This window comes from Papaver somniferum, chromosome 9 (genome assembly GCF_003573695.1).
Source record: "Papaver somniferum cultivar HN1 chromosome 9, ASM357369v1, whole genome shotgun sequence".
In the NCBI taxonomy this organism is placed as follows: Eukaryota; Viridiplantae; Streptophyta; class Magnoliopsida; order Ranunculales; family Papaveraceae; genus Papaver; species Papaver somniferum.
This window is the reverse complement of record NC_039366.1, coordinates 94597964-94670052: the sequence shown is the minus strand read 5'-3', so window position 1 is coordinate 94670052 and position 72089 is coordinate 94597964. Positions and strand designations below refer to the sequence as shown.

The following is a 72089-nucleotide window of genomic DNA, read 5'->3' as shown; positions in this document are numbered from 1 at the left end:
TCTAATTTTTCAGGTTCTACCGTGTGTCTAGTAGCTTGCACATCTATGACGTCGGAACCATCCTCTCTATTGACATGTTCTTATTGTACTCTCAAGGGTCATGAACTCTCCAATTGTTTCAAGTACAAACATAAGATAAGATATGTCGATAAAATTCAAATAAGAGCAAATCGATTAGTAAACAAGCTCAAGTTTATTCAGAAGTCGTCGGAGGTATGTAATCTCATCTATTCCCCGAAGAAGTTAATTTCCAAAGAAAAAATTAGACCACTAGAGAAAAGAATGCGGTCTAAACAGTCTGTGAAACAGGGTTCTAATAATTCCATTCAAGAAAGTTATGGTGGACAGATTATTGTTCACCCCAGCACAACTTAGATGTGTTGGTTGCGTATCTTGTCTCATGTGCCTGATTCAGAAGAGACAAGGGTTTGTTTGCACACTTCAAGCTTTAGGAAAAGAGAAAAAGAATTTTTCATGTTTTGTTTATTCTTTTTGGTAATGTTTTCACCGTTTTGGAATTCTTCCATCTTTTCATATCTAACTGATATTGAAAGGGATTCACTCTGTTGATCAATAAAAGAGGGTTAATATCGACAATTCTGTCTTCTTTAGGGTTGTGAGTTGTGCGTACGTGAATCCCTTTTTAGTATAAAGGTTCTATGACCCTACATTCTTTTTTCCTTCCCTGAAAACTCTTTTTAACACAAGATTGCTTGTTGAGTCTGATTTGTGAATTTCTCTCACAATCTCATACTGGTATGGAGAAACCAAGCATTATGTCTTCTGATGGAAAAGATGTTAATATGATTGTTAATTTATCAATCATGAAGGAAAAAGATAAATCTCATGTACCTTCAACTGTGAAAAGAAAAAAGGAGGAATGTGAGAAAACCAAAAGTTGTTCCTTCTAATCTACAACAGTTTTCTGGGGTTCTTAAAGAGTTGAAGGAAACAAGCAAGGAGATTCAGGAAATAAAGGCTATTATGTTGAGGACTCTTGAAATTCAGAATGCTCTGGTTCGAAATTAGTCTAGAAGGTTTATTGGAATTGACTCATTTCTTTATGAACCTTACGTTCCTATGCCCGTTAACGACAAGGAGTTCGGGGATGATAAAGAATTTTTTAGAGGCCTCATTGTCTAGGAAACTTCTTATGAGAATTTATTCTTGTGTTTTAAGAAGGATAACTAGGGTTTGGAATAGCCATTATTGTAAGTACAACATAACTATTGCCAACGATTTTCATCTTGCAATGTTTTTAGATTTATTTATTTAAATTCTAACGTTTATTTGGAAGATGATTTTGCAGTATTAATCTTTTTGGTTTTATATATTGCAACTTGTTATGGTAGATATGTGTTTGCGTCCATGAACTATGGTTGTCCCATATATGTCAAAAGTTTAGTCTTTCATATGTCATTATGCAAATATTGATAAAAGATTGAATGAACTTTTGACAACAAAAGTTAAGCCTATTATGTCATTATGCAAATATTGATGGAAGATAAGATGAACTTTTGTCTACAAAGATTAAGTCTATCATATGTCTCTACTAGAACTTCACCAGTGCCGTAACCGCACGGCCTCCTTAGTAAGTAAAAAAAATATGTCAATTTTAATTTTTGACATTTTTTTTGTTGGCTCTATATAAAATGACAATTATTTTCCATGTTTTTTAATTGTTATGTTTTCTTTTTGAGAATCGCTGGGTTGACCTAAATATTTTTCTCGAAAAAATCACCGGGCGAAACATGTAGTGAGACCAACTGAAAACCTTTACTATCCCTATGATCGATGGGTTTTTCAGGGGTTGTTTTTCGGAATAAATTGTGGTCAGCCTGTACAATAGTTTCTTTTGTATTAATAACCATCTTATTATCACATTAAGAAAATCAACCACAACTTCCATAATAAATGTTACTTATGTCTTAACGGCATAGAATAAACATTATTGCCATTAACGCACTGAGCACCTGCACTACCATCACAAGAACCACTCATCACCACTACCTTTTCCACCACAAACAATATCTTCGCCGGTGGTAGGCTTTTAAGGATGTAAGAAAATAAGAGCAAAGAGGAAGCCTACTTGTTAACCGCAAGTGCACGGTGTCGATTGTAGCTTGTGCAAATACGGGTCGAATCCACAGGGACTAGGGTGTGAGTTGAAGTTTCCTAAGCTAATTCTCTAAGCAGTGAACTAACTAAACAAGGATATGAAAACTAACAGAATTAAACAAGACACTAACAGGACATGAAACAGCAAATATTGAACAAACTAAACAGTGATGGATTTTTGGATGAAAGTGAGTTTTGGAAACTAGGGCTTGAATTCCCCTCTTCACCTAAGCTAAGTCCTCCAACTATGTTCTTATCCCTTGTTAGTTATCAGTGAGCTTTTAGGCTCACTGATTAACTAGATGACAATTGCGGTTCAAAGCCGGCTGTTCATCTAAGGGTTGGTCTAGAAAGATTACTAAGAACACTAAGATGAATCTAATCCTAGTAGTAGTTGGGGCTCTCACACTGCAACTACCCGCAGAGAAGCTTGCTTAGTGTTTTAACAACCTAAAAGGATATTCAATCCTAGACAGTTCAAGCACAACAAGATCAGAGCATGGATGGGACAAATACAATTGAAATTTACAAAATAATTTAAACTAAGAACTAACCCTTGAGGCACTGGCTATTCCAGTCCTCTTGGGTGAAGCACTGGCTAGCCCAGACATATCTTCAACACAACACCCATAACCCATATTTATACCCAAATTAATCATTTAGGGTTTACAGAGAAAATCCCAAAATCCCCAAGTTACACAGTTGAAATTAGGGTTCGACTTTACGTAATTTGACGTGAAAAATCACTCAAGAAGGTCGACCCATTTCTTCTCTGACTCTCCTGCTCCTCACCATGCCTTCCAATTGCGTTTCTAACTCGACCTATTCTATTGATTTATTACCTAGGGTTTCAGAGAGAAATCAGGGAAGAAATCGAGAGAATAGATGGCTATAAGTTTAGGGGAATGATGGGTTTCGGTGAGGGATAGCCATGATGGCTTTTGGTGGTTGATTGTGGTGGTTGAGGCAGTGGAGTTGGCGGAGTTGGTGGTGAAGGTGAGGCTGTTGCAGACGGAGTGGAGAAGATGGAGGTGGAGTCGATGGAATTAGGGATAGGGGTGTGTTTGGTTCTGCGGGTATAGGTGTTAGGTGTTTGGGTGTTGAGCGGTTGCATCAAGTCTCGATGATTCGCGAAGCTGAGCCGTGGGATGCGGAAATGATAGATTGATCTAACGGCTACAAGTGAAGAGGATGGTATCGACCGTCGGATGCCTGATACAACGAAAATGACGGATCAAGATGGAGTTAGGTGCTGTAGTGTTAGACAGGAGCTTCAGACTTTGATGTACTGGCGATGCTGCGACCATTGGATTCAGATGTGATCCAATCTGACGGCTGACGAAGGAGACGGTTATGGATATTGGAAATGGGTTTGGGTAAGGGTTTTTGGCCTTGGGTATGCCAAGCCCGTATCTTCTTTAAGAACAATTCTTCCTTGTTAAGCCCATTTCTAGCCTTTTGGTCTTGTGCACAACATTCCTCGCGGCTTCCTTGCGTGATTCCTATCGGCTTCCACCACTTTTCTGCTCTTTTTGCTCCGTAATTCATCCAAACTTTATTTACAACCTAAAAATGCAAAATTAATTAATAAAAATATTTATTCTTGAAAACAATGAAAATACAGAATATGGGATAAAATGTAGAATTAATGCACAAAAGATGAGTTAAATGCCAAGAAAAATATATAGAAATATGCACTTTTTAGCACTCATCAAATACCCCCAAACCTGAATTTTACTTGTCCTCAAGTAAAACAAAACTAAGGAAATCCTACCTATACCACTGTCGATGGTCTCTCGATTGCACTTAGCGAATGCAATAAGCCTTTTAAACCACTAAGTGTCCCTAGTGGACGAGTTGAAGTCTCGTGAAGGTTTGCTTAGAACGTACCTACAAAGTTCTAGGACAAAATATAAGCTCAGATTCTATGAAATGTGACATGTGCAAGACAGTAGAAGCTCACAGCAAAATGGAGATGTCAATCTAGCTATCCAAGGCACAATCCTAGCACTGATAACAAATAAAGACATGTGATAAGAGTGTAAAGTGTATCTACACATGTGTAAAGAAAGATCGGATGTTATGACTACTAATTACCAAGAGATAGTTTCTCAGGCTAAGAACCGAGGTCGAAATCTAGCTAGCTGTCCGGACTTTACGAGAATTGTGAATGAGTTGGAGGTATTTCACAATTACTCGCGTTGTACATCAATGGCATACACCCTTCCTTGCTTATAACCCAAAAACACAAAAGATGACTCTTTACATGACTCTTATTTACATTGACTACTCTCTTTTATTTTTGGAACAAGAGAGGATGGAATTGATAAATACCTGATTTTTTTTTTTTTTTTTTTTTTTTTGATTTTTTTTTCTGAATATATACATCATTTTTTTTTTTTTGAACATGGTAACACTTTTGATACATATACAAAAGGAAACAAAAAATTACATGACTCTTAGCAAGAGGTAGCCCCTTTTGATGCACCCAGTTAAATTCGATGGTTGTCTTTCTTAATGTAACCTCCACCTTCTATCCCAACCAACCAAAGAACAAGCTAGTCAAGTTTCGTTCAGTATTCTAAAGTGATTGGCAATCGTGACTTCCGATAGAACACCTCAAGGATGAGGCTATACATGTATTGGTAGATCGTGCACGTGCAAGTTTCTTATCACTATGTGAATTGTGCTAGAATCAGGGTGCCTAAATATCTAGACTAAGAATCCTTATGTTTACATACATGCACAAGAGTCAACATTTCAAGGTAAATGAGCTCCATTTTTATGTTTTTTTTTTCAATTTTTCAATTTTTTTTTCAATTTTTTCAATTTTTTTGATTTTTTTGATTTTTTTTCAGAAAGAAAGAGTTCTGTTTTTTCGATTATAGCATGTTATCAATGTATCTACTTTTCACCCACAAACCTAAACTAAACATTGTCCTCAATGTTTCAAAAGATAAACATGATTATAACACATACCATGAGAACGATGCTAAGTGTAGAAAAAGGAAAGAAATTACCGGATATTGGCGAAAGCAAGTTTTGAACTCCATTATTCAAGGCAAAACCCAACATATTTCAGTTAAGAGTCACATTGGATTAGCAAAATATGTACAAAAGAAACAAAAGATTTAACTAAGAAACTATCTACTAGATTCTATACAAGAAAATTTGGTTTTTAAAGGGATTGGACTTTTTGGGAAAAATTTGATTTTGTCGGGAGACATTTGGTTTTGATGGGAAAAAGAAAAATTTTGGTTTTTAGAGAAACATTTGGAAAACTTTGGTTTTTATGGGAGAAAAACATTTGGTTTTTAATGGGTTCTGAAAAGAAAAATTTGGTTTTAAAATCGGGAGCAAGCCCACATTGGTGGAAGAATGCACAGCCCACAACTTGTGTGAAGTGAAGCCCAACGAATTAGTTTGAATTGAGCCCAGCAAAAGGTTTTGAAAAAGAAGAGGTCCAACTGTTTGGGTTCAGGAGCCCAGAAGTTCAGTTTCAGTTTGGTTTTGGGCTAACAGAATAGCCAAAATTCGAGGCCCAGTTGGGCTTAAAAATTGTTTTTCCAATTTTAATTTGGATCAAGCCCAGAGTTCAGAAATTCAAATTTCAGGGTTGAAACCCACAGTTCGGAAACAAAATAAGCCCACAGTTCAGCTTAAATACAGGCCCACAGTTTAGTTAAACTACAAGCCCAGCATTCAGTCTTAAAATTACAAGCCCAAAAATTGGGTTTACTGATGGGTTTAGGCTTACTAGTTAGCACAGCCCAGCTGCTCAGTAATTGCAGTTGCACAACCCAGTTGGGATTGGTTCACAGCAACAACAACTTCAGCAAGAGCACCAGAGGCTCATCAGCAACAGCAAGAAGAAGAAGAAGAAGAAGCAGTAGGAGGCAGCAAGACAGAAGCAGCAGCAACACAGAAAACAGCAGCAACAGTAGGAGGCAGCAAGACAGCAGCAGCAGCAACACAGAAAACAGCAGCAGCACCAGAGGATGGCTATAGCAAAAGCAGGAGTTGACAGCAGCAGCAGCATCAGTTCAGCCACAACACAGAAGCAAGTAGCACCAGCAGCAAGTAGTTCAGTGCAGCAGCAACGGGAAGAAGAAGAAAGAGTAGCAGCACAGCTGCAGCAACAACAGCAAGAGCACCAGAGGCTCAGCACCAGCAGCAGCAACTCCACAGCAACAGAAGACAAACAGCAGCAGCATCAACTACCTGACACTCATTGTGTGTGATCAGTACACAGAAAAGGCAGGGAAAAAAAGGAAAACTGCATAAAGCAGTGCAGTTTGCAGCTGTAGTTGTCAAGGCCAAGATGCTTGACAGATAATATGCAGCTACAGATGCAGATGGGGATGCAGATGCAATGAATGATGCAGATGCAGTGAATGGAATGCAGATGCAGTGATGCAATGATGCAATATGCTTACATCTAAGCTAAAGATGCATCTAAAGACACTAAGGTTAAGTTAGAGACACTAAGGCTAAGTTAGAGACACTAAGACCAAGTTAAAGTTGCAGCTAAAAAGCTAAAAACACTAAAAGAGCTAAAACAGTTATACTAAGTTAAGGTTACAGCTAAGGTTACAGCTAAGTTTGAAAACAGAAAAGCAAGAGCACAATTTTTTTTTTTTTTTTTTTTCTTTTCTCAACTACACAGCACCAGTCCGCGGCAGCGGCGCCAAAAACTTGGTAGGCTTTTAAGGATGTAAGAAAATAAGAGCAAAGAGGAAGCCTACTTGTTAACCGCAAGTGCACGGTGTCGATTGTAGCTTGTGCAAATACGGGTCGAATCCACAGGGACTAGGGTGTGAGTTGAAGTTTCCTAAGCTAATTCTCTAAGCAGTGAACTAACTAAACAAGGATATGAAAACTAACAGAATTAAACAAGACACTAACAGAACATGAAACAGCAAATATTGAACAAACTAAACAGTGATGGATTTTTGGATGAAAGTGAGTTTTGGAAACTAGGGCTTGAATTCCCCTCTTCACCTAAGCTAAGTCCTCCAACTATGATCTTATCCCTTGTTAGTTATCAGTGAGCTTCTAGGCTCACTGATTAACTAGATGACAGTTGCGGTTCAAACCCGGCTGTTCATCTAAGGGTTGGTCTAGAAAGATTACTAAGAACACTAAGATGAATCTAATCCTAGTATTAGTTGGGGCTCTCACACTGCAACTACCCGCAGAGAAGCTTGCTTAGTGTTTTAACAACCTAAAAGGATATTCAATCCTAGACAGTTCAAGCACAACAAGAGCAGAGCATGGATGGGACAAATACAATTGAAATTTACAAAATAATTTAAACTAAGAACTAACCCTTGAGGCACTGGCTATTCCAGTCCTCTTGGGTGAAGCACTGGCTAGCCCAGGCATATATTCAACACAACACCCACAACCCATATTTATACCCAAATTAATCAATTAGGGTTTACAGAGAAAATTCCCAAATCCCCAAATTACACAGTTGAAATTAGGGTTCGACTTTACCTAATTTGACGTGACAAATCACTCAAGAAGGTCGACCCATTTTCTTCTCTGACTCTCCTGCTCCTCTCCATGCCTTCCAATTGCGTTTCTAACTCGACCTATTCTATTGATTTCTTACCTAGGGTTTCAGAGAGAAATCAGGGAAGAAATCGAGAGAATAGATGGCTAGAAGTTTAGGGGAATGATGGGTTTCGGTGAGGGATAGCCATGATGGCTTTTGGTGGTTGATTGTGGTGGTTGAGGCAGTGGAGTTGGCGGAGTTGGTGGTGAAGGTGAGGCTGTTGCAGACGAAGTGGAGAAGATGGAGGTGGAGTCGATGGAATTAAGGATAGGGGTGTGTTTGGTTCTGCGGGTATAGGTGTTAGGTGTTTGGGTGTTGAGCGGTTGCATCAAGTCTCGATGATTCGCGAAGCTGAGCCGTGGGATGCGGAAATGATAGATTGATCTAACGGTTACAAGTGAAGAGGCTGATATCGACCGTCGGATGCCTGATACAACGAAAATGACGGCTCAAGATGGAGTTAGGTGCTGTAGTGTTAGACAGGAGCTTCAAACTTTGATGTACTGGCGATGCTGCGACCATTGGATTCAGATGTGATCCAATCTGACGGCTGACGAAGGAGACGGGTATGGATATTGGAAATGGGTTTGGGTAAGGGTTTTGGGCCTTGGGTATGCCAAGCCCATATCTTCTTTAAGAACAATTCTTCCTTGTTAAGCCCATTTCTAGCCTTTTGGTCTTGTGCACAACATTCCTCGCGGCTTCCTTGCGTGATTCCTATCGGCTTCCACCACTTTTCTGCTCTTTTTGTTCCGTAATTCATCCAAACTTTATTTACAACCTAAAAATGCAAAATTAATTAATAAAAATATTTATTCTTGAAAACAATGAAAATACAGAATATGGGATAAAATGTAGAATTAATGCACAAAAGATGAGTTAAATGCCAAGAAAAATATATAGAAATATGCACTTTTTAGCACTCATCAGCCGGCTCCATGCACCACCACTCACAAAGACCACCCCGATCATCCGTAATGATTATTAACAAATTTATTATTTATTTAATGAAAATGTATTTCATTTATAATGAGAGATTAGTAAAATATCTATTATGTGAAATTAATGATATAATAATGATGTAAACAACCACAACCATTGATATATCTTTTCCCTAAACAAATCTCAGCCACTCTTTATCTTGCCTAACTTGTCCAAATGCAAAATTTAGATTAATATGCAAAAAATATAATTTTACAGTTTTGTTGGTATGTATGCAGAATAAAACATTATTTAGAGTTTACATGTAAATAATTTTTTAGATGTCAAAAAGGGTTGGGGTCCAGCTTGTCGCTCGACTACCGATCAACTCAGTGTAAACGTTTGTTCTTTTGTTTTCTAATAAAGCCTTCTAAGGCATCTTTTTATGAAAATTATTTTTTTTCAATTATAACCGCGCTTTATATTGGTTTGGTATCTAACTTTCAGAATAAGCTTGGTTTCCTTATAGTCCTCAACCGTTCATTTTCTTTCCTGTCCCGACCCGACAAATATCTGGCCCATAATATTTATTTTAACTTTAAAAAATTAAAAAAATAAAAGAAAAATAAATTTAGGAACTAACATCAAACAAAAAAATAACCAAGGGTAACTAAGTAATTTATCTACCTTAGGACACCATTTCTCATCCCACCACCACTACTTCTTCCAGCATCACCACCATTAACGTCATCACTCAACCATTCTCACGTCCAACACCCACCACAATTATCCCCACCGCTGATCCACCACCCCGCCCTCCATCACAACCAATATTAATATCCACTGATTCAATATAATATAAATTTATCATGTACTATATTAGTGAAAGTATTATTTTAAATTTTAAAAAATAAAAAAATAAAATAAAATAAAATAAAATAAAAACTAATATCAAATAAAGAAATAAACCGAGGTAATTAACTTAGTAATTTATCTACCTTAGGACACATTTCTCATCCCACTACCACTACTTCTTCAGCACCATTACCATTAACATCATCACTCCACCATTCTCACATCCAACACCCACCGATATTATCGCCACCGCTGATCCACCACCCCCCACCCCCCTCACCATCACAACCAATATTAATATCCATTGATTCAATATAATATAAATTTATTATATACTGTAATAACGAATGTATTATTTTAATTTTTTTTATAAAAAGAAGTAATATCAAATAAAAAAATAAACCAAGGGTAACTAAGTAATTTATCTACCTTAGGACACCTTTCTCATCCCACTACCACTACTTCTTCCACCACTACCACCACCATTAACGTCATTGCTCCACCATTCTCACCAACAACCACCACCATTATCCCCACAGTTGATCCACCACCCCTACCCACCATCACAACCACCATTAATGTCTATTGATTTAATATAACATAAATTTATTATGTACTATATTAATGAAAGCATATTTATTTGATTAATTAAACAAACATTTATTGTGAAATACTAATAGAATATTTATTATTGAAATTTAATTAAACTGATCATTTTACAGCCGTAGATTTAGCTTTTCCTACCACTAATTCTTCCAGCACCACCACTATTAACGTCATCACTCCACCATTCACACATCCGACACCCACCGCCATTATCCCCATCGGTGATCCACCATCCCCGCCCACCATCACAACCAATATTAATGTCCACTGATTTAATATAAAACAAATTTATTATGTATTGTATGAACAGAAGTATTATTTTAAATTTAAAAAAAAAATAATATCAAATAAAAAAATTAACCAAGGGTAACTAAGTAATTTATCTACCTTAGTACATCTTTCTCATCCCACTATCACTACTTCTTCCACCACCACCATTAACGACATTACTCCACCATTCTCATAAACACCATAATCACCACCGTTGATCCACCATCCCCACCCACCATCACAACCACCATTAATGTTTACTGATTTAATATAAGATAAATTGATTATGTTATTTGATTAATTAAACAAACATTTATTGTGAAATACTAATGAAATATTTATTATTGAAATTTAATTAAACTGATCATTTTATATCCGTAGATTTAGCTTTTCCTACCACTAATTCTTCCAGCACCACCACCATCAATGTCATCACTCCACCATTCTCACATCCGACACCCACCGCCATTATCCCTATCGGTGATCCACCACCCCGCCCACCATCACAACCAATATTAATGTCCATTGATTTAATATAAAATAAATTTATTATGTATTGTATTATCGAAAGTATTATTTTGAATTTTAAAAAAAAAGTAATATCAAATAAAAAAATTAACCAAGGGTAACTAAGTAATTTATCTACCTTAGTACATCTTTCTCATCCCACTATCACTACTTCTTCCACCACCACCATTAACGTCATTACTCCACCATTCTCACCAACACCCACCACCATTATCCCCACTGTTGATCCACCACTCCCACCCACCATCACAACCACCATTAATATTTACTGATTTAATATAAGATAAATTGATTATGTATTGTATTAATGAAAGCATATTTATTTGATTAATTAAACAAACATTTATTATGAAATACTAATAGAACATTTATTATTGATATTTAATTAAACTCATCATTTTACAACCGTAGATTTAGCTTTCCCTAGGAAAAATCTGGACCACTCTTTAACTTGCCTAAGTTGTCCAAACTATATGCTTTATAAGGGAGATGCAAATATTGATGAAAAATAGAATGAATCTTTGAATATTCCGCAGTATTGGTCTTTCCCTGATACAAAAATTAAACTCCCATTTCAATTATTGAAACATTCTTAGAAGACTACAACAGCTGTCTCACCCAAACTATTAGCTTCAGAGCAATTTTCAAGTGATCGATAGATCAATACGAAACTTTCTGAGTCTACATCAAATGATTGTCTCACACAAATTATGTAAGATCTTACCAGGCGATTTTTACATAATCATCTTTTGACTTTCGTCAAGAATATAAGATGAACTTGGTTAAAGCGAAAGCTTACCAACACATATTTCGAGAAATATGTAAGCGAGTTAAACTCAGCTCGAAATATCAATTGTGTATAATCGAAGTCAATATAGCTATACGACTTTTGTCTCAAATAGGAGATAAAGTAGATAGACTTTTGAGTGATAGATGAGTTCAAGTCTCTACATACCTTTTGTTGATGAAGTTCCACAAGCTCCACTTAGTAGTTCTTCGTCTTCAATCGATGAACGTCGTTGTTAGAGCATAGCTCGGTTGAACCCATCAAGCGTTGGTATGTCAAGTTTGGTTGTCATATTTTAGTGAATCAAAACTCATTTAAAGAGTCGCTCGATTATGTACTAGAGTCAACTTCGTCTCGGTTAGCTTGATAGTATTAGGATATGAGACATTACAAGTATTGCGAAGACTTGAAGAAGTGAAGAAGTAAGAAGCTACAACGACAACATCATCCTTCTACTTGAGGTTAGTGATATTTGACTTGAACTGTTTCATTCCCTAATGTATCTTTCAAGTCATGATTATTGAAAACAAAACTGCGAAGCATGAACACTCTAGATAGACATATTATTAAGGAATACAATACGAGGTTTATTGCTTAACCATTAAACTTTGAAGATAAGACATCGACATAATCCTTTAAATGCTATTATGATTATGTATGGGTATGAGGTGAGGATTTCATCCTAGGAAATAATGTTTTACATGTGTTTTTAAGGAAGTAAGTTCATAAACTTGTTTATGAATCGAAAAGGAAATCGCCAGGCGTTATTGGGATTGTTATTCATTGCATATCTTGTGAACATCCAATACGTGTGATTTAGTATAACCGCTCACGACTTGTTTGTGTTCTTGGTAACAGTATTCACAAAGGCCTGACTTATGTATTGGTACGACTTTTATTAGTGAAACCGATCTTAAGTAATCACCTGAGATGGCATGATCGAGTTTGTGATTTGTTGAACCGAATCTGGGTAAAGGGGAACCGATCCTATGAAGAGGTGCAACACATCACAAAGGGGAATCGATCCTTGTATGAGGTGAAACAAGGTTTATAGCAGAAAGGGGAACTGATCCTATGAACACGTGCAACACGTTTTTAGGCAAAGGGGAACCGATCCTATGGACATGTGCAACACATATAAGTTAGATACCATATATATGTGGGGAACCGATCCTAGTACCTAGTCAACCGATTTTTAGAAAGCTAGTGTGACTATGCACAATACTTACATGGAGGTAGAACCGAAACTTGTTTTCGTAGAACCGTTAAACCCGTGATTTGTGATTGAGTGTTTCTTAATCAATCGCATAGTTCTTGAAAGTCAGATGAACCAATTCTAAACTTGTTTGGAAGTGTGGCAAATTGGTTTCAAGGTTGTAAGTATGAAAGAGGACTTTCAAAGTAATTGTGTCGGCATATTTTGAGCACGTACAATAATGTTTGTCTTTTATTGTTCAAAGTTATTCCTTAATAGTTACAGGAAGAAAATCCCAGGATCGAAATATAAATAAGTCAAGATTCATTTATTTAAGGATGTTAATTTTATTTTAGGAAAATGAGAATTAGTAATGTGCATTTACTAGTTGAGATTTTCCAAAGAGATTTTCGGTCATTATTTTGGACAGAGCATTTCCAGGAATTATGGAAACCGAATTTGGAATATATTGAACATATTTGAGAATATTTTTGGTTTTGGAAATTCCTTGGTGTCCAAACTTCCTTGTCTATAAATACTTGAAGTTTGCATTTCTAGCAAACTAATCCTTCGTGACAACAAACTTCCTCGATTGTGTTATTACTGGTGTAGCCGCCTATTCGGAGAGGAGGGTAACCTAATTAGGAGAAATCTCTTACGGCCGCTCAGTTTAAAGTCTTCTTTGGGATTGGAAGCTCAACGAGTACCGTTGGTGGGAAACTAGATAATTGCGGCTTATCTTGTGTTTTCGATTGATTTGATTGACTAACGGTGGTTGAACTTTGATTGAACCTAGTTTGTTTATGCTTGAGAATCTTCTCTTCTGATATAAGATTCACTCAAACTAGATCGAAGTTTCGACAGGGATCTTTAGACTGTTGTTAGTGCTAAAGACGATCTTGTGATAATCCACTGTTAACAGACTCCGTTCTGTGCGTGATTGATCACAAGAGATTCAAGTTGTTGTGTGCAGGCGTTTATTGAAGATCTAAGAAGATTTGAAGACAAAGAAGATATTGAAGATTTATGATTTGGGGTTCATAATCTTTGGTGTGCACAATACTTGTTTCGGTATAAGAGGAGCCAACTATAATCGGTTTATCCTTGTGGTAGATTGGATTGATTATCGGCATCAATACAATTCTTTGTGATTAAAAGTATTGATTGCAAAATCTTAACAATTACTTCAGTAGTTGATAATAAGATAGATCTAAGAACCCGACGAAGGAGTTTATTGAGATAAACAGAAGAGCCTTTGTCGAAATCACATCACTTGGTTGAAGAGAGTTGATACCAAGCAGATTTGTTGTTCCTTTACTGTTTGGAATACGAACCAAAGGAATTGTTCCAAGTACGTGACTTATTCATAAGTTGGAGGCGTGGGAATACAGACGGAACTAGGTGAACTATAGGTTTAGTAGCTTGGTCTCAACTATACGAAGTTGGTTTAATTTTGTGTAGCGGCTTAATCCTGAGAGTATTCAGTTCTGGACAAGGTCCCGGGGTTTTTCTGCATTTGCGGTTTCCTCGTTAACAAAATCTTGTTGTGTCATTTACTTTATATTTCCGCATTATAATTGTTTTATTATAATTAAAGTAAATTAAACAAACGTTAATTCCTATTGACTTGATAAGCAATCCTATTGTGTTTGGTTAAGTCCGAACCTTTTTTTATCAAGTAAACATACTTCGTTGTTGTATTATCTCGATCTCGTGTCCATAGACGATCACACGAAGTGTGAACCGATTAGTTGCATTGTCTCGACTCAGTCCATAGACAACCACTTTTGGAGAAAGGACTTATACGTAGGAAAAGTTTTAGCTTGAGGTATATTTGGGTACCCTTGCCTTTTCAGCAATTAAAGCATATCCTCTGGAAAATATTATTAGTATGCGTGCTAAACTAATAATAGAAGTTTGCTAAGGGATTTTCTAGAGATATGGCTTGGTAATTAATTGGAAATAGGAAAGCTGAAATTAGGTATACTTTAATGAATATCTTGTGAATATTTTCGGTTTTGGAATTTCCTTGTTGTCCAAAAAACCTTGGTTTATAAATACTTGAGTTTGCATTTCTTGCAAACTTTCCTAAGAGCCATGCAAACTTCATTCGTGTTGTTTCTGGTGGAGCCGTCTATCTGGAGAGGAAAGTACCCTAATTAGGCGAAATCTCTTACGACGGCTCGTTTAAATACTTTTGTGGGATCAAGAAGCTCTACGAGTACCGTTGGTGGGAAACAAGATAATTGCATTGTTATTTTAGTTTTCAATTATTGATTTGATTGACTAACGGTTGCTGAAACTTTGATTGCACCTTGTTTATTTATTCTTGAGAACCTTTTCTTATAATATAAGGTTCAATCAAACTAGATCAAAGTAACGAGGGGATCTTTAGAACCATTTTCGATCTAAAGACATCTTGTGATAGTCCATTGCTAACATACTCCGTTTTGTGTGTAGTTGATCACAAGAGGATTCAAGTTGTGTTGTGCTGGTTATTAAGAAGACAATCGAAGATTTGGAGACAAATAAGATTTTCTTATTATGAATTCAGTGCACGAACCTTGATAGGCTGTGACCCAACTAGAATCATGTTTATCCTTGATAGACTTGATTGGCTAGTTGCATGAGATCGACATCACTTTATAGTTACTCTTCGAGTTTTATATTGTTTGATTGCAATTTGCAAATCTAGAAATTGGTTATTTTGGTAACCAAATTTTAGACTGATATAACCAGACAAAGGATTTTGTTAGATTAAACAGAAGATCCTTTGTCAACGACTCATATATCTTATTACCAAATATAGAATAGAGTGGTTCCCAAATAACTTTATTATTTACTGTTTGGAATACGATCAAAAGGATTGGTGATTCACGTGCGTGAGTCTTGAAGTCGAAGGCGCAGGGATTCTGATGAAACTAAGTATCTAGGGGTAGTCTACTTGGTCTCAACTATACGAAGTTGGTATTAGCTTTTGTATAGCGGCTTAATTCTGAGAGTATTCAAAAATGGACTAGCTAGGTCCCGGGGTTTTTCTGCATTTGCGGTTTCCTCGTAACAAAATCTTGCAGTGTCACTTACTCTATTTCCGCATTATAATTGTTATTATAATTAAGTAAATTACACACATATGTTAACCCAAGTCACTTGATATTGATCTTATAGTGTTTCGATTTTATACCGTACCTATTATCAAGTGTGAACACTGTGTTGTTGTATTGTCTCGATCTCGTATTCATAGACGATCACACAAAGTGTATACAATAGTTGTTATATTGTCTCAACTTTGTCCATAGACGGTCGCACTTGGTATCAGACTTATAAGTTGATATTTAAAATATTGTGGAGATTGTGGGTACCCTCGTCTTTTCAAATAGGTTCCAACTCAACTTTTCTTTTATCAATATGTCATCCAGAAAATGATTTCAGGGTTAAAGTAAAGAACTTGTGTCCAAGAGGAATGATTTGAAATCTCAAATCAATTTATCCTTGGATATGCTCAATATGAATACATATTGGCTCAGTCTAAAATTATCTTGCATAATCTGAGAGGAGAACTATGTGAGTTAACTGACATTTCTAAAGACTTGAAAGAACTAAATGATCCCATCATTAACGAGTTCTTCAACAATGAGTAGGAATTCTCCGCTCAGGATATCAAAAATAACCTAATGCGTTATTAGAAAACTTCTTGTGAGAATTTATTTTTACTTTTTAGAAGGATAACAAAGGTTTGGTAGCATAAATTGTGATTACACAAGCTATTTCCAACGATTTTCATCATGCATGTTTTAAGATTTATTTATTTAAATTCTAGAGTTTTTGGAAGATGAATTTGCAGTATGTAATCATTATTGGATTAATATACTGCAAAGTCTTATGACATATATGTGTCCTTTAATTTTTGTAAATTGAAATGATATCTCATATATGCTCAGAAGTTAACTCTATTATGTTTTCTATAAACTGAAAATTAAGCAAAATTTTTGAGAAATTTTCTCGCTGTATCGATCTACTCGTGATCACACTTATGTGTTATTAATTACTGCACTTTTTACTCTGTAAGATTTTCTTATGTTGAGTCATACCGACTAAAATTATCTCCTTGTTCGTAACTGGTGTTGAGATTATAATTTAAGTCGATGTTCATGATACAAATAAAAAAACCCGACAAACTCCTTATTTTTCATCAAAGTAAGGTCACTTATGTTGTTCTCTTGGGAATGACATCAAATGTGGGAGAGTTCTTAAATGAATTTGTGCTTAATTGTTATATCTTTGTGGGGCGTGTGGCCATGAATTTTAAAGGGGATACTTGTATCTTAAATCCCTAGATGAGCGCTAAGTATTTTTACTATGTGATATCATCTAAATAAATTTGATATAACAAAAGACGGTGAGTGTTCAGACATCATCTCATCCATTAGGCATTTTTACTTGTTGATTCATGAGATTGTGTAGTCTAATATACAGATGTTTGTATGCTCTTTAAAAGCTTTGGGTGTATTAAGTTATCTTTTAGTTAATATAGCGCAATCTTTCAGATCAATAGCATTCAAAGATGCTACAAACAAAAATGCTAAAGTTGCAGAGATGATTACCAATGGGTCTTGGAATCTACAGCTATCTGATCAACCTAATGAGGAGGTAAAAGCAAAATTGTTAGATCTCCTAAATTTGATTGGTTCTCCTCCTTCTCTGTGGAATGATTTAGACTATATCAGTTACAAGCTTGCATCCAGCCATACATCTAAGGAAGGCTATAAATGGCTCATGCAAAGGGGATATTGGCCCAGATTTCAAGCAAGTATGGAATACGAAAGTTCCACCAAAAGCTCAATTGTTAGTTTGGCTTGCAATTCGGAGTGCAATTTCAACAATAGATAACCTAAACAGGAGAGGTGCACAAGAACTCATTCAAAGACTAAATACTACAATGGCACACTGGATCATGCAAAAAACTAGCAAAAAGATCTAGTACATTACTTCTTTCGCAATAAGTTGGGCCTTATGGAACCAACCGAATAGGAGAGTGATGGCAAAGAAAAGGAGTCGAAATCAAGATACTACTATGTCAATGGGAGAGCTACATTCATGGTTCAAAATATCAGTTTCATCGATTTGCTTTTTAACTGGAACGTTATTTTTCATTCCGGTTAACTATAGAATTGTATTGAGACCCATTTTATGGGCTTGTAAATTTGGCCAACGGTTGTTGCTGTTCAGTTTTTCTTTTAATAAAATTTTACCCCTTTTAAGTCAAAAAAAAGAAAAAAAAAAAAATCTTTCAGGTCAAGAGGCGGATTTTCTGCAGCTTCCTTTACTGGATGGGGGACCTCCGGACCTTAGCTTTTCATCTTCAGTTCTTCACTAATGGTGCTAGTAAACACGAGGAAGGGATAAGCATTTATGGTCTGATACCCTGATTGATTTACTGATACTCTGATTGATTTAATACGCGTGTCTCTCCCGAAAAGCTAAACAGCTAACGTGGAAAAAGAATCAACAGTAGTAGGGGGTCTAGGGGGTTGTTACGGCTAGCTGTTTTTTCATTTCCAGCTACATTATCAGCTGGGGCCACAAAGAACCACCGGTTTCGTTCTTTGAAACCGGTTTGAGCAAATAACAGGAAATAATTAACGAAGGGTAATTACCAAATTTACTAGTATGTATACACAAACCAGAGTGTGTAACAAAAAATAATTTAGTATTCAATTGACTTGGCACATTTCACAAACCAGAGCAATTTCACGAACTAAAACGTTCTTGCAGGCGTCCGGCGTCCCGATCAAATATCATGGGAGTTGTAGAGTGGTGTACCGGTCTAGTAGTAGTACTGCAATGAAAGACATACAGCGTGTACCTTGTACATTGGACATAGAAGACGTACACTTGCGTTATTGAATTCTCTATTTCAGCGAGCACTAGTGCAGAGTATACATTAATACATGTAGGAATTACCAATAGGTACTATTATGTTAGTCTTAGTTAATGGCAGGTCTACCCACTAAAGTCCAGTAATTAGAGGTCCATAATAAAAAGAAAAAGAGGAAATTGGACCAAATTTTTTATCCCCTGATCCGGTACACGTGCGGGATGTCATAATCCACTTTTAAAAATACCCAAACTACCCATTCCCTGATAGTACATATATATTTCTTTAAAAAAAATCACCATTTTTTCCAAATCCGAGATCCGCTCTCCTCCTCTCTTTCTGCTTCTGCTCAAATTTTGCTTCTGCTTTTGGATTACGAGCTAGAGTTTTTCTGAAGATCTCTTTGAAGATTTACAGGTATGTTATGTAATATCTTTTTCTGCTGCTGTTGTTTGTTTTTTTCGACTGAATCTGTGAAGATCGGATTGTTTTGATTACGTTTTCACTTTCTTGTTTCGTTTTTTGTTTGTTTTTTGCGTTTATTTTTGTTTTGGTTTGTTTTTGATGAATCTTGATCGTAATTATTCAATTTTTTGGTTAGATTATGATGTTTTTAACATATTTGAACTTTCGATTTGATTATCTTGTTGTTTTCGCTTTTGTATTTTATCAAAATCGTGCTTGTTTGTTGTTTCAGGGGTATTATCCAACAGTACATATGTTGCATACTGATACAAATTGCTTTTGATTCTGTTTTGTTCTTAGTGTTATCACTTGTTGTTGTTTGATTCATAAGTACATATCTTCGATACTGAAATAAGACTCTCTCGATTATGTTATTTTGATAGATTCTTTACATACAATTATTTTTTAGTTCATGAATCAGCAGTACATATGTGGCATACTGATACAAACTGTTTTTTTGTCTAATCGTTGTGGTGTTTGATTAAGATTTTGATCTCCATGTTTGATTTCTTGATTATTTACTAGATCTAGATGAATAATCACGTTTTTGGTTCATTTCGTTATTAGCTTTGATCATACTAGTTCCATTTTGTTGTTTTTAGATTTGTTTTTTTGTATGAAACAACAGTACGTATATCCTGTATTGACAGAAACCTAGCTTATTTTGAATGAAGAAGAACAAGATGGTGCATCGTTATGATTTACGAGGAGAATATTTGTTTTATGTTTCCAGGTATGCTTTCTAATCATCTTGTTTGATTATTTTGTTCGGTTTTTCTTCTTTTGATTTGTTTTTTTGATTGTATTCTGATAATCAAATCGATTTGATTGACGCTTTTATGGTTTTTAGGTTTGTTACAGTTGTTTTTCGTGTATGAATTGACAGTACATATATGGCGTACTGATACAAAACTCTTCTAATTTTGTTTTATTTGAAGTTTTTCCAATTTTTTTGGTTCGATCCATGAGTATGTATGTATAATACTGATAGGAAGTGCTATTTGCTATGTTTTTGCTCCTTTTTTAGTCTTACCCTTCAGTACTTATGTGAAATACTGTAACATGTCTTTCGATTCTCTTATTTTTCATAGATCTGTCACCTGTTGTTGTCATACTGTTGATTTGTAGTTCATGAATCTTCAGTACATATATCGCATACTGATAGGAAGTACTCCTTATTATGTTTGATTCAGTACGTATATGAAATACTGAAATAGATGCTCTTTGTTACGTTTGATTCAGTACTGGAATTGGATATGGAGATGATCTGGAGCTGCAGTTCATAACTTATTGCAAGAAATGACAGATTTTGAATGATAGGAACAGGAGTTGTTGTTGGTTCAGATTTGCAAGCTTGTGAAATTGGTGGTGGTCTTGATGAAGTTACAAATTGGTTGTGATGTGTGTTTGAAAGAAGGTGTGCTGCAAATGGATTTGGAGGAACATAGAAGGTTGGGTTGCTGATGTAAACTGAAGATACATATGAGATAGAGGAGGAATTCCTTCATTCAGGTATTACTCTGTTTCACAGAAGAAAAGAAAGTATAGAAAACCTTTCATTCTGGATCATCTTAATGATGTTTTTTGTGACCGCATAGATGGTACTGATGAGCTTGGTAACATTACTCATAAACTTAGTTCACTCATTTTCTCGGTAAGTGCTGTAATTTCTTCTTTTACATTTAAAAATAAGTGGTGCTCAGTATCTGTTTTCAGTACTGCAACTTAGGAATTGACTAATGCGTGCTTTTTTTAACTACTGATGCATATTTCAATAAATCATTTTAATCCCTTTTTAGGAAAGTATTTACCTGATTGGTAAGTAAATCAGGACTAGAAATTGTAAGTGATTTGAAGACAAATCAGAAAAAAGTGTTTTGTTTGCCATTAGCAAAGCTGGCCTGAATTTGGCTACTGAATTTACCATTACATGCATTCCTTATGGTACTTCTTACTTTGCAAATTATTGAGACTGTTTAGACATATTGCTTTGTAGGGTTGTTTTCCATTGTGGATTAAAACAACTAAAATAAGAATGCGAAAAAGAAAGAGGAGTGGATGGGAGAGTCTCAATGCTTTTATTATTTTTTGCATTTGATAGTTTCAAGAGCTATCTCATCCAAGTAGGGCTGCAAGTAATGAGAGAAAGTCAAGTCATCCCATGGCTGCTGTACTGGTGGATTACGAAGGTTTAAACTCTATTAAACCAGTCCCTCAGGTCATGGTAACACAGACGAAAAACTGCTTTTCTAAAGGAGCTTAATTTATACAAATGGGCATCAGTTGCGTAAGATCTTCCACTTAGTTTCTTTTCCGCATATAGATTTATGAATCATGTGATAGATATTCTTTCAAAATATATTTTCATTTTTGTATTTTGTGATAGATCCATGTGCACCTAACTGATGCACCTAGCTATATATGGATTCCTTTGCTATGCCATAGTTTTTGCTAAATGCCGATTCCACTTTCCACTATGGATCCTAGCATCAAATTTGATATATTCTTTTGCATTGATAATTAGGTACAAGACACTAACCTCTTTTTCAAACTTTTCGTGTTGATGGAGGACATGGTACTATCTTACATAATGCAGTGGCTCAAGGTATGCTTAGTTAGTATTTCTACAGTCTTCATGTAGTTTTAAGTAATATTCCTTCTCACATAATTTTTGTCAAATAGAAAATGGGAAGAACTTAATTTGAATTTGCTATCCATTTGCATTTTGCTAATTTCGGTTTTTATATCTATAGAGATATATACTGCATGTTGTTATCTATAAGTGGGAAGTGTATGGACTTAGAGAAATTCAAACTGCCGAAAAAACTGAATTCTAACCTGCAGTAGGCGATCACTAGAAGTATGGAAACACCATTCCACAACAAAAGTTTTCCTTGATTACCTTCGACGAATCGCATCTAAACATTTCCATCGATTTTAAATTGTAAATATTTTCTACATATATTAAAATACCCTTACTGCACTGACTGTTTTTGCTCCTTTACAGATGACTTTGGTGTGCTTGGGGTGTTGACATACATACCCAACATTCAAACAAGGAAAAAAGATGACGAGAAGCAGCAGAAGATGCCTGAACTAAATCAGTTATACATAATGGTTGACTGCAGATGTGCTGGTGCTGCAATAAAGTAAAGTGAATTGAGGAGTACTCAGATTCCTAAGTAGTGTAGCAGATATGTACTCATATTTGTAAGCATTGTGGCAGATATGTACTTAAATTTGTAAACAGTGTAGCAGATATGTACTCAAATCTATGGTCCTTTATATGTTTTAATTAGATTTGGACCTCCAGATAAATAAAATTCCGATTTGGTAGAAGTATGTTATTTCACACGTACTTAAACAGTGGGGTATATTAATCATTTCCATGTTTTCAAATAACTTTGGACCTTAGAATAAGAGTAAAATCTAGTTGGACCCTGCTATAAATAACCTTATCGGCTTAGGACCAAACAAGAAATTTTCGTTAATACATACCAAATTAATATGTAATTGAGGGTTTTCCACACAGTAAGAATTCGGTGCGGTGTCAAAGTTGACATCTGAGTGTTTCTGCATGCAAACCACACAGCTCGTAGTACTCTGCTCTGTCAGAGAATCAACTAACAAAACAAAAACAACCGAGAAATTCGAAAAAAAAAACTCTGCCCTGTCACTGTGTCTAAGCCAGTAGCTTTTGCTTTTTAGTGTGTTTAATTAAGCGGATTAAGACATCCTGAATGATATTTTATATGCTTAGATGGTGACATCTGCTAGTGGACTCCATACTTTAAGATTGGGGTGGTGAGTTTGCCACGACTGCACAGTATCTAAACCAAGAGGAAGTATTTAGTAATTTGTGGAACCATTACAACAGTCTAGGTTGGGAACTAATCCATGAGCACCGGAGATTTGTTCCGTTGCAGGTAATGTTAGGTTGCTTATACCCTACTAAAATGGATCATTTTAGAAGCCTAACATTAACATGGCTTAGATATGGCTTAGTGAAAACTACAGTGAGACCCATTCTCCCAGATCTTTCCACTGTCAAACCTACCGACAAAAAACTTCAAGCACGCACCCATTTTTTCCGTGAAAATTTCTCCCACACCCAGAATTTCTAAAATTGTTTCTTTCATTATTCTTCTTCGTTTTTTCTTTCATGACTCCCCTTTATCAAGAGAAAAAGGGGATCTGAGGTGATGGAAAAAGATGAGTATGAATTCTGATCCGGGGGTTTGAATCGGTGAAGATTTTGAGCTGAATTTTATGTCGTCAGTGGACATATTGATGGACTGAGAATGGGTTTTGATTGAGACTTCTGGTAACACAAAATCAAGGGATTTTGGCATCTGCCATCGACTGAAATTGGGTTTCTGTATGTGGTCTGAAATTTGGGTTGAGGTGCAATCTTGAATGAGGAATACACAGCAATATCAAGGGATTTCTGGGGTCTTGTTGGCGTTGATGAAGGAAACAAATAAGTTGTCGTCGGATCTGGTATAACTGGTGATGCTTTAGTAATTGATGGGTTTGGATTTGTGAAGAGAATTGCAGTTGGTAATGGTGAAAGGCTGAATTGGTGCTGTTGGGTTAATCAGCAGCTGGTGATGATTTGGTTTGGTGTCGGATCGAACTCAAGTTCAGTTAATGAGAGAAGCGAGGAGATGATAATGAAGACGAGACAACTTATTTTTGATTTGGTATGAACTGAAGTTGAAGATTACAACAACAACATCAGTTGAATTTTGTGGGTTTTGAAATTAAATGAAGGAGCAACAAACTGTAGGGTTTGGATTCAATTTATGTTGGTCGATTGAAGGCAAGCAGTGATGTTTTGAGTGATTGCTGGAGTCGCAGAATAGCTGAAGTAAACTAGTGTTGCAGTCATGGTTTCTTGTGGTGGCTGTGACCGCGAACTATAGAAGTTTGCTGTGATCCATTTTGGGGTTTTTATTTGTAATCCAAGATTGAGTTTATTGGTAGTTTTTCTTGAGATAGTGAGGACTTCGTAGTTTTGTACCTTGGTTGCTAGAATATGAATTTAGAAGATCAGGTGGGAGAAATAAATAGAAGGGTTTTTGTTAATGGAGATGATGATTATGGTGTTAATTGGTGTCCTTAAAATTGATAAGAAAGATGGGGATTACAGAAGCAACTCTTGTAGATGTTCATGGCAGCAGCTCCTGCTAGATGGTGTTATATGTGATTAAATGAGATCTCGTGTTTGTGTTGTCAACAACATGGAGGTGCAACCAGCTGTGGCCGAGACAATGTATGGAGATGTTGTTATGACTGCATAACATGTTATAAAGTCGTGCATTTGGAATGGTGGTTGCTGTCATGATTGAGCTATGAAAAAAATGGATTGATGAATGGATCAGTGAAGTGAGTTAGGAATGGTGGTGTTGATGTTGATTTCAATGGATTGTGCATTTAAAAGAAGATGGAGCTAAAAGGATGCTGCAGCGGGGAGACGGAAGTGCAAATGGGTTTGGTGTGCGTGTGACGTGCATTTAAAAGAAAATGGAGGTGTGAGTAGTGATGCATAACAGGTTATGCATCTACAAAATTAGTTGCACAACTTGTTATGCATTCTCGAAATTGGTTGCATAACACGTTCTGCAGATTTTTTTCCGCATAAATTTTTATGCAGTCCAGAAAACGGTTGCATAACACGTTATGCAACTACTTTTTTCTTAGTATTGAAACCAACAAAAAATAAGGTTGCATAACTTGTCATGCACCTACAATAATATCTACATAACATGTTATGCAGTCGTGAAAATGGATGCATAACAGGTTATGCATCCGAAAATATGACTGCATAATGCATTATTCATCGAGAAACTTGTTGCAAAATCTTTTATGCATCGAGAAAATAGATGCATAACCTGATATGCATCCGTAAATATGGATGCATACTGCATTATGCATCAATTTTTTTTTACGTACGCACTAAAATCAACCAAAAGAATGGTTACATAACTTGTTATAGATGCATAACTTTGTTATCCAAATGCATAATTTGTTATGCAGTGGAGAAAATGGTTGCATAATTCGTTATGCGTCTGCAGAGTGTGTTATGCATCTTTTTTGGTGGCTGCATAATAGTCATGTATCCGACGTAATTTCATAGAGTCATTCGATCTGAATGCTACATGAAGAACATAAGCCAGATGATGGAACGGGGAGACCTAGGATGTAGAAGATCATAACATGAGTGATTCGGCAGATTTGGATTCCTATATATCCACTCATGTGGTACTTCATCATACGATTCATATAAGATCCATCTGTCTAGATATCATTATATACATCCAGAAAGCCGTATGCTTTGGAAGAAGCTTGTACAGTTTGGGAAGGGGTTTTGATTGATCAAAAAGAAGAATCTACTTCAACCGATATGCCCTTAGGCACGGCCATACATAACATAGAAATCACACTTGGAAAGGGTGGACAATTAGCTAAGTTTTCGAAAATTTTGCCTAAAATGATCATCACCTCCGATTTTTTCGTGAAAAACAAAAATTTGATATTCTTGTTTGTACTCGTTGCGTAGCTCTCTTAAAAAGATTTCCAACGATATAAAATTTGTAAAATTTCCAGGCGCGGATTTTTAGATATGTTATATCCAAGTTGCGTTGTCAATTATACCCTTGATGCATAACCCGTTATGAGGATGCATAATCCGTCATACAGACATTTTTAATAATTTCATATAATTATGGGTGTCACGAAAATAATTATGGGTGTCACAGTACCCAAAATTAATTGTGGGTCTGACAATGAGAATATTTTTTTTTTGTGTCTCCCCCTAATTTTCCCTATGGCTTATCGTAAGAAACCTGTTTTAAGTCGAGCGGGATTTTGAATGAGCTCCATAATGTAATGAGATAAAATAAATTTCTTTTTTCTTTCTTTCTTTTCTTGACAAAAAAAGGCAAATCTGTTATATAGATTTTCACTTAACAAAAAAGTGACAAAAAAAAATAAATATCAAAGTTACATGGACATATGCATTATTCTTTATTTATTTTTTTGATAAGAAGACTTTTTATTTATTTATAAAGGAAGTGTTCATTACATAAGATGGGATCTAATCTCTGATTAGTCCTTTCTAGGAATCTAGTTCTTTCATAAGTATTCATATTTTCAGTAGAGAAGAAAGATATCTTCCTAGTTCTAACTTCCTTAGCAAGTCTATCTTCAAAATCTAAAAACTTCCTAGCTTTATACAGAAAAAAAATCGAATTACATATATAGGCTGAAAATTTGCATCTATTGATGCTTCTTTGAGCTCTCCATGGTTGATCTTCAGAACTAATATCTCCATTCATTATCTTCATTAAAGTCTGGCAGTCATTTATGAAGCAACAATTCTTCAGATTTAGATCCTTCATCCATGTAAGAGCTTTCAATAATGCTTTTGCTTCAGCATCTAATGGGCAGGAAGCCCATTCTCTGCCAGCTCTGCACTGTCTCCTGTTTCGTGCTTTGTCCAAAATAGAGATTGCATAACCCATTGAAAAGTCAGCTTCTAAGAAGGATGCATCAAAGTGAATGAACCAGTCATATTCATGTCTTGTTCCTATATCATAGTTCACATTTCTGCCAAAAACAGGGTTCATGCTGGTATTGTTATCTCTAGTAGGCACAAGGGTCTGGTAGGATGTTTTAATGACATCAATAAGCTTCTGTGGTAATGGCACAATATTATCAAAGTTCACACTGTTTCTGAATTCAAATAGACCAAACAATATAAGAGATTTTACCATGGTGAACTTTAAAAAGACTATTGTTCATCCAGAACTTGAACCAGCTCAAAATATCCTGATTTCCTTGGAATTTATAAATATCATTCAAGTTAAAAGCATTCCAGATTGTTTTAGAAAAAATACAATTCACAAACAGATGAAGCTCATCCTCAGCAGCATTAGAATCACACAACAGGCAATAAGGCTTAACATCTTTGATATATCTAAACATTTTACAACCTAGAGCAAGAGCACCAGAAACCACCTTCCGACAAAACATGTTTACTTTAGGTCTAACATTCAAATTCCAAATTTGCTTCCTAAATTTAGCGTCATCCTTGTCAATATGCAGTTTAGTAATAAAATTATAAGCAGACTTAGTAGTTAGCTCTCAAGTTTTAGTGGAATTCCATCTAATCCTATCATGCATACTGAGGTTAATGGAGATAGCATAAACAAAATTATGAAGAGAAGAATGAATATACTTTAAAATCATATTAATGTTCCAGGTTCCATCTCTATTAATCAATTCACTAACAGTTGTAGGCATATTATTATCAGTAACTATAGGGATGAGAGGAGTAGTTTGATTAGGCAACCAAAGATTTGTCCAAATATTTGTGTCCCTTCCATTATTGACTTGCCAGACACTATTCTCTTTAACAATTTCTAAGCCTTTCCTGATACTAGACCAAATCCAGGAGCTTTTATATATTCTAACTTTCCTTAAAGGGTTATGATCTTTAAAATATTTGTGCTTTAAATTTTTTGCCCACAATTGATCCTGGTTATGAATAAGTCTCCAATCCAATTTAATAATTAAAGCCAGATTATGTTTATGAGGAATTCTAATTCCTAAACCTCCTAAATGAATGTCTTTGGTGATACTAGGCCGAGCCTTCGGGTAGTAACATTTCTTTTTATTCTTTTTTTGCCACCAGAAATCTCTTTGAACCTTGTCTAGACTATCAAGAGTTTTTTTTTGGGAAATACAGACATTGCATTTGATGATTAGGATAATCACTAAGCACATTCTTAATAAGAACAGTACGACCAGCATGATTAAACATTTTTCTAATCCAACCTTGAAGCGCAGCATAATACTTATTAATCAGAGGTTCAAAGCTATTGGTTTTATTTTTATCAAAGAATAAAGGAGTTCCAAGGTATTTATCATTCTTAGATATTTTCCTAACCTTAAAGATTCTAGAAATTATCTTACAATGTTTATTATGAACTTTAGGAGAGAAATAAATCCCAGAATGTTGAAAGTTTATAACCTGAGCAGTCATTTCTCCAAAAGTGTTAAGAGTGTTAAGAATGTTAAGAATATTTTTAGCTTCATTCAGATTGGCTTTCGAAAAAAGAAAAAAATCATCAGCAAAGAACAAATGAGAGACTGAGGGTGCAGTTTTAGCGACTTTGATCCCTGAAACTAAATTATCTTTTTCAGCTTTCAAGAGAAGTTTCGAGAGCACTTCCATACAAATGATAAACAGGTAAGGAGATAGTGGATCTCCTTGCCTGAGACCCCTAGTAACAAAAAAAAATTCACTAGGCACACCATTTAAAAGCACAAAGAAAGAAGTTGTAGTAATGCATTGCAAAATAAGTTGACACCACTCACTGCAGAAACCAAAGGATAGAAGGGTTTGATTTAGAAAGTCCCATTCAATTGTATCAAACACTTTGGAAAGGTCTATTTTAAGAGCCATATTTCCATTTTTGTTTTTCGATGTTTTCATAGAATGCAAAATTTCATGCACTACAATAATGTTGTCAGTTATTTGACGACCAGGAATGAAAGCAGGCTGGTTTTGAGAGATAAGCTTAGAGAGTAAAGGCTTTATCCCATTAGTTAAAATTTTAGAAATTATTTTATACGTTATATTGCTAAGGCTGATAGGACGGAAATCGCTAGGAGTAGAGGGATTATGGACTTTAGGAATCAGAGTGATATAAGTGTAGTCTTTTAGCAAATAATTTTTCTTGAAAAAATCTTGAACAAGATTGATGATATCAGTCTTGACTATATCCCAGTGTTCTTTAAAGAAACCTGGCGGGAAGCCGTCAGGGCCTGGGGAGCCCCACAAATTCATATTAAAGAGCGTATTTTTAATTTTCAGTTTCATCAGGAACCTTGGTGAGCATAATATTATCATTATCATCAATGCATGGATCAATTAAGGAGCTGAGAAGATCAAGATGTTTAGCTTTAACAGAAGTACTAATAGATTTAAAGTGCTTTATCAACATATTATGAATTTGTAAATTATCCTCAATCCACAGGTCAGTTTCATCCCTAAGAGTGTGGATATGATTAACACGCCTTCTATTATTAGCAGTTTGGTGAAAGAAATTTGTGTTTCTATCAAAATCTTTGATAAACTTATCTTTAGAGAGATGATTCCAATAATCATACTCTCTGTTGTACCAGATATCCTGATTATTCTGGGTATCTTTAATTTCAAGCATAGGTAGAGGGTTAATGGAGTGAAGAAACTCCATTTTCTTGTTCAGCTTCTCAATGTTCTGAAAGATGTTTCCAAAGACATTTTTGTTCCAGTCAGAAAGCGTATAGGATAAGTTTTTAAGATTTTTTTTGAATTTTGTAAGCAAAGGAACCATTAATATTACAGTTCCAATTATTAGCAACAATGTCTTTGAAGCCTTCATGACTGAGCCAAGTTCTAATAATTTTAAAAGGTTTTTGAATAAAGTGTTTTATTGGTTTACAAGTTAAAAGTATTGGCGTATGATCAGAGCCTACTCTAGGCAAATGACTGACATTAGCATCAGGAAACATAGTAGACCAACAAGAAGAATAAATCACTCTATCAATACGTTCTTTTATATTTTCATGCTCTTCCCAATTATTAGACCAAGTAAAAGGTATCCCTTGATATCTAAGATCCGTAAGACCTAAAGATTGAATGTTCTCATGAATAAACTTATTAATATGAGCATTATTATTATTTCCACCCTATTTGTCATTAACATGCAAAATAAAGTTTAGGTCACCTACAATAATCCAAGGGATGCTAGGATTCAGATTATGAAAATGCTTAATTTTATCCCACTGAAGTTTTTTCCCAGTGTCATTCAAAGAGCCATGCATGCAAATAACGTGGACATATCCATTACAACGTTCCTATTATAGACTAAAATTGATAAACATAAACCAGAAAACACTTCAGAATGCAATCCTCAATTATAAAGTAAATACTTTTCTGTTATAATGAGTTATTTAGTGCTTCTCGAAAAGTTATTGTAAAGTCCATCATTTCTCTCCCTCCACAAACTTCACCAAATAGCAAACGGCAAGACCGACCAAATTTTCTTGATCATGTTTTTTCCTTTCTTGGCACCCGATTCCCAAATGCTACTTCTAACATTACTTGCAAAAGTCCAACTAACACTGAAACTATTAAAGAAATGAGTCTATACCTCAAACGCAGTTTCACATTGTGAGAATAAGTGCTCGTTGGCTTCCGTAGAGTTCCCACACCGTAAAAATTTCGAATCCCGAATTAAACCTGCATTAAAAAGATAATCAAGTATAGGTGTTTCATTGTAACACAAAGTACACACTAAAAAGGAAACCATTAATGAGACTTTAGAATTCCATGGTTGTTTGTCAGGGAAGGATAGTAGGCCCTCAGTTTTCATAGTTGATAAGAGTTAGCTACCCGAAAATCCATCATCATATCTCTAGATTCAAGCGTCTTCATGAGAAGACAGAATAGTTGAAGAGTCGCCAATCAATTACAACAACAAAATAACCTCTAGTAGCTCCCGCCCTTTCAAATTTTTTGTAAACTGAAAGTCTCGTGCACCATTAACAGAAATCATATGTTTCACCACAGTTAAGTTCTGCTTAGACAAATGAAAAAGAGCATGAGCACGTAACCGCAGTGGGAAAGTGAGAAAAATATCGGTGTTAGTTGGGATACAACTAGGGACGGATCGCTTGTACTCGGATGGGAGAGTATGCTGGACGGTTATACCAGATATTGGTCTCACATGAGACAAGGAACGTCTACATTATACCGAGGCATTTTCAGCAAAATTGGCTCCAGATTTAGCAGAAAACTCTACAATTAAGCGTGCTCAGGCAAGAGTAATCCAGGGATGGGTGACCTCCCGGGAAGTTTTCGTTGGATTACCGCGGATATGCCCGTTGAAAACCCCACACTGCCGGATAACCACAATGGCTAAGTGGGGACAATATCGGTGGAGATTCGGGTCATTACAATGAATTTCACCTGAACCAATCTGCATTTAGGTGGATGGACACCCAATCCACCTCTCGGCGAACCAGACGTGGACGCGGATGAGACATCCAAAATCCGTTAGACGCCTATCCATCCACCATTTTTGTTCACTATAATTAGGAATACGATTATCACAATAGAATCACCAATATCATAATTTCTTTTCCTCTCACGACTTAACCTATTAATCGTTTTTTGCCCAACTTATGCAAGATCACTACTTGAATTGATGATATGTACCAGTTATTGTTGACATTAACTTCACTTAAAAAAATTAAGTTATGAAATTCTTATCCACTTAATAAATATGTAGCATGGATTATGTTATAATTTCTCAAAATTTTCAATATTGATCTGTATCTTTGTATATTTCCAAATATTACAATTGAGAAAGTTAATGGGGTTTGAGTTTGAATTCAATAAATTGATTTGTACGTTTAGTGTTTAATTAGAATCTTGATCGTAGAACATGCAGCCGACGCATTAGAATTATAGAGTAATCAAAGACCGTTAAAATTTTGTAAACTGACTTTTTTCTATTTTGCCAAACACCTTAACCATCAGTTGAGTTAATTATTGTCAAACTTTGTCGTCCTTTTCCATCTTCTCCCATGTATTTGAATTTATTTTTCTTTAATTATTTTTGTTGATTAATATGAGAGTTTCTGTGAAATCTCTTTATTGTTATTGCAATTGAACCACACATCCTCATAGATTTATTATTCGGATGGCAAATCTTCCGAGAAATAGGCTAGACGTGGATGAAAGTTCAAAATACATCATTTGGATGGGCAGAACCCGAATGCCACCAAATCCACATCATAATTTACCATAGAAGTTAGGGATGAGCAGTAGTGGAATCTGTGGATTCGGTATCTCCCACGTCTGGTCCGTCTAAATGACGGGTGTTAGATTTTCATTTGCATATGATCCCTTACCCGCATATTTGATATTTTTTGATGGATGCGGATGGATTCGCGTATTTGTATCTATAATTTTTTTTAAGAAAGATGACAGCAAAACTAAATAAAAATATATCTTAGTTCGTGATTTATAACATCCTAAATCATCCTTAGATAAATGTTCGTATATGTTTAACTAATTTCAAAAAACTTAATAAATTGCCAGACAAAAGATCCCACTCGTGTAAACCCTCTCCGCCACTCCTCAATTTCTTGTTTGATATAGATTGGCACTAATAAAACTAGTTTCTCACCCGTGCGACGCACGCGCCTATTTTTCGTTTAGGAATATTAAGTGCTTCTTATAAAAATGGGTAGTAAAAAATTTAAAACAAAATAAGCTAGTACTTTAGTTAGTGCGCAAGAAAATAAAATGAACAAAAAATGGCTAAAGCAAATATAAGTCCCTAGGGAAACAACGCAATGAAAAGAAATTGTTAGATTTTTTTCACATCCTCTTTATCCTGGTCATTAATATTCTTTTCTAATAAGAAATGGTCGCTTTATTTGATGTAGAGCAAGTTCCATTTTCCGTTTGTCTTGGTAAATTGCAACTCATATTGTATTATTTTTTTGTATTAAGTAAGTATTTTTCTATAGTATACGTACAATGGTTTGGTTGACGGCCTCGAACATTTGCATCCAACACAATGTAATTGATTATCCATGCGTACGATTTTCCCCTTACATTTGCATCAGTTCATGTAATACAAATCCTCTCCTTCAACCAACCTAAATAATTTATTGTGTTTTTCCCAGATTGTTAATAGAGCTCGATACAACTCAACGATCCAAAAGTACGTGAGATACAAAAATAGATTACCTTGTTATTGGTTGTATCAAGTTGGAAACAATTTATAATAGCTTGGTATTCTTAAAAATAAGCAAGAAATATACCCGAAATTCGTTAAAAATAGCTTGGTATTCTTACATTTAAGTACATCCAATGAGGCGTAGAGTCTAAACTAAAATTGAACAGTTTTGAATTTTACCAGCAACCAAGACAATCCAAAAACACTGTGTCACTTAATATATGCCTATTAATTGAGTTCATCAGAAAAACATTCAACAAAAGTAAAAAAGCATATTATAACTCTCTCGTAAGAGCATCTCCAATAGAGTTTGGGTCTCTTAAAAAATTGGTACCACATAAGATTTTAGATACTCTAATATAAAAAATCCTCTCGAATGGCTGTTGGATGGTTAAAAATTAGTATGAGTTGACGGTTTGAGTTTGGATTAGAGTATCCAAATTTATATACTCCCATCCATACCCACATCATATCTTTTTTCTATTTAAAATTATTTTGGCCCACATTTTAAATTAAGTAATCTATAACTAAATGACAATTGTATTAAAATAGATATAGATACAACTACCACTGGAGATGCTTATCAAAACAAAATTTTGAATATACATATGTCAACTAAATGCCTAAATTTTAGGTTTCCACGTAGGATATATACTAATACACCGTTGGAGATGCTCTAAGACAACCAATCCTACAGTAGCAAGTGCTTCCGCTCAGGTCCAAACTCATCACGCAATCGTAAGTACCTATATAAGTACCTCATCGGTTCATTAGTTTTACCCTATCCATTCAAATTGGCTTCACGATACGATATGTACAGTAATATCGTTGCCTTGCAGCACATGTGTTTTTACCTTCCAATCACATAAGGAACACCATTATTCTCCATTTAAATTTCCATCAGTATAATTTCACTTCGTACATGCAAACAATTTTTTCCTAGCATGTAGAGGCCATTCTCAATTTTTATAGAAGACATTAGCAATTGATGAGACGATTACTTAATTATACCCATGTTTTCAGAAATGAGGTCTTTTAGCAAATTAAGGAAGTTGAAAAACAAATATAATATTTAGACTCGACAAATTGCTACTCCATAATTAGGGAATGTGTCACACGGAAATCTAAGATCACATTTCTTAATATTCAACTCTGCTCAAACACAACAAAAAGATACGTAAGATAAATAACATACTTAAATACAATTGCATATACAAAAGCACAGAAAGGTAAATCACAAACTCCTAATTATCTATGCTCAAAAAAACAAAAATAGATACATACCGAGCTTAAATGCAATTGAAACATAAAGAAGGAAAAAAAAAACCCTCCTACCTAATTGTAAAATGCTCGATTATTTTTGGTTCCACATCCCATCAAACTCCGAGCTGCCCTTGGAGTCCAAATCAATGTACAATCTCTTTCAGAATCTCCTCTTTGTTCTATAATTAACTTATTTTTCAACAAATCCATCAGAAACAAATAAGAAATATATACAATTCAGCAATTGTATATACAATTATCAACTTATAAATTGGGTATACAATTCAGCAATGCTATAAACTCAACTTATACTTGAACCAAGGCTTTTGTATCTCCTTCTCACGAATGTTCTCTGCGCAGTCCACGATTTACCTTTGTTTTTTTGGATCCCCTCTTGGTTTTCTAGGAACTTCTTCTAGCCGTAATCTTCCTACATGCAATCAATAAAAGATAAAACCAAAATTTACAGCATAATTCATCTCCCGCGACAGTCTTAATTTTTTCTAAACTAATACGCGGAGAACGACGGTTGTTGAATCTTGAATGATTGTTATGACCAAAACATGTTATTAAAGATCCAATAGATTTTTTCATTGAGATCTAGTCATGATGGTTGATTGATTGCTTGCAATGTTAAAAGAGTCTTAGAAACAGAGTGATCATGAGATAAAAAAAAATAAGAAAAGAGAAAAGCATGGTTACGATACCCTATTCGAATGTCACCAGCAACCTACAAAACAAATTGAACGAAAAATTCTAAGAATACTCAAAAAGCATGCAATTGATTTCACGGTCAAGGAGAAACGAATAAATGAGATATATCAGTATATGTGTGGATTTAAAATTAATACCCTAGAAAAAACAACTAATGTTATCCGCATATTTCACCTCAGCTTAGTACTCAAGCTTTCGTTGCCGCAACAATTAAGCCAGAGCCAATTGATTATACAGTACATGTGGATTAAAAACCAAAATAGATCAGACAACAAATATTAACCTAGAAAAAAATTTAAATCGCAAGAAACAGAGGAAAACAAAAAGAAAACCAACAAACCCTTAAGAGAAAACTTTTGCTCGTAGAATTATATAAAAAGTCATCAAATCCGAGAATTTCGTATAAACGGAAATAGTACCAATGAAATATCTAAAATTTTATGCGATATTCATAATTTTTGAGAGTCTTTGTTTATTTGGATAGTCGCACATTTTTGTCGGTTTTTTCATCCAAATATATACATTATGCACATTGCCAATCGTTTAGGAATATAATTATTTTCTTTTCTTTTACGGAATTTTCTATTATTAAAAAAAACTGTTTACTGGAAAAAATATCCTCGTTTAGAGAAACAATAATTCTATTGAACCCACTAAACTAACCCACCGTCAAACCCACCGCATACGTGGCAAGATTTTTTCATTTTTCTTTATTTTTTCTTTCTTGTTGACGTGTTCGGATAGTTACTCCCTCTTTTACCACGAACACCAGAGGAGAAACAAATCTGAATGGCGTAGGCTTCCCATTTTCTATACTTCTCAATTATAATGTGCTCGGTTTTTGATTCAATAGATGGAAGAAACCAGAAGCCAGAATTTCTCCCGTTGTTCGTTTCATCCAATTTCATGGTTAAAAAGAAGTTCAAAAAAAAAAATCTTCTATTTATCATTCAAAATTTCAATCATCAGATCCATGAAACCAAGGTATTTAGTCTTAAACAGATGAGTGCTGCATCGAAATTCAAGAGTTTAATATTCAATTTTAAAATTGAATCCCGTGAATTTACTATTCTTTAATTGACTTACCATTGAATTTGATGGACGATTATTTTGTTCAGGGTTTTGAAAATTGGAATGAGCTACAGGAATCGGAGAAGGAAACGGAGAGGTTTTATCTTAGACAATTGCACCTTGTATTAGTTCCTATTTATTTAATACAGTAAGTGAAATGGTTTCTTTTATGTGAGAAACAACTACAGTAGTACCATGAAATTGGATTCCTTGTTATTGGCCATAACAAAACAATTTAGCTGTGAGACCATGAAGACTAATCAATGGGCCTGTTAGCTTGTTTGCTCGGTGACTAGATTAAAGAAATGGTGGTGATTGTGATGGCTGTATGGGCAGTGTTTCAGGTGCTAATGGAGACTTCAAGGGTTCTGCAACCAGTGATGAAGAAATGGCGCTGTATATGACGCTATGTATACATGAAAGAAGAGGAGTTTGTATGGGGTTGAGCTGTTGTCGGTGATGGTGCTGTGAAGAAAATACAAATGAAATTGGTGTTCACTGTGGTCAGTCTCGACAGCAACGAGGTGATGCCTATGATAGTTGCTAATTGGAGGCAGTGGTGAAATTGATTATTGGCAGTGATTGGTTCTATTGAAATGAATTGTTATCAAATGTATACAGACAGAGTTCGTCCACGACCATGGTGCAGTCAGCGAAAACACGGAGCTGGTAAATCTGCAAACGTCAGTGAAGAAGAAAGATAGGAAATGGGTTCGAGCAGTCGATGAAGTTGAGATACCTAAGATGGCTGATTTGAATGAGTGGAAGATGGTTGAAGTAGTTCTGTATGTGGGGTTTCTTGGTTGGAAATGAATGGCAGAATGTCTGAGATGATTGCAAGCGGAAGTGGAGAATGGTCTATATAGCTGGTGCTGGTTGTGAAGATGTGATTCTAGGCTGAGCAGTGCAGGCAGCGGTTGATGTTACAGGAAGTGGAGATGTATGTTTTTGGAGTAGGATGGTGTGAACTGGGGTTTATCATTGGCTGTGCAATCATCCACTGGCGAAGAAGTATTTCAGGGTGCTCTTTTGTGCTACTCCTTTAGGTGAATACCACCTCTTTTGAAATATTATTTGCAATGCTGGCTGGTGAAAAACTTCTTCCAAGCTATAGAGCTGAAAGGTCTTGATTGTATGTTGCGTGGAAGTTAGCATTTTTTTTTTGACAATGTTAACTACAAAGACCCACTGTTGTAAGACTTCATATGTATGAAATGTTATGTTTAAGAATTTTCTTCTAACTTTCCATTATTGTTTTAACATAACCACTGAAGGCAGAACCTAAAAGTACCTTATGCTTCTGGAAAAAAGGAAGAAAATGCACCTTGTTGAGACTGATAAAGTCCAAATACAAATAAACTAATGCATTCAGGGTCACACTGTGACCATCTTTATTCAAAATATGATTCATAAAATTGTTAAAAATAGAACTTCCAAATAGAACTAATGTTGCCTTCGGATAAATCCTCCATTGCCTTCTTGTAAGCTGGTACCCTGGTACGTTGGTGCGGAACTCTCAAAGTACGGACTTCTCCATGGTTGAGGTACTCCAAATGCAGTCGATACACTTTCAAACTGTCCAGAGAGTCCTCCTGGTGCAGGTGCAGCATTCCCATAATGAACATAAGGTGTTCCATATGCGCTGCTAATGTTTCCATAAGATAAAATTTATGATGTCGGGAACTGCATCGTGGAATTTCCTATGTTTCTTACTCTTTGGAGTTCAGCTAAGTGTTGTAAACATAAAAAAATAAATAAGAATATGTCAGGCTTCACCAAATTAAACCAACGGAACATAAGCAGGGAGAAACAATAGGTATGCAACTGTACCAACTCAACAAAAGGCCATACAAATTATTGCCAGGAAGTAAACATAGTCATATTAGCTATCCACCAGCTCTTACCAAAGTCACATTTTAGATACTCTGACAAACTATTATGGCACAAACATCTACCGCCAGGAATTGTACGGTTTTAAACCATCAATTCAACCAACTAAATACTTTTCAGTAGGTTTCAAGCAAAGAAATCTTTTAAGGCTTACCAGTAACTGGTTGTACTCTCCCCTATGAAGATTACTGATTTCAGCTCCGCCCAATGACTGAAATGCACCCGCTATGTTTTGTTGATTCGAGATTTCTTTAGTGGTCTAACAAATAAACATCGAATGGTAAAATAACTTAAGACAAACATATTGAATACTTTCACGAGATTAAAGCATAAATAGTCAAAATGAATCAAAAACTCACAGTGATGTTTGCCTTCTTACTACTCGTTTTTCTTTTCTTCGATAGCTGAATATTACTTACCAGGCTTTGTTGACTCGATATTTGTTCATTGGTCTAACAAATGCACATCAAAGTTCAATAACATCAGACTAATAAATTGGACACGTTCAGGACACTGAAACATAAATAGAATAAGAAAAGGATAAGTAACTTACGTTGACGTTTTCTTTTGTCACTTTTCTTTTGTATTGATTAGGTTTCAAACGGTTAGTACAAGGCCTACCTTTTGCACTTGCTTGAGGAGGATTACTTATTTTTATAGTTTCATTCCCTTGATCAGAGTTGTTTATTTCTGCTTCGATACCAGATCCCTTTTCCGGTGTTTCTACCAATTGTTCACGTATCCATTTCTTTATATTACTGCACTTATCACCATCCTTTGAAACTACATCTGCAAGTTCCGCAAAATAATCACATAACTCCTTGTAACGTTTCTCTGCTGGAGTCAAATGTCAACTATCAGAATTTATTGGCACCTTTGTGTGTAACAACCTCACATCTTTTCTCCATCTTCTTAGTATGTAATTGTCTGGGATTAGTAAAACATCATTACAAAGTAACACACATATCACATGCGTGCAAAGTATTCCTCGAAATTCAAATCTATGACAACTACACTCGACTTTGCATTCATTTTTTTGAAACCATACCTTAAATATAACCTTTTTCATCGACCAGTCAATATCGGGATCAAGTTCCGGTTCAGATTCGGATTCAGATTCTTCAGTTGGTGCAGTATTTTCCATATCAAGTGAAGTAATTTTTTCGTTTGATGCAACCAATTCATCATCATCATCATCATCATCAACTTCTTCTTCATCCTCTCGTGGTTTTTGATAGTAAATTTCTTCTTGTATGTCATATCTTTGAACCATGACTCCATCTTTTATTTCATCTTGAGTACCAATTATCTCGCAATACATTTTCTGTATCAATCGATTGCGAAACTCTTTAAACTTCGCATGAGTGTATACTTTTTGAATTTGTTTCTCCATTTTATACGAAGTTGAGGTTGGAATGATTGTTGAAAATGATCTAGCATCTGCCTTAAGCTCCTTTTACATTTTGTATCTCAGTGCATTATCAAATTTTTCAACAAATTGCTTCAAAGACGTTCTTGAATGAACATACCCGTCAAAAAATGCATTCATACTTTCAGATCGCTGTGTAGTCGACATCCCAGCCCAAAAAGTGGTCTTGACAAAACAAGGCACCCATCGGTGTTTCTCCTTATATAATTTATTAAACCATTTATTTTGTTTCAAGCTCTCATACTTTTGCAACATGTCACTCAAATGTTGTTCAAATTCAGCTGGACATTGTGTATCATAAACAACTTTTTTCATCCTACATTTAATCTTTAAGTAATTTTCATACCTCCTTAACTTTTCAGGTATTTTTTTCATGATGTGCCATAAACACCAACGATGTTTGGTATCCTTGAAAACTCTCTCAACTACCCATTTCATCGAGCTATATTGGTCTGTAATTATACCTTGTGGAGCGATTTTATTCATACAATCGAGCCATGATCTGAATAACCAAGCAAAAGTTTCCTTTTCCTCATTAGAAAGCAATCCACAACCAAATAAAATTGACTGCCCATGATGATTAACCCCGAAAAATGGAGCAAAAGGCATTTCATACTTGTTTGTCAAGTATGTTGTGTCAAACGTGAAAATTTCACCAAATTCTTTGTAGGATTCTCTACATCTATTATCAGCCCAAAACACATTCTTCAAACAACCTGTTTCGTCAATGTCCATTCTGTAAAAGAAATTTGGATCCCTATTTTGCATGTTTGTAAAGTGATTCAGAAGTGCTGTAGCATCTCCTTCGCCAAGTTCTAATTTTTTTTCTCTAGCAACCATATTCCTCAGTGTTTTTTCATTATAAGGGAGGCTTTCGTATCCACCACCTTCAACCGCTAATGCACCATAGATCTTATTCATCCTGATTCCTGCTTTGTCGTTCACCAAAACTTTCTTCTTTGTAGCTGTGTTGATCCTTTTGTGGCCTCTTAAATATCGAGATTTCGATGGACTATTTAAATGGTTATGTTCAAGAGTAAAAACGCTTATCATCCATTTTTCACCTTCACATAATCTCGCTGAAATTTTTGCTTTGCAGTTAGTTCTTTGTGTTGGAGGAAGATTTACCGGAGAGTCCGACACTGAATGATTCTTCCCTTCTTTCGTACAAGAATAAGTTACAAAGTTTAATGCTCCATGATGATCCCTCTTGCATGTTCGTTTCTTACAAGAAAATCCTGTCTTGAATGAATAACTAATGTAGAACTCAAATAAGTCATCAGCATTGTTAAATTTCATGCCAAGTTTTGGCAAGACAATCTGATCACCTTGGTCATTGTCATCATTCAATGCACTATTATGTTGTTCAAATTCCTCACTCGCCGATTGAGATTCACCCATGGCTGCATATAAAACAACACATGCATACAATTGGGTTATATTTATGAACAAAATGATGCTCAGATATTCTCAAGCAAAAGAGTAAAAAGTAACCTAACCAAATCAGGTATATTAAGATGTGTGATTAACAAGTGAAACATAAGTTCATTAGGTTTAAATTAAATAAGAAGTTTATCTCAAATAAGAAACAAGAACAACGAAAGGAACTGTTCCTACTCAAACATCTTCCATGGTATGAGCGGCAGCGGTTACAAGCTTCCAGCAGTTGGAAACCGAAAAAAATATGTAGAGATGAGACATCTAATCATATCTATATCATTAGATGCAAGATTACTGCTTGTATACGGAGGCCTTACTACATGAAAATTGAATCCGAAATAATTAGACTAGAGCTGCACAGAATCACGTTGATGTGATTTGTGATGCCCTAATTAATGAGATAGGTAAATGAATTTTATGTAATATCCCGGTGTGTATCAATATTCTAAACAAATCATATATATACTAGAATAATTATGTTTCTAAGGATAGATAGAAAATCTTATGGAGGTTCCCCAACAACAAAAGGATAGTCTAATCCCCAACTGGATTCTCTACGTCTAAGGAACCAAGCTGCAAATCGAAAAGTAATTTCAAGATACAAAGGGTTTGCATATAGATTACCTAGTGATATTTTCGTTCTTCTTTAATGGTAGTTCGTATTCTTATTCAAGTTCTTCTTTAGATTTTGTTCTTTGGCGCCTACTAGAGATTTTTTAAGATCTGATTTTGGTGTTTTACCAAAATTAAAAACCAAAATAAAAAAGAAATTTACAACCACGTCAACAAGAAAGAGAAAAAGATAAAAAGGGAAAAAGTCTTGCCACGTATGCGGTGGGTTAAATTAGTGGGTTCAATAGAATTATTCTTTTCAAAAATATAAACCTCCATTATTACCATGTTTTCTCGATATAATATATTAGTTTAGTATAAAAATATTGAGCCTAAACCCAAAAAATCTCCAAAAAATAAAGTAATTTTTTCTTAGGAAATAATTTCATTGTATTTTGATATTCACATTTATTTTGATAACATACTCCAAGATTTTCTTTCTTGTTATTTCATATTCTCATTCCTTTTTTTTGCTGCTGATTACGATTTTTTTTCCTTTGAAAATAATATTCCTAATGATTTTGTATTATTCCAATATTTTCTTTCCAGTTATTTTGATATATCTTTCAAAATCATATTCACATTCCTTTTTTTGTGGTTCTGATTACGATTTGTTTTCCTTTGGAAATCATATTCCTAATGATTTTACATTATTTTTATCTGTAAAGGAAATCGTTTTTTTATTTTTATTTTTTTGCTGATAACATTTTTTTCCCTCTGGAAATCATACTCCTAATGATTTTGTATTATTTTTATCTGTACAGGATTAACAAACCTTTTACTCGATTCATACGGGCCAACCACAAATCAGGTATTTTCTTTTAATCGGTGATTTAAATATTTTCATTTAATCAGGTATATGCTTATGATTTTTTTTAGGTATTTCATTCCAACTGAAAGTGTAATTGCAAGTATTTTCTTTTACCCGTAGTTTGGAGTTGTAATTAACGGATTTTATTGTAAAAACTGTAAATGGACATTGGACATTGGATTTTTTTTTTATTCGTATGATTGATTTAATTTTACGATGAAATCACGATGAACATTGCATATTTTATTTTATTTTGTTATGATGAAATCGTTTTATTTTGGTAATGTTGAGGTTGTGTATATTTGTTTTGATATGTTTCTAAGATTAAATAAGATTTAGTAAATTTAAGAAATTATTTTCTAAAATGTGATTGGCCAGATAATATTTTGTGGGTCCAAAAGATTCTATTAAAATTTTATTGGCTGAAATTTAGAATGGTGGGGTCAGAATCAACCAGAAGCTACGATTAACCACAGAGCTCGAAAAACTCTGTGTTTATATAAAGAAGAATATAAACCTGAACTTTTCATAGATGAATACTACTGAATTACATTATCAGACTTCACAATATCTTAAATAATTTTAAACATACTCTTAATCTAGCGGGTGTAGATGGCCAATGGATTTCTAGTCTTGCATCTGCACCCAATTCAATATTTAATAGGTTTTAAGGGAGTCAGGTTGGCGGGTTGGAGGGTTGGACCACCCAGGCCCGTCCCTCAGTCTAGAAGTCCAATCCCAACGGGACTTATTGAAAAAGCCAAGCTTGGAAGCCCAACACGGTTTCTTATGGAAGCCTATAACCCAATACATGTGCGAGCCACATTTGTCTTCTCAGGATATATATTACGGTAACTTATCATGTTGCCTTTGTCACTGTCCTACACAAGTAGATATCGAGTTTTCAGTCAGTGCATAAGAGCTCTCTCTTGAGCATAATATATAGATACATGAGCAGTACAGAAAAGCTAATAGTGGGATTTAAGTTCCAATAAACATATATATCACATGCTGTATATACGTGATTTAGTAACTGTTATTAAAAATTGTGTGACAATGTTGAGAAAATATAGTTAAAAAGGGTCTTCAAGTCGGAATACATGCGGATTAAGAGAGAAATCATAGTGTTATACTTGCAGGATTTGACAAAGGCTCAAAATAAACTATCCTGTCCTACTTGAGTCCTTTCAGTTAATTTTCCCAGCAAGGGGGAAAAAGATCGTCGGTACATACTAGTTAACCGTAGGCCGTAGGCGTCCATATTTACTAGTGGTGTAACGACTCCCGGCTATCTCCGACATGGCCCTTGTTTCAGAAGTATGCATATTTACTAGTGGGAGACACAGATTTTTTTTAGACACGACTCTTTAAGATTTTAGCTTATATGATTATTTTTTTGTTTTTTGTTATGATACAATCTTTAATGGCAACGGCAAGATGAAACTTAGTTTATATAAAGACAACTCTCTTTATTGATGTTTAGAAAATCTCTCAAAACTAAACACAAGCTCTAATCTTGCTCATATGATCAATCACAACTTTGGTGATCATATATATATAGAACTATGAATTCCTTTTCCTAGTCCTATTACCTTATTACATGTCATTCCTTTTCTTAGAACTAGATGTCTTCTAATTCCCTTAGGATTACATCAATTTCCTAATCTTGTCCTAACCAGCTTGTTAGTGACTTCTATGTTGAAGTTTAACCAACATTCTCCCCGTTAAGCTTCAACCTTACCCGTGACATATCTTGTACTCCAGTCAGTTGTCTCATTTCTTCAAACTTGATCCGAGCTAATGCCTTTGTCAATATATCTGCTTTCTGCTCAGTTCCAGGTATGTGTTCTACGTTAATGACCTCCTTCTCGATGCATTCTCGTATGAAATGATACCTTTTGTGAATGTGTTTCTTCTTCCCATGAAACAATGGATTTTTAGTGAGTGCAATTGCAGACTTATTATCAATATTGATGAGAACTTTTTCAGGTTCTCTTCCTTTGATTTCACCCAACAGTTCTTGAAGCCATATTGATTGTTTAGCTGCTTCTGTTGCAGCCATAAACTCAGCTTCACAGGATGAGAGGGCTACAGTGTCTTGCTTCTGTGAACACCATGTAATAGGTGCTTCTCCTAGATAAAATATATGACCAGTTGTACTTTTTCCATCATCTTGGTCAATATTATGACTGCTGTCACTATACCCAACAATTCCTTTTGATCCTCCTCGACCATACTTTAATCCATAGCCGATTGTTCCTCTTAGATATCTCAATATCTGCTTTATTACATCACTATGAGACTTGCGTGGACTCTGCATATAACGGCTTGCTACTCCCACAAAGAAAGCCAAGTCTGGTCTTGTGTGTAACAAGTATCTAAGGCATCCAACATTTCTTCTATAACTCGTTGGATCAATCTCAGCTTCTTCTTGTGCCTTTGAAACTTTAAGTCCAAACTCCATTGGTATCTTAGTTGGATTACAAGTTTCAAGTCCTGCTTCTTTCAGAATTCTCCTTGCATAAGTTTCTTGTTTAATCTGAATCCCATCTACTCCTTGATGGACTTCTATGCCAAGTTAATAAGTGAGTTTTCCGAGGTATGACATCTCAAACTTTGATGACATTTCTCTCTTGAACTCATTGATCACCTTAAGGGAGTTGCCAGTCAAAAATAGATCATCTACATAGACTGCAATCACAAGAAGCGTTCCCTTTTCTTCTCTTCTGTATATTGATGTTTCTTTAGAGCACTTAACAAATCTGATTTCTCTTAAGATTTGATCTAACTTTGTATTCCAGGATCGAGGAGCTTGTCTTAGACCATTCAGAGATTTTGATAACTTATAAACCTTATGCTCTTGTCCTTTTACTTCAAAACCTTCTGGTTGTTCAACATACACATCTTCTCGCAATTCACCATGTAAGAATGCTGTCTTAACGTCTAAGTGGTGAATTTACCATGAGTTTGATGCTGCTTCTGCTATTAAGAGACGAATTGTCTCTAGTCTAGCAACTGGTGCGAAAACTTCATCAAAGTCTATGCCTGATTCTTGAACGTATCCCTTAGCTACAAGTCTTGCCTTATATTTGTTGACAGTACCATCAGCATTCCGTTTTATTTTTAAGATCCACTTAAGACCAATCACTTTTACCCCACCTGGCTTATCAACTAGAAACCAAGTCTTGTTTCTGTTGATTGAAATAATTTCTTCTCTACATGCTTGTGTCCATTTAGTCGAGACCTTTGCTTCCTGAAAATTCCTCGGTTCATCATTAACAGAAAGTAGCATTATCTCACATTCTTCTGCAGCTTGAAGAACATAATCCTCCAGATACTGTGGCTTTTGTATCTGTCTTGTTGATTTTCGCAGTGGAATGGGTTGAGTTATTTCATCGATCTCTTCTTCTTCTTCTTCTTCTTCTACTTCTTCGTTATTCTCAGTGTTTTCATTATTCTCTTCTTCTTCTTGATTAACATCATTGTTTCCATTGGTATTGATGATTATGGGTCCTTCGCCTTCATCAATTACTTGACCCCATCTCATGTGAAACATTCCTGGATCCCTACTTGGTCCATTATTAGTTTCTTTCCAGTTCCAGTTTGCTTTTTCATCGAATACCACATCTCGACTCACTATTACTCTTTTCGTTGTTGGATTGAATAATCTGTAAGCTTTGGATCCAGGCTCAATTCCTAGATGCACAAGAGTCTAAGATCGATCATCCAGTTTCTTAAGAGTTGCAGAATCAACTTTTGCGTATGCTTTGCAACCAAACACTCTTAAATGATCTATGTTTGGTTTTCTCTTTCGCAAACTTTCATATGGAGTCATGTCTTTCAGAGCTTTCGTAGGTATCCTGTTTATCAGGTATGTGGAGTGTCGTACAGCTTCTCCCCATAGATAATTAGGTACCTGCATAACCTTTAAAGAACTTCTTGTCATCTCCATTAGAGTCATGTTTCTCCTCTCCACCACTCCGTTTTGTTGTGGTGTATATGGTGTTGTGAGTTGCCTTTTGATTCCATTTGACTCACAGAACTTGTTGAACTCTAAGGAAGTGAACTCTCCTCCTCTATCAGTTCTAAGCATTTTGACCTCCTCTTTTAACTCTTTTTCAATCAGATTTCTGAAAGCTTTGAATATGTCAAATGCTTCACTCTTTTCTTTCATAAGAATATACCACATATATCTTGAGAAGTCATCTATAATAACAAATATGTATTTGTTATTTGCAAGGGTTTGTGGTGTAATACGACCACATAAATCAACATGAAGAAGCTCTAATGGCTTTGAGGCTCTGAATGTTGTTGCTTTTGGAAAACGTTGACGCGTTTGTTTCCCAACTAAACATGATTCTCAGATTTTTGCTTCATCATTTATCTGTGGTAGTCCTCGAACCATCTTGTTTTGAGACATTGCCTTTAAAGTTCTAAAGCTTATGTGTCCTAACCTTGCGTGCCACTTCCATGTCTGATCTTCCAGTCTCATATTCAGACACAATGGCCTTCCAATCATGAGACTTATCTTGTAGAGTCTATTCTGTGAGCGTGAGACTCTAAAAAGTCTTCCACTTGGGTCATGAACTGTTAGATAATCTTGTCGCATTCTAACATCACATCCAACTTCTGTAGCTTGTCCTAAACTTAGAATGTTGCTTTGTAAGTTTGGGATGAAGTATATGTTTGTGACAAGCTTCTGTTTTCCGGTCTTGCTATGAAATAGAATTGATCTTTTCCCTTCAATTTCTACAGAAAATCCATCCCCAAACTTCACTTGTCCTTTGATTTTCTCATTGAGTTCAGAAAAGTAGTGTCTCTTACCAGTCATGTGATTGCTGGCTCCATTATCTAAATACCAGATTCCTTCTTCTCCATCCTTTGATTCGTAGTTCTTTGGTATTAGTTTCCCTTCGTTTAAGAATACAACTTCGTGCATGAAAAGAGTTGTATCTGCTTCCCTTGTTTCATTCTTGTTTGTTTCTTCCATCTTTTGTATTCTTTCAGGGCATACAGAGGAGAAGTGTCCTGGTTTATCACATCTGTAACAAATAATGTTTGATCTATCCTTCTTTTCTTTCCCTTGGTTTTGATCATTCTGACTTGTTGTTCTATCTTGTGAGTTAAACCTTCCTCCCCTTCCTCGGACTCTGTTTCCTCTACCACCTCTTCCACGACCTCTTCCTCTTGTCACAGAGTTTTGTTGGTAAGAGTTTGTGTACAAGAGTTTTCCTTGAGTTTCTCCATTGTTTTCTTCATCAAGGATTATTTCTTCATATGCTTTCAATCTTCCAATTCTATCTTCATAGCTAGTCTTCTTTAAATCTAAGACTTGTTCGAGAGAATCTATGATATGAATATACTTGGATCTTGGTAAACTATTGAGAAACTTCTTTACCAGTTTATCTTCATCAATGGATTGTCCAAGTGACGCAGCTTTTGAGGCTATCTCTGATAGCTTTCCTGCAAAGCTATCCATAGTATCAGTGTCTTTCATCTTCACTCTTTCGAATTCAGACATTAAGGTTTGCAGACGGGTTTCTTTTACTCGATCAGCTCCGAGATTACGTGCCTTTATTGCATCCCAAATTTTCTTTGAAGTTTCCTGTTCACCAACTTGTAGAACAAGACATTCTGGTATTGCTTGAAAGAGTAATCCAATGGCAACATTGTTTTTTTCTGGGTCCAATGTACCAGGATCAATTGTTTCCCAAACTTTGTAGATTTTCATCAGTACCTTCATTCTCATGGCCCATATTGTGTAGTTTGTGGCGTTGAGGATTGGAACTTGTATTGACGGTGGCGTGAACTGTTTTGCACCCACAATGGTGGTTTCGTTTTCCATGGCTCAGAAACAATCTCTGATACCAATTAATGGCAACTGCAAGATGAAACTTAGCTTATATAAAGACAACTCTCTTTATTGATGTTTAGAAAATCTCTCAAAACTAAACACAAGCTCTAATCTTGTTCATATGATCAACCACAACTTTGGTGATCATATATATATAGAACTATGAATTCCTTTTCCTAGTCCTATTACCTTATTACATGTCATTCCTTTTCTTAGAACTAGATGACTTCTAATTCCCTTAGGATTACATCAATTTCCTAATCTTATCCTAACCAGCTTGTTAGTGACTTCTATGTTGAAGTTTAACCAACAATCTGCAGGGTAGCTTATATGATTTATTTACATTGCCGATCTTTGTAGGAACCTCTCTAATATTATTCTACGGGAGGCAGTTTCTACCCAATAAGTTTTCTCATTGTACCAAGAGGCAATCTTTCATTGCTTAATTAGTTTGTCTACTCCAATGGCTATAGTTACTTAGACAAGTTGTATCCAAGGAAGAGAGAATCTAAATCTATGGTAACAAATGTCTACGTGATTACCTGCACCCCCATAGTGACACAGATAACTCTTCTTTTGTCTTACCAAACTTTGCTTATTCGGTTTCCGAGACATTCATAAGCTTAAGATATACCATCTTAAAGTGCACTCATATGTTAACGTTCCATAGGTCTCTCGTCTGTGAGTGTGACTTCATTCACCCATGAAAGTGGAAAGTGTGATTACCCTCATAAGGCCAGCCCCCTTGCATGAAGGTTCCCTGCTAATGCAGTACTTACCTAATGTTTTAAGTAGTTCTCCTTTAACCAACTTCTGCCTCTTTGTTATATGTGGGGTGTAGGTCCAAATATTTGAGTAGAATGGAATTTTGGCGAGAGGATCTGTTTTGTGAAATAGACTTTGGTTATTTTATTTTACATTTTTGTACAGTTACTTGTGTGAAAATTACAAAAATAATAACCTACAAGAATGTTCTAGACCATAGATCCAACGGCAGTTGAGTTCATTTTAATCTGTGAGAGTTTACAAAAATCAACGGCTGAGAAAACTTCTAAAACCCTTTGGCCGTTGTTCTCTATATATATATATATATAGACTACAGTTAGTGAAAACCAGCAGAGTTCAGAGGGAAGTAGAGATTCTAAGTAAGTGAGAGAGTTTGAGAGAGTATTTTAAGTGTGGCTAATCTTTTCTTCTCGTTTTCTCAAGAATCTCAACTCCAAAATGTGTAACTCTCCAAAGAAATCTTCATTCTCACACAATAGACAGATCAGGTATGTACGTATATATATATCTCTCTGAAATGCTTTAGAATTTTTACTTCTCTTTGCTTTTTCCATGAAGATTTTAATCGATTTTCGTTTTTGTGTATAACTATGAAGGGTAGCAAAAATCAACGAAAGAAAGCTCAACAAGAAGTTGAATCATGTTTATCCAGTGGCTTTGAGCTCATGTGGGTAGAATCTCTTATATGTAAAAACTTTCCGATCTATGTCTTCTTCTCAGTTTCTGATATAGATCTCTGATTTTTTCTCTTCGAATATTTGTAGGTGCAGATGTAACTGAACGTGAAAAGAAATCTGATCAGCTGCTTATAGGTAATCTATCTTATATGAAAATTATCTAAAACATGAAGTTATAATCTAAGAGATTAATCGATTTTCCTCTGCTCTGATTGGTCCACAGATGGTGTTTCTCGATTATCACTGGTAAACAAAAAAGGGTAAATTAATAAAGTAACCAACTTCAACACCCCTAATTAATAAACCGGCCGTTTTCTCAAAATGTTTTATAAACTGGCCTTTCCGTTATTTATTTCATACGGTCCCACCAAGATGGTCCAACAAGTTGACTTAGTCAATTTCTATACTTAAAATGACCACCATATCCTTCATCTAACCCTTGTATCTTCTCTTTGGTTTTTACATTGTCGAGAGTCTATTTTGAAAAAAATTCTAAAGCCAGGAACGAAGAAGCAGCGACCTTCATCTTCTGATTTTAGTTAGAGTTTGCAACAAATGGGATGAACCACCAGAAGATTTTCTTTGTCTCAACTGTTCTTAGTCTCTCCCTTTCTCTCAATTGTTCTTAGTCTCTCTCTTTCTCTCAACTGTTCGTAATCCTTGTTAATTCAGTTAGTTGTATTTTTTGATAATACTTTAATTGAATTGATTCAGTTTGAGACAATGTGTTTGTGTTAATTCATCATATGCATGTTCGTTTGGATCTAATTTCAACAATTAGGGTTCTGGATGTTGCATTGGGGATTCCTTAATTAGGGTTCTTCAGAAATTAGGGGATTGCGTTAATTAGGATTTTTAATTTTATCAATTAAATGGGTACTGCTGCCATCATGATTAACAGTGGTTGATAAGAAAATCATTTGGGTTTGAATCAATAACAATTTGGTTGGATTTTGGATGAGTTTTGTTGCTGGTATGGTAAGCTTTTAATTGGGTATTTGATTTCAATTATTGTTGCAGAGATTTGATTTTCATGCACATAAGAATTGATTAGAGTTTAGTTATGTTGATTTCAAAGGGATTTGATTTCAATTGTTCACTTGTAACAGGGAAGAGATGGGGTCTGCTAAATTAAACAAGGAATAGATGAAGAGGCTCAGTTATGTATGTGCATGTGTTGAAGGCATTGATTTTACAGAGAAGTTGCGCTGTTGTTGTTCTAGTGGAGTTGCAGATGGAGTTGTAGGTGGTTTCTGGGTTGGCAAGAGTTATAGAAATGGAGATGGTGGTTAAGTTACAGATGCAGTTTTGTGGATTCAGCTACATATGAGCATTTGAAGTCAACATGGGGTCTGGTAGCTATGGTTTATACTTTATGAAGATATTAGAGGTGAGGATTTGTTGCAGCTGTTGTTCAAGAGGTGATGTTGCAGGTACTCTGGTGTTGCTGAGTATGGAGAAGGGAAGGAAGATGTGGAAAAATTTACAAATCCCATGGTTGTTTTACACACTCAACATGTATGTAGAAATGCCTACATAATGATGTTCTTCACTTGGTACGAGTCACTGAGTTGGCTCGAAAACGACTCATGTTATTAACTCGACCTAGTCAATCCATGTGAGGGTCTAACTGTCTTTTACTGAGTAGGATAACTGACACATAAGCATTTAACTGATGTTACCCGTTTTATTCAAAAAACGGGACGGAAAAAGTCAGACTCGGCCAGTTTGTAAAACAATTCAAAAAAACGGCCAGTTTCTTAATTATGACCCAAAAAGTTGATTACTTTATTAAAAAGCCAACAAAAAAATCTTGGTCTCTTATTTACTTTGCTTTATATATATATATATATATGTTCATATAATTTTTATGTCTCTTATATTCAAATATTTATTTATCACATCAGGTCAAGATTAATGGAGATTGGAACTCAGAAGCAAAAGGAAATAATGAGCCAGAGTTACAGTCAGTACTAATATCTCCTCCTCCTGCTTCTTGTTCTTCAAGATATAATCACATGCGCATGTTAGCCTTTACAGTTACATATGCTTATGACTTACTGAACACGACTTCCTTCTCTTGATTTACGAGTTCTGAGTTTGTTTTGATCGATGAGCTCTGATCAGTTTTGTTTTGTCCTTTTAATGTAGGGATGAGATTGTTCATGGGAACACCATTGTACCTTGGTTTCCGGTGCCTCGTCTGATTCTTCCCAAATCAGGAACAACCACTCTACCACAAAAGGCCCCACTCTGTCCCATGTTGACTGCGTCCCAGCCGTCGCGTTCTCAAAAGCCTGCCGAGAAGGAAAAACAGAAGAAGTTCATTGGATACTACATCTGTAAAAGTTGTCGATCAATAATAGCACGACAAGATGAATTCACCCAACACCCTCACATCAAAAATTCTTTCATATTGCACACTCGTCCAACACAGTTGTGCTTGTGGAGTTTGGGTTTCTTAACTACGGTGGCAACAACTGCGGTCAACAATTGGGAATAACATTAACCGGAGAAGAAGGTGAAGTTGATTGGGTGATCTTAAGCAATCAAGTTGAAGGAAAACTCGAATTAGAATTCTAGGTTAAGTTTCTTGTTTATCTACTGGGTGATCAGCACAGAAGTACGTAGAAGTAAGGTTTAGGTTTACTTTCTGTTGTCTATCTGATGAACCTGGGCCTTGCCCATTTTATTATATATGCTTTCGGTTATTCTGAGTTTGAGATCTTTAGACTGGGTGATGTTTAGACCCTTTATCCGGAACTGATCAATCTTTACTAAATAATTTCAAACTGAAACTCCTGTTTACGTATATTCTGTTTGATGCTGGTCGAAACGCTCCCTATAATTAAGCTAACCTTATTACACAATTTATTTTCTTTCAAACTACGAGAGTATAACCAGTTGCAATGTTACATCCTGTATTGTACTAATGTGTAAACGAAACAATGTGTATTCCGTACAGAACGAATCATGAAGGGTATTTCCTGGAAAACCCCTACAAAATAGAGGCCTTTAGAGCAACTCCAAATGTGTATTCCCCAATTTTAATCCAAAACCGTCAGTGAAAACCCTACATTCTGTTCATTTTGAAGAAGAGTCTGATAAATAGCAGATTTGTAAAGTTTCTCTCACATGCTGCTAATTTAAGCCTAACCATCTTTGAGTGCTTGGATCTCTGTTTGGTCTTACCTTTTTTTTTTGGATCGGTTGTTGGACTCCGCTATTTATACTTACATGCTATGCTGAGAGTTTGTTTATAACCAGAGAAACAAATAAAATTAGTTCCAAAGAAGGAACCACCCACATAAGTCTATAATCATTATATTTGGACTCCATGCCCGTCAAAACGAGTTGCAAAAATTTTTGTCAAGATTTTAAGACGAATCAAGTACATATGCACGACCTGTTGTCACTTTCTATGTCAAAGTTGATTCGAAAATAGAGAAAGAAAAAAAAACACTTTCAATGTTTGGATGACTCTTGAATGAAACTTGTTTTACTTATTAAACAACTCGGAATGTAGTCTCAACTCTGAATTCTACCAAACGCAATAAAACATGGGAATATCCTCCAGAAATACACATGATCCTCCCTCTTACATATACTTTAATGTACAGATCTTAACATAACTTGGTATCAGAAATGAACCATACTAGTATAAATTAAGATCTTGATCGACGACAGCATAATATTGTGAAGAATTGAGGAATTTTTATGGGTTGTAAAGAAAATTGGGTAACACAGGTTTTGGTTTCTCACACAACAGTGTGAAGGTTGATGATTTTATTATGTATATATACTGATTGTTGTTACATAACAAGAGTAAAGATCCTAATACTATAAATATATCAAAGGAATTAAATATAATTACAACATATTCTTAATCACATATAATCTTCTCTGGATGCATTGATCTTCTTTCCATATTCTTCTTTGCATGACATCAATCACGTATTATCTTGCATGTACTAATCTTCCTTCTATGTTTAGATGGCATGTACTAATATTCTTTCCATGTTTAGATCATTGAGTAATGGTAGTGATTGATATTATCTTTCTTTCTGTAAATATGTATATGTGAACAAATTTATCAAGGGACTGATAAATCTAATACCCCCCCCTCAAGTTGGAGCGGGAGAGCCTGAATGGATGCCCAACTTGCCAACCAGCCGCCCAAATTGTTGTGCTCCTAGTGGCTTGGTGAAAACGTCAACGAGTTGATCAGAAGATGGGAGATATTTTGGAAAAATCAACCCGTTCAGTAACTTCTCACGAACAAAGTAAAAATCAATTTCTATGTGTTTCGTACGTTCGTGGAAAACAGGATTTTGGGCAATGTGAATTGCAGCTTGATTATCACAGGAGATGGTGATAGGTAAAGGACAGGGAATATGCAAGTCCTTGAAAAGATAACGTAACCATAGAAGTTCAGCCGTAAGATTATCCATGGCACGATATTCAGCTTCAGCGGAAGAGCGAGCAACAGTGGGTTGTTTCTTTGATTTCCATGAAATAGGACTAGAACCTATGGAAACAAAATAACCTGTAGTAGATCGTCTAGTAATTGGACATCCTGCCCAATCCGAATCAGTGTATCCATGTAATGAGAGTACACTGGAAGAAGAGAGAAAAATACCATGTCCAATTGTACCTTTGAGATAACGAAGGACACGGTGAGCAGCATCAAGATGAGTTGTACGTGGATGCTGCATAAATTGACTTAAGTAATTGACCGCGTATGTAATATCAGGACGAGTGACAGTGAGATATAAAAGGCGACCAATTAGACGACGAAAATAGCTTGGATCAGTTAAAGCTTTTCCATCTGTAGGGAGCAATTTAATATGCGTGTCCATGGGAAAAGATGAAACACGAGCTCCAGTGAGACCTGAGTCTTTTAGAATATCTAGGAAATATTTTCTTTGACAGAGAAAAATACCTTTAGAAGATCGAAAGACTTCAATTCCTAAGAAATATTGTAAGCGACCTATATCCTTAATGGAAAAATGAGAGGCAAGACGTGATTTAAGAGAACAAATGAAGTTATCATCTGTGTCAGTGATGATGATATCGTCAACATAGACAAGAACGAAAATAGAGGTAGAACCCCGATGATATGTGAAGAGAGAATTATCACATAGAGATTTTGTAAAGCCTTCAGCTAACAAAACCGAAGAAAGTTTGGCAAACCATTGAGAGATTTATTAAGGCGAAAAACTTTAGACTCACCTTTGCAAGCTAAACCAGGAGGTATTTTCATGTAAATTTCTTCATACAAATCTCCTTGAAGAAATGCATTGTTGACATCCAACTGATGGAGAGACCAACCTTTGATTGCTGCAATTGACAATAAAACACGAACAGTGACAAGCTTAGCGACAGGTGCAAAAGTATCATAATAATCAATACCTTCTTGTTGAGTGTAACCATTTGCAACAAGTCGAGCCTTGTAACGTTCAATGGTGCCATCAGAATTAAACTTGATTTTGAATACCCACTTGCATCCAATTGCCGTCTTACCAGGTGGTAAATCAACCTCAACCCAAGTATTATTTGCTTGTAAAGCAAGGATTTCTTTGGCCATAACTGCGCGCCATTTAGGACATTGAATGGCTTGGGAAAAGGATTTTGGTTCAGATGTGAGGACAACAACAGCCGAAAAATATGAGTTGGATTGAAAGTATCAAATGATAGATAATCAGTCATGGGGTGGACTGATGTAGAGGGACAGCTTGTTGCAGCACAATGATAGTCCTTCAAGTATCTAGGCGGATTCTTGGAACGAATTGGCCTAGGATTCACAACTGGTGTTGGCAGCACAGAAGAGGTTGAAGTCTCAGAAGGATGAGACGAGATTACAGTACGTGAAGAATCAATACGTAATGATGATGGTGCATGAGATACCACAACTGGTGTGGCATAAGTGTCTGTTGAACTTTGTTTAGAAAACTCGTCAGAGTTAGGAAAAACACGTGGAGCTGATGATGTAGTGGAGGGGTCCAGAGTGGAAGAACCACGTGGAGTTGGAGATACGGTAGAGGACTCCTGAGTATGGGAACCAATTGGAGCCGTAGAGATTGGATGAGGTGGAATCCCAGAATGAGAGAAATCCTGAGTTTCAGGATTGGTAGGTCTGGGAACTGACAGACGTGAACTGTCAGGGGAGAATAAGGCGAAGATGGAGATGAAAAAATTGGATCGAAATCAATGTACTCAGATTGTTGAACAGGTACAGAAAAGGTGGGATTGAGTTTGTTCACAGCATCATGAAAAGGAAAAGTATTCCCATGAAATACAACGTCTCTGGACGTGTATATGGATTTTGATTCTAGATCATAAATAGAGTATCCCTTTTGACCATAAGGATAACCAATGAAGATGCCAGGCTTGGCACGTTGATCGAATTTGTGAGAAATTCGAGTGTTTCTTGCAAAACAAAGACATCCAATTACACGCAAGGATGAATAATCTGGCTGTTTATGCAGGAGCATTTCATGTGGAGTATTATGAGACAACACATGAGTTGGTAACTTGTTGATAATATAAGTAGCATAAAGTACACATTCACCCCAAAAACGAAGTGGAAGATTATCCTGAAAACGCAATGCTCTAGCTACATTGAGCAAATGGCGGTGTTTTCTTTCAACAGTGCCATTTTTTTGCGGAGTATACACACAATTAGTTTGATGTAAGATTCCTTGTTGGTGAAACCATGATTGTAGTTCATTGGATTTGAACTCGGATCCATTATCAGACCGGAAAGTCTGGAGTTGAGGGATAATCAACGAATTGATACCAGATGAAATGGTAGAGATCTTTCGACCAAACTGTTTGACAACAAAGTTGAAAAAATAATGAAGATATTTTAAAGTTTCTGACTTGGATTTCATCAAAAATACCCAAGTGCAGCGCGAATAATCATCCACAATTGTCAAAAAATATTTAGCACCAGTCAGAGAGGGAGTTGAGAACGGTCCCCATATGTCAGCATGAATCAATTGGAATGGATGTTTAGACAAAGAAATACTTTTATTAGACATGAGACGAGTCTGTTTAGCCTTAGGGCACACATCGCAACCATGACTACAAGAAGAACTAATGAAAGGGAAATTACGAGATAAAAACTTAAAGCAATCCACACTCGGATGTCCTAGACGACAATGCCATGTATCAACAGGCTTATTTGCAGCTAATGATAAGGAAAATGGTTGGAAAAAAAAGTGATATAGGCCTGCCACATGCTTACTCCATCCAATCACTTTGTTGGTTTGACGATCCTGAAACACACAAGATTCGTGTGAGAACTGAACATAGCAATTAGATGTGCTGGTTAGTTTGGTAACGGAGATTAAGTTGAACTTAAAACTCGGAATATGAAATACATTTAGCAATTGAACATGAGGAGATAAATTCACAGTGCCAATGTGTGTCACAAATGTATGTGTACCATCTGGTAGCTGAACAGTGAGTGGTTTATTAACCACAAGATGAGAAGAAAAAAGATACAAGGAAGAACAAATATGATGGGTTGCCCCACTATCAATAATCCAAATATCATTAGAACAGGAAAGAGACATACCATCAAAATGAGCATATGGTGCTACATCAGTGCGATCATTATCAGCTTCAAGTAGAGATAACAGGCGTGCATACTGGGAAGCACTTATAGCTGGTGCAACAGCCGGGGTTTGAGTGATAGCAGCGACCATAGAAGGTTCTGAATCCCTTGGCTTGGGCAAGTCTTTTGGGTACCCGTTAAGCTTCCAACAGGTCTGCTTAGTGTGACCGTGTTTGTTACAGTGGTCACAGAAGGGCCGCTGTCGTTTGTTGTTTCCAGGATTTTGAAAAGGCCTTGACTGACGAGGATCGAAGCTGCGAAAGACATTCAGGGCAGCAGAGTCCACAGAAGGAATGGAAGAAGAATTGAGTCCTTGCTGTTCTTCTTCCTGCCTGACATGGTTATATATCTTCGCAGGTGTTGGCATGGGTTACATAAGAAGTATTTGACTACGTAGGGCTGAAAAACTATCATGCAAACCCTGTAAAAACTCCATGGAGCGATCCTGACTGTGATGACTCATATAGTTCTTACCTGCTCCGCATATACAAGGTTCAATGGGTCGAAAAGCATCTAATTGTTCCCAGAGTGATTTGAGCCGGGTATAATACATAGCAACACTCAGATTCTCTTGTTTCAACAAAGCAATAGATTGTTTGATAGCATATAACTTTGACGCATTATGATGAGAAAAACGAGATTTGATTTCTAACCATTGTTCATATGCCGAGGGGAAGTTCTGAGTACTTGAACGGATTTCTGGATCCACGGAATTAGAGATCCAGCTACCTACTAAGTCATCACATCTCGTCCAGTGAGCGAGATCTGATGCATTAGTTATCTTTTTTACCGTTCCATCAATGTATCCTAGTTTGCCTTTTGCACTTAGTGCCTTCATTATACCTCGACTCCAGGTGCAGTGGTTTTCACTTGTGAGCAAGGGAGAATAAATGACTGATGTGGGATTATCAGAAGGATGCACATAATAGGGACTGGTAGGAGATAAATCAGTATCCTTCTCTGGAATGACAGTCGAAGGGGGAGATTGATCGCCTCCGTTAATCATGATGATGATGTTGTAGGGGAAAAAAAAATTTAACCTAGCTCTATATTACCATAAAGAAAATTGGGTAACACAGGTTTTGGTTTCTCACACAACAGTGTGAAGGTTGATGATTTTATTATGTATATATACTGATTGTTGTTACATAACAAGAGTAAAGATCCTAATACTATAAATATATCAAAGGAATTAAATATAATTACAACATATTCTTAATCACATATAATCTTCTCTGCATGCATTGATCTTCTTTCGATATTCTTCTTTGCATGACATCAATCACGTATTATCTTGCATGTACTAATCTTCCTTCTATGTTTAGATTGTATGTACTAATCTTCTTTCCATGTTTAAATCATTGAGTAATGGTAGTGATTGATATTATCTTTCTTTCTGTAAATATGTATACGTGAACAAATTTATCAAGGGACTGATAAATCTAATAGGTTGTAATTTAAAGACCACCAAAGTAAACCTCCAATGGTAATATGAGCTCTTGTGAGAGGAACACCATTGCATGATTCAGTTTGGTTGCTTGGTGAACCACTTGCTTAATCCTCTGCAAAACCCACAACAGATTTTAAATGGGTGTTAGATAAATCTCTGAATGTTTTTTTACAAGGCATCTGAAATTCAACAAGTCTGTCAAAAAATTCAACAAGTCTGTCAAAATTTGTAAAAAAACAATGAAGAGATGAGTACATGAAGTGAATTTTCACAAACCTTGTCTTCTGCATAAATCTGGATTCTGTATGTTTGATTCTGCTGATGATGTTTTTGTTTGTTTTTTTTTTCTTCTGCTTCCTATATAATGAAAGTACAGATAGTAGCTGCAATAATTCCTAAAGAACAAACCACAACTAAATTCTTCTTCCAAATTTCTTTGATCTTTTTCATTTTCTGACTCCGAATAATTCTTCGCCGCCTGTTGATCGTCAAATTGAATTGCTCCTTATTAAATGGGTGGTGCCTTGATCCCCCTAGACACACACTTTGGGGAGTCTAATTTCATGTCGACGAATTCCTTCTCCTTCATTTTCTTAAAGAAGACTTGTGAAACTGTATCTTGATCTTCTCCGACTAGTACCAATTTTGGAGACTAATTGGAGTTTTGATCACAACAATAGGAACTCTGCATCTCTTTTACTACTATTTGTTCCTCCTCTGTTTCTGTCTCCTCCTTTTTTTTTGTTTTTTGTTCCAATTGAATAGTACTAACTGGGACAAGCTGATTATTCATATCCACAACTGATTTTTATGGTGATGGACATATGAAGTAAAGTAATCATCAAAACCTGAATCAACTGTTCATACCTTCTTATTATGATCATTATCATTTACATTGTGATGATGTAATTCGAAAAACCCATCATCAGAAAGAACTCCCCATTCATCTAAATCCATTTGGTTGGAATGTTTCTCCATGATCAGTAATTAGAAGAAGGGAAATGAAAAGGTTTTGTTTTGAGAAGTAATATTAGAAGATGAGCATGAAGTAGTAATCATAGCTGAGAGTGTTGAATTATTAAATTTCTAAAGAGGACTATCATGGAGTTTTATACCCTGTGATTTTTGTATCGGTGATATTTTTTCATCCTTACTTTTCTTTTTAGATGATTTCCAGATTTTGTTTGCTAAGTTGCAGATCTTATTTAATTAATTCACTGAAGGTGTTGCTGCGCATTCATTTTCCAGGTTTAACTTGACATTTTCTATACGCATAGGATATATAACAAGTTCAAATGAACCTGGATGACTGGATGCAGACCGTTATGTGCTTCGACGCCACTGGTGAACCACAATCCAAAGGCGTAATTTCTATTGTTTTTGTTTTAAATCACGATCAAGCAGCATTTAGTTTAGCTAGTCATTTTTCGTGTATAGATAAGTGCACCCATTTCTTACCCGAGAACAATGGTTTGTAGTTGTACTAACGATTTTTTTCCGTTTTACAATGAAGTCTACTGTCTATACAAGTCATGACAATGACACCATTGTTCGCTGATGATTATACTGAATTAATGGAGTTTTGGATTGTCCAGAAATAAAATTCAAACCTTCTTTTGATACGGTTTTCATGTGGGCTCAGCTTCACGTGGAATGGAATCGTAGATGCAAAGAAGCATTCACAACTTGCAGGTTGCTCAATGATACATATCACACGTATTTGATATACTCCGTATTAAGTCGAAGCATAAGACTGGCTTCTCAGTCAGGAAGTAGAGCTTGCTCCACTTGTGGACCATCAAAGAAGGATAGACAGCCAGAATTTAATCGAATGTTTGACTGTTCACGTTCATGAATGGCTCTCCCCTCTCTCCTCTCTCTCCCCCTCCCCTGAGATTTTTCCCCTCTCGGTAACGACTATTTTCTACAGTTTTTTTTCTGTCCCATTCTTCCAACATCTCTTTAACGGCCTCTCTAGCCGCCGATCCCAAATTCTTTGCCGGAAATCTCCAATCTTTCTCTGCAAATGATACTTCTCATCTAATCTCAAGCTCAATCCATGAACACTACTCACAAGCCTCACATTTGCAACTGCAATTGCATCAATTACACAACACAAATCACAAATACGACTCAAATCACAAAAAGCTCAAAAATCACTTACAATACACAAATCACTGAATTCATAACTTACAATCCGAAGAATCACACAGGAATGAATGCCCAAACCATCAAAGGCTATTCTGGCATATCTCACGATTATTATGGCACAAAAGCTTTTCTGGGTTATTTTACAAAAACACATACCCAATCTAGCCTATCTCAGCTTCTTTCAGTCTTACTGGAACATTCTTATCAAAAACAACTTGCCACTAAACTCCCATTGCCTAAATTTAAATTACCCTGTTCAAGCTCTCAAAGCCTGATTTTTATCCTAGCAATGGAAGGAGTTTTTTTGAGACAGAAATCTCAACCAGTTAGTCTGAGATTCTCTAGTTGCAAAGCTCATTGGGAAATCAGCTGGATTTCTACACCTCCTTCCCCTGGTATGTATCAGTGTACTATCTTGGCTAATTTGGCTAAACCTTCTGGAGGTGAGTACTTGACTCTCTTAGTGTTTGTTTCTCTACCCTCTACTCCTAATTTGATCTATGTACAATTTACCAATAACATATGCTCTCTATTGCCTGCTAGTACTACCAAGTCCCTTAAACCTGACTATTGCTTGAACCTTGTTAGCACTCATGATCCTTTTTATTGGGATTATTGTTTCTTTCTTAACATGCTTTTAACTAGGAATCAACTACATTGCACTACCTTTTCTTTAAATAGAAATAAAAACTTAAACATAGTACTACAAATTTCCAAAGTATGCATAAAACATTTCCATAAACAGGGTAACATCATTTTTTTCGGCATCAAACTAAAAGAACAGATTTCAGAATGTCTGGTATTACTAATTTCAGCATGTGCAGCTTGCCAAATCCTACCTATTTAGTCTGCTTTTGTCCCCCCAGACTCAAGTGCAACATCTCTCACAGCTCTGGCCATCACTGCCTTATACAACCTCTCTACAGCCCTTGCATCTGCTTCAGGAGGCAAAGTGTCATCAGTCGGCAACTCAGGAAGCTGGGGCTCCTCACCTCGCATAGCACTAGCCTTTGCAGAACTGTAGATTTGACCCACAATCCTAGAATCAACTACAGGAGTTACATGCTCATCTCGAGGAACTTCAAGTGGATGTGTGTCTTCTCCTGCACCAGTCTGAGACACCTCGGCCACATCCTGAGCCATCTTCCTGAGAGTGGGAGCAAGAATGAACAAATTGGGAAATGTGATCTGACCTGGTTCAGGTGGCATTATAGCTTTGATCTGAATCTGATCCTTGGCAGGATCGAGTATTTGAGCAGAAAAGAAGCCCTGCTGAGTCCCCCCCACAGAAAATCTGCTCATCATCTACCAATACAATGCCTTCCTTTATCACCCGGCGACCCTTTGTGGGGTGCAGAGCAAAAACAACCCACCCATCTTTTACACCCACAAGTTCTCCATTCTGAATTCGGCCTTGCTCGACCTGTTGCGGTGGTCTCCCTCGCCTGGCAGTTGCATACACAGCCCTTTCCCCCATTGCCTGCTCTCCCACCTCTAAAACCAGACACCCTACTACCAGAACCTGCTCTCCCATACATTGCATCAGAAGTATAATGCAACTCATGCATATTATACCCATAAAAACCTTCACTTATCCTTGCAGTCTCAACCTACAAAATTCAATTATCAGGCTGCAAACATCACTCAAATTGATTAAATGCATGGAAGTTAAAACCTCACCCAAGAACTTCTTGATTTACAAAGAATTTTACCTGCTTTATCTGAGGGATTTCAACAGTCTGCTCTATCTGAGGCTCAACTTCGGAAACTCTCTGCTTCTCATGCTCATCTCTCGGGGGTCGCATATTTGCATCCATCTTCCCTTTGCCTGGAGATTTAAACGCGGAGATTACTCTAGAAATGTTGTTCAACAGAAGGATTACACAGGAACACTCTTTTTCTCTCAGCGAAAACTGATCAAGAAACTGATTGAAATTATCATCTCAACGGTTTTAATCAACTTAAGAAGAGCAACAACCTCTCAATCACAACCGTCAAAAATCCTCGGGAGTTACCAGACTTGCAGCATTAACTTCCGGTCTTGCAACTTGAGGCGCATGATCAAGCCTACTGGCATCATTGTTTGGCCTACTACAAGAAAAGACCCACCATTGGCTCATGCAAAGCGGCAACAGACACCTGGCAAGAATTCTCCTTCCACGTCAAAGGGCCAGATTTTGAGTAATTGGATCTGCAACATTCCCACCCGACAAGCCCAGATACAAAAACTACCTCAAACTTTCGAAATGACTCAGACACTTTTAACCACTCAGATACAAGAGTTTCGAAATGACTCAGACACCTTTAACCATTCAAATCCTTCCAGACGCAAGTACAAGGACCATTTCAACTGAAATACCAAGGATCAATTCAAAGACAATCTCTTCAGCAAAGAGAAAGAACAAATCCAACTTGCGTCACCATTTCAAAATTCAGCTAGACATGTCGTTCTCAGTCATTATGAAGACTACACAATTACCATCTACTACCCCCAATGGGAAGGACAAGGTAAGACTCTAAACATCTTAAATAACATTTTTATTGTCCTTGTATGCAGGCACATGAGCCAGAACCCATTAGTCACGAGAGCCAGCAACAACTATCACCAACTGAACTACAAAGTGATATCCACACCAACATATCAGTACTTATCAGAACCAGTTTGGACTAACTTGAGTACAACCTACAACTATGTTCCAAAGACCAACATTACTGACATTTGCAAGAATCATTTTCAAATTAAAGCTTGGGTGGATGCCCCAAAATACCACAGCTGGCCTGCCTTATTAGAATACACTTTGGTAAATATACCTACTGGTTCTTATTCGTTTACTACCCACAAATGGCTTCCTCATCAAATCCCTCCAACCCAACCATTGAAATTCTTGTTGATCAGATGAACAAAACCCTCAATATGCCTGAAGTAGATCTTTATCCTAAGGTTTTCTTAAACCCTAACAACATTAGAGCCAAGCAACCTTTAGATTGGAAATGGTGTTTTATTGGAAAACTATGCAGCAATATCTGTTATGAAACATCCAGAATCAGTACATTCATCAACAACAACTGGGAATTTAATGTTAGAGTTGAACTTGATATTTGGAATAGAAGAAGGAATTTTTTCATCCTCGGACTCACTCATGAAGATGATTACTCAACACTGAGGAACGGAGGCACCAGAGGAGTTTTTGACAAGCTTATGGTTCTTGTTGGTATTTCCCTTGGAGGCCCAGACTTAATTCATGAAGAACAATTTACTAAGGTAATGGTTTTGCTGCTCATCAAAAGAATCCCATCACACATCATACCAAATATCAAAAATATTCTACAACCTGTTGGAGTTTTTCAAACTGCCAAGAAACCTTATGGAAGAGACAGATTTGAAAAAAAATTTAGAAGTTAAACTTACCATTGATGTTACCAAACCTTTGAAGTTTGGTATTGAAGCTTTTGAAACCCCAACTATCTCTCATTGGCTGGAGTTTGCTTATGCTCTCAATGGAATCAAATTCTGCAAAGTTTGTAGAATATTATATCATCCATCCCCACCCTGCCCCATCCCACCCACACATTCAAAATCCCACTACTCAAATCACAAAAGCCTTCAAACACCTCAATCTCTCCCACCACCCCAAACTGCCTACCAAAAATCCGTTCAAGAAGGAAGAAATGTCATTCATAGAGGATAGTCTGATGCTGCTCAAGTCTTTGAAATCAAGATGAGGAATGCAAAACAGAAAGAATTGGGAAAAACAATTGCTAAATTTGCTCCCTCATCTTCAAAACACCTCACTTTTGGAGCCTCTGCTAGAGCTGATCCCAACTCCCCACATCCGGATGTCATTTCCAGCCAAATAAGGCACAGAAAACTTGAGCTCTCAAAGAAAATCTCCACCAACTACAGGAATCACCAAGCTAAAACAAAGATCAAGGAAGCAGCTATAGCTAAAAATCCTTCAAACATTAATGCCAACCAATCTCTGGACACCACTGGTATCTTTCCAATCATCCCTTCCCAAACCATCATAACTCTATCTCAAATCAAGGAAAGAATGGATGCTGAAACTGTCCAGTTCAAAAAGAAGGCCTGGAAAGCTAGAAAGATAATTCACGCCTTCCCTGAATAAGATTCACCCTCTGATGATGACAGTATTAAGGATTTGGACAAGCAGAAAGTCATGCCAAAAAGGAAGCAATCAACTCAGGGTGCAGAGCCTATGGAAACCAATGAAACTGACAACAGCAAAACATTCAAAGAATGCCCAGAAAACTATGCTGAACCTCTGGCTTCAAGCTTTCCCCTTATGACTAATGGTGCTTCTGGATCATCAACACCAACCCCTGAGGTAATTTCCTTCTCTATCTTCTATCTTGGATTAAACTGCAACCAACATTTAATTTCATCATACTGTTACATCATAAGCTACTATGATCCTATAGCTAGGAGACCAACCTCTAAATACCCCCCTGTATCCTGTTTTTGGCAATTCTTTACTTCTATAGCCTGGAACTGCCAAGGTCTAGGGCAAAAATATACTAAGAATTATCTTAATGATATGATGACCAAATTTAATCCTGATATCTGCTTCATATCTGAAACCAAACAGAAACATGGTAAACTTTTAAATTCTATGAAACAACTTAATATCCAAATTTTTTGGCATGTTAATCCTGGTGGGGCTAGTGGTACAACTGGTGGATTAGTAATGATATGGAAGAACAATCTTGATGTTGAGATTCTAGAATGTTCTTTTAACCATATCAATGCTAAAATACAGCCTATTAGTGGCCCTCCCTGGCTCTTCACTGGTTATTATGGTAATTCTAATAATACTAAGTGTAAACTAAATTCTTGGAAATTTTTGGAGTATACTGCTTCCAAGAACTCCCTCCCTTGGTTGGTTATTGGTGATTTCAACTTTATTTTACATGATTTTGAAAAATACAGTACCCAACCACTGAACAATGCTGAAGCTAATATTTTTAGTAACAAGATTATTGATCTGGATCTAAATGATTTAGGCAGCACTGGCTGCTCTTTCACTTGGACAAATAAGAGAAGTGGGCCTGCTCTCACTGAGCAGAGATTGGATAGAGGATTAGCCACTGAGTCCTGGCTCCTCCTATATCCAAACTCTACTATCACTAATCTGTTAGCTATTGGATCTGATCACCATCCCATTTTACTTAACACTAATCCGCACTGGAGTACTGGTAAAATCCCTTTCAAGTTCTTTGGTCCTTGTCTAGACCATAAGGATTGTAAGGATATCATTTTTGAATGTTGGCAGAAGAACTTATCTGGTTCTAGCGCTTTTTCTAATTGCTAGAAAACTCAAAGAGGTCAAGCTGAAACTCAAAATCTGGAACAAAGAAGTTTATGGCAACATAAAGACAAACATTGAAGAGTGTAAGCAACATCTGCATTGTCTACAAGAAAACTACTTCAATCAGGACAGAAGTAAAGCCTTACAAACTGCAATGAAAGTTCTCAGAGAATGGCAAGACATTGAAGAAAATTTTTGGAAAATCAAAAGCAGAGACCAATATATCAAATTGGGAGATAAGAATACAAGTTATTTCCACAGAACTACAAAAAGCAGATTAAGGAGGAACAAGATAGATACCATCCAAGATAGTTCTGGAAACTGGATTGAAAACTACCAGGACATAAAGCAATGCTTCACCAACCACTTCTCAAAAATGGATACTTCAGAATCCCCTTCTATGAATACTGAAATCCTTAACCTCATTCCTACAGTCATAACCACTGAAGATAACAAAAATCTCAATAGAATTCCTGAAGGTAGTGAGGTCAAAGCTATTCTATTCAGCATGGCCAAATATAAAGCTCCAGGACCAGATGGCTTCCCACCTAACTTCTTCCAAGCGAATTGGGACATTATAGGAGAGGACCTAGTTAAAATGGTCCAACATTTCTTCAAGTCAGGATACCTTCTCAAAGAAATGAACTCAACCTTCATATCCTTGATACCCAAAATTGATAACCCTACTAGTCCCAGCCATTTCAGACCCATTAGCCTCTGCAACACCACTTACAAAATCATATCCAAACTGCTAGCCTAAAGAATGAAACCATACCTCAACAAAATCATATCTCCCTACCAATCTTCCTTCATACCAGGAAGACAAATAGCTGATAATATAGCCATTTCCCATGAAATTATTCACCACATGAGAACCAGAAGAAGTCTTAAAGGCGAAGTATGGGGATCAAGATTGATATGGCTAAAGCCTTTGACAGAGTGGACTGGAAGTTTCTGAATACAATTATGGTCAAAATTGGCTTCAACTCTGAATGGAGAAACAAGATTATGCAATGAATATCCACTACTTATACTGCCGTCCTTCTAAATGGATCCCCTGAAAAATTGTTCAACCCTACTAGAGGACTCAGGCAAGGAGACCCCTGTCTCCTTACCTGTTTCTTTTCTGCATGGAGGCTTTATCCAGAACCTTATCTCATGCTGAAGAGTTGGGTCTCATCTCTGGAGTAAAAATTTGTAGAAATGCCCCATCCATAAATCATCTTCTCTTTGATGATGATTGTATGGTTTTCTGTAAGGCAAATACTATTGAAGCACAGAATCTCAAGGATATCCTCAACATTTTTGGAGATACTTCTGGCCAACTCATCAACTTCAGCAAATCAGGAGTCTTCTTCAGCAAGGAAACTGATCCAGCTCTTATGCCTATTATCTGCAAGCTGCTTGGAGTTCAAATTCTACCTACAAATGACAAGTATCTAGGCTCTCCTTTATTTACCCATAAAAGCAAGATCCAATCTTTCAAACCAGGAGTGGATAAGATGAAGAGAAACCTGTCTAGCTGGAAGAATTCCCCACTGAACCCAGCTGGATGAGAAGTTATAAAAAAATCTGTCACCTCTACAGCGAGCATCTATCGAATGAATTGTTTCAGAATCCCAAAGAAAACCTGTCAAGATATGAACAAACTACAAAGAGATTTCTTCTAGGGAAAGAACCTGGAAAACCCCACAGGTTACTACCCAAAAGCCTGGACAGCCATTTGCAAACCTAAGGAGCTTGGTGGATTAGGTTTCATGAATATGGAGCTTTTCAACAGTGCCATGATAACAAAAATAGGATGGAGATTGGAGCAGGACAAGGATTCTCTCTGGTACCAACTGATGAATGCCAAATATTTATTGGGAAGAAATGTTCTCAGCATGAACACTAAAGCTAAATATGGAGACTCTTGGATATGGAAAGGGGTTTTATAAGGTATTCAGAACATTCAGCAACACTGTAAATGGAGAATAGGAAATGGCAACACAATAAAAATTTGGGAGGACTTCTGGATACCTACTTCAACTGACAAACTCATCAAACCTGCTAACTGCCCCAATGATAGGGAATGGAATATTCAGCTCATTCAGCAAATCTTTAGCTCTGACACTGCTCAAGTCATCACTAATCTTGATATTCAACCATAGAAGAAGACAGTATTCACTGGAAACTCAACAGCACAGGAAAATTCTCTGTTAAAGCTCTATACAAAGCCAAAATAGAGAATCTCTATAGAAATGATCAAAAAACAAGAGACTGGAGAGCTATATGGAATTTGGAAGTAGCACCAGCTGTCAAAATTTTTATCTGGAAATGTGCTCATGAAATTCTGCCAACTAATGCCAAAACTGCAAGCGTTCTCCACTATATTGATCACATATGCAAATTATGCAATTGTGGGGAGGAAACTATGACACACATGTTCCTCAACTGCCCTGCTGCCACTGAAGTCTGACAACAAATGTTAGGTGGAAATCATGGCTTATTTGATCACCATACTGTTTTCATGGACTGGTTTAATGACTGGTTTAACAATGCGAACATCAGTCATAATGTCTTCATATATGCAACCACTTGTTGGTTCATTTGGAAGGCTAGATGTGATCTAGTTTTCCAAAACATCTCTCCTAATGATAAGAATACTACTCTCAGCATTCAACAACATCTCTGTGATCATAACAGAATTCACAAGTTACATTGCCATGCCTTGAATACTCAGGGGCATATCATTGAGAATGAATCCCATATAGCTACTCCTGGAACTATTGTTGGGATCCAATAACACAAGCATAGCTTTGGTTTCTTAATCAAAATCTGTACTATTCAGGATCCCAACACTTATCAGTTTTTCTCTGCACTAACTATTACTGATTTTGCAGGAAACTATGTTGATAGCAGAGGACACACAGGACAGTGGGGAACAGAAGGAGGCACAGGAGGAGCATACTTAGCCTTTCAATGGGCAGAGAAAAAGGATCACATGAACATAGAAATACATGCTGAAACAAGTGAAATTCTGGAGCACTTCAACACTCTCTACATCCAAGCAATTAAAGGAAGATTCAGTAGAAACTACCACAAGGAAAAACAGACATCGAATGAAGAATCCCTATTACATATCAAACCTGTAACTTTTGTTTTATCGGGTCTTAAATTGTTACATATAAGCCAAAATCTCCAAGCTTTGAATTTGGCTATAACTTGTAAGAACCTTAGCAGTGGGTCTAATGTTTGTCTAAACAATGACCACACTTGCATTATTAGCAATCCAAATCCTTAGGCTCCGCCTAAGTTCTCTTAAAAAAAAAAAGATATACTCCGTATTAGATAATCCCATGTGGCACCAAACATTTTTCCCTTCCGATTTAACTCGGTTGTTTATCTTTTTAGAATCTTATTATTGGGGTCGTAAGGGATGGGACTTTGGGGACTTAAATTACTAAGTGGAACCCAAATGTTATAGGGGAGATCAGATTTATGTAAAAGTTCAAAAATACCCACAATCATTTTCACTTATTACCCTTCTACATTTCCATTAACTAACAAATTTAATAAAAAAATTTAAAAAATAAACTGAAAAATTATTAAATTAAAAAAAAAACTGAAATTCATTAAAAGAAAGAAAAAAAAACGTCTCCCTCATCAACCCATTTCTATCTTCTTCTTATCCTCACTTTCTTTTTTTTTTCTTCTTCTTCTTCTTCTTCTTCTTCTTCTTCTATTCTTCGTTTTTCAACGATTAATCGTCGATTCAAAAAATATTTGTCGTCGATTAAATTCATTGTATAAAACCATGAAACCTAAGGAAAATCTAGGTCAATCTTCGTCGAATCCACCCCCTTCTGAAGCAGAGAAACCAACTCCATCAAATGAAGATGAAACTGAAGATCAAGAAGAAGTGAATGAAGGAGATGCACCAGCCATCGAGACTCCTGATATGACAACAATAAGGTATGAATTGAAAAACTCACTCTTTATTTAAGCGTTTTGTTGATTACTCAGTAGGTTTCGAAAAATTTAGGGCTGAAAAAACAGTTTCTGAAAATGCTTACGGCTGGGAGTTCTTGTGTTCCCAGCCGTAAATAGGTATCACGGTTGGGATTTATTATTTTCCCAGCTGTTTATATGTTACACGGTTGGGATATCTAAGAACTCCCAGCTGTTTTTAAGCTTTACGGTTGGGATATCTAAGAACTCCCAGCCGTAAAGTAGTCGATGCATACGAGATGGAGAAATCATATCCGCAACAAGTTGTATACGGCTAGCTTATTCCTAGCCGTATATTCTCCTGTGTTCGAACTTTTTTCAGCGGTAGTTTAGTTTACGTCTCGGTCTTTCTATCCGTAACTTTGTTTCCTGACCATGATATTTAGTTTCCTAGCCGTTTATAAATTACGGCTTGGAATTTCCTAGCCGTATATGGTACTATGCTGAATATTAAACAACTGTATTTACACGTATAGGTTTTCCTATCTGTTATTTTTTTTTCGGGTAGGTCGATTACTAAATTTCCCATCCGTAATTCTTGTTGCGTCTTGGACTATCCAATTTTCCTAGCCGTTTTGAGTGTCACGGTTTGGTTGTGTAGGAATTTCCCAGCCGTTTTTGCTTATCTACTTTTGGTTTTTGGACTTGTTTGTCTTTGAACAGAGGAAAAGAAAAGAAAAAGAAAAGATCACAAGAAGTAACACCTCTTAGTGACCCGAATCCACAACCTCGTCACGCAAAACCATTGGGTGAAAACGCAAGGAATGCAAGTGGAGTTGTGACTGCTGGAGAAATGAAGGTGGAGGAGATGGAGTTGGAGTTGGAGTTACTGGAGGAATTGAATTTGTTGTTACTTGAGGAACTGAAGTTGGAGTTGATGGAGGAAATGAAGGTGTACTTGTTGTTACTGGAGGAACTGAAGTTGGCACTTCTAGTGGTGCTGCTATTGATAAAGATAAATTCCTAGTTGAGGAGGACAAGAAGGAGGGAAAGAAGAAGTATCCACCAAAATTAAAGGCAAGAGAAGTAATTGATGCTATGGTGCCTTTACCCCCCCCCCTCCCCCCGGGAGGAATGGGAGACCTTGGGGGTGCTCCAAGAGATCGTTCCGTCTTGATTGGTTACCCGTCTTCATGGGTTGCTAGGTTTTGTGGCACAAAGGTAATAAATCAAATTACATATATGTTATTTTCATTTTATTATAAATTATTAATTGTAACAACCAATTTTTATTTTTTTGGTTCCCGGATAAAGCGGTCCCTAAACTAAAGCACCAACAAGGAAAGTTTTGGCCGTTGGACAAAGAGCATCCAGATGTGGTAGCTTTGGTAAAAGCTTCGGGGTTATGGTTTGGAATCGAGGCTTTGCAGAAGACATATGATGTTGTGATAGTTTGTGGTTTTAGAGAAAGATTCTGGACCGAAACTATGACTTTTCATCTCCCGTTCGGCGAGATGACTATCACTCTGGATGATGCAAAGGAAATCACCGGTGAAAAAGCGGGGGTCTAACAACACCACCCAATATTTCGCTTAGCAATCTGTATGGACAAACTCCAATATACTTTTTATGATAATTAACTAGACAGTCAGACTCAATCAATAAAAGATATATCAAAGAGTTTATATCTCAATCTCTCGGTTTGATCTTTACTAAAGCAAATAGAAATCTGCGAGTCTTTATCAAAGAGAGATAACTTGGACGGTACCAAATACCAATGTCCAAGGATCAATCAATATCAATCAACAACCAAAGGTTGGATTTCCAATTGATGATCACGAACGCACAATCTGTATTATTTCAATTATATAAAGTATAATGCGGAAAAGAAATAACACAGACACCATAAATTTTGTTAACGAGGAAACCGCAAATGCAGAAAAACCCCGAGACCTAGTACAGATTGAATACACACTGTATTAATCCGCTACAGACACTAGCCTACTCCAAGCTAACTTCGGACTGGACTATAGTTGAACCCCAATCAGTCTCTTACCGATCCAAGGTACAGTTGT

At 36.2% G+C, this 72089-nt stretch overlaps 3 protein-coding genes across 4 annotated transcripts; 1 reads left to right on the top strand and 2 right to left on the bottom strand.

Moving 5' to 3' along the window:
• Positions 1-26244: 26244 nt before the first annotated feature.
• On the bottom strand, positions 26245-29039 carry LOC113312295. Its single transcript, XM_026561058.1, has 4 exons — positions 27934-29039; positions 27479-27620; positions 27096-27277; positions 26245-26920 (listed from the first exon to the last, which is right to left on the bottom strand). The coding sequence occupies exons 1-4, from the start codon at positions 29037-29039 to the stop codon at positions 26245-26247; spliced, it is 2106 nt and encodes a 701-aa protein (XP_026416843.1).
• Positions 29040-35714: 6675 nt separating this feature from the next.
• Positions 35715-37266, top strand: LOC113308523. Of its 2 annotated transcripts, none has more exons than XM_026556976.1 (3): positions 35715-35949; positions 36084-36133; positions 36373-37266. In XM_026556976.1, the coding sequence occupies exons 1-3, from the start codon at positions 35794-35796 to the stop codon at positions 36494-36496; spliced, it is 330 nt and encodes a 109-aa protein (XP_026412761.1). In that variant the 5' UTR covers positions 35715-35793; the 3' UTR covers positions 36497-37266. The 2 variants fall into 2 exon arrangements, with proteins under 2 accessions (XP_026412761.1, XP_026412760.1); XM_026556975.1 differs by having other exon boundaries at positions 36084-36184.
• A 2116-nt stretch (positions 37267-39382) lies between these two features.
• On the bottom strand, positions 39383-40756 carry LOC113312294 (protein FAR1-RELATED SEQUENCE 5-like). Its single transcript, XM_026561057.1, has one exon. The coding sequence runs from the start codon at positions 40754-40756 to the stop codon at positions 39383-39385; it is 1374 nt and encodes a 457-aa protein (XP_026416842.1).
• Between the last annotated feature and the right edge of the window lie 31333 nt (positions 40757-72089).

Excerpts from the sequence above, each read along its gene's own strand:
- LOC113312295 (XM_026561058.1), bottom strand. The coding sequence starts at position 29,039 with ATGAATTTGTGGGGCTCCCCAGGCCCTGACGGCTTCCCGCCAGGTTTC. Across the intron at positions 27,621-27,933 it reads AATCATCAAATGCAATGTCT|GAAAGGCTTAGAAATTGTTA; the intron begins GTATTTCCCAAA and ends GTCTAGTATCAG. Across the intron at positions 27,278-27,478 it reads ATAATAATATGCCTACAACT|GATGACGCTAAATTTAGGAA; the intron begins GTTAGTGAATTG and ends CATATTGACAAG.
- LOC113308523 (XM_026556975.1), top strand. The coding sequence starts at position 35,794 with ATGTGCTCGGTTTTTGATTCAATAGATGGAAGAAACCAGAAGCCAGAA. Across the intron at positions 35,950-36,083 it reads ATCAGATCCATGAAACCAAG|GGTTTTGAAAATTGGAATGA; the intron begins GTATTTAGTCTT and ends TATTTTGTTCAG. Across the intron at positions 36,185-36,372 it reads GTTCCTATTTATTTAATACA|TGTTTCAGGTGCTAATGGAG; the intron begins GTAAGTGAAATG and ends CTGTATGGGCAG.
- LOC113312294 (XM_026561057.1), bottom strand. The coding sequence starts at position 40,756 with ATGGGTGAATCTCAATCGGCGAGTGAGGAATTTGAACAACATAATAGT.